The sequence below is a fragment of the Thalassophryne amazonica genome, chromosome 14 (genome assembly GCF_902500255.1).
Source record: "Thalassophryne amazonica chromosome 14, fThaAma1.1, whole genome shotgun sequence".
Lineage (NCBI taxonomy): Eukaryota > Metazoa > Chordata > Actinopteri > Batrachoidiformes > Batrachoididae > Thalassophryne > Thalassophryne amazonica.
In genome coordinates, this window is record NC_047116.1 from 70,793,120 (window position 1) to 70,865,208 (window position 72,089).

At 44.5% G+C, this 72,089-nt stretch overlaps 3 protein-coding genes across 3 annotated transcripts; all 3 read right to left on the bottom strand.

Annotated features, from left to right (window-relative positions):
- Positions 1-452: 452 nt before the first annotated feature.
- Positions 453-17,552, bottom strand: LOC117524294 (DNA polymerase epsilon subunit 2-like). Its single transcript, XM_034186061.1, has 2 exons — positions 17,540-17,552; positions 453-1,960 (listed from the first exon to the last, which is right to left on the bottom strand). The coding sequence occupies exons 1-2, from the start codon at positions 17,550-17,552 to the stop codon at positions 453-455; spliced, it is 1,521 nt and encodes a 506-aa protein (XP_034041952.1).
- A 127-nt stretch (positions 17,553-17,679) lies between these two features.
- LOC117524295 (NACHT, LRR and PYD domains-containing protein 3-like) lies at positions 17,680-50,274 on the bottom strand. The gene is made up of 4 exons (XM_034186062.1): positions 50,024-50,274; positions 49,657-49,911; positions 17,796-17,969; positions 17,680-17,740 (listed from the first exon to the last, which is right to left on the bottom strand). Exons 1-4 carry the CDS (start codon positions 50,272-50,274, stop codon positions 17,680-17,682), a joined length of 741 nt encoding a protein of 246 aa, XP_034041953.1.
- A 1,186-nt stretch (positions 50,275-51,460) lies between these two features.
- Positions 51,461-53,098, bottom strand: LOC117524296 (protein NLRC3-like; the record flags this gene model as incomplete). The annotated part of the gene is given in 3 exon segments (XM_034186063.1): positions 51,461-52,625; positions 52,627-52,756; positions 52,903-53,098. Coding segments are annotated over 3 exon segments (1,419 nt in total), but the record flags the coding sequence as incomplete, so codon positions are not given.
- Between the last annotated feature and the right edge of the window lie 18,991 nt (positions 53,099-72,089).

A 72,089-nucleotide genomic window follows, 5' to 3' on the forward strand; every position in this document is an offset into this window, starting at 1 on the left:
AAATGTCGTAAACCTGACAAATAAACTTAGTGACACAAGTAATCAAATGCAATCAAAAACAGTGGATCAAAACTAAACTAAATCAGAACAGAACTCAACATGTGACTGAAGTGTGGTGAACAGAAAACAAGCTGACAAAAGCAGTGATGAACAAAAATCATAGACGGTGATTCAAAGACTAAACTAAACCAGAACAGAACTCAAGATGTGGCTATGGTGTGATGAACAGAAAACAAGCAGCCGTGACAAAAGTGAAATAACCAGACTGTCAAAAAAGCAGACAAAAAGAAATCTATAAAAATGGTAAATGGTAAATGGACTGCATTTATATAACGCTTTTTCATCTGCATCAGACGTTCAAAGCGCTTTAAAAAGCGGGCAGCACCCCGATGTCAGGGTGCTGCCATACAAGGCGCTTACTACACACTGGGAGCAATATGTCCAGTTGTCCTTTAAAGACCTTGAAGTTTGCTGTCCTCAACAGTTCTGTTGGATGGGTAGTATACCTTAAATGTGAAGCCACTGCGTGGGAATGAGCCCAGGTTGAGGCAAAGGCAGTCGGTGTTGGAGATGTTGAAGGGATCGTATTTGTCAGCAAAGATGATGACATCAGGGACGGGGTAGATGCGCAAGGTGTAGTCATACGCCCAGAAAACAGGACTGACGTACAGAGGGAGTGGAGTCAAGTGACCCTGGCAAAGGATAGTCCGAACAAAATGGTTTGGAATGTCAAGATTACTATTGGGCAGGTGGATGCAGTTCCTGCACATCTTGTTGACCAGGTCTTCTCTAATGATTACAATCTCCTGGCTGCAGTACTGAATCCTGCATGGGTTAGTAGTAAAGACAAAAAATGGCACCCTCTGTCTGAACTCCTCAGTGATGTGATCTGCTAAAGGAGGCCTCGGCAGGATGGAGCCTGGACCAGGATCTTCAGGACCCGGAACAAACACAAACCGACTACTGCTGTGAATGCTGGGATATGTAGATATGGCATCAGCAAGAGCCTTCAAAGACTCTTTGAGTGACGTGATCTGTGTTTTCCCATATGGGGCAGAAGAGAAGTTTCCACAAAAAACAAAACAGGTGGGAGGCATTGCAGCATAACCTGAGAACATGATGTGGAGCTTCTCCATCACCTCAGCGCTGTCCAGCCACACATCGGAGACAATCACAAACATGGCATCCTTGTTCTCCTCCTCCAGCTGCTTCAGCTTGGCTGATGCCTTCACAGAAACGGTGGATGGACCTCCAAAGAAGTTCAGATTGCCGTAGTATGCCCTTGTGGCCGATGATGGCTCAGTAGGTGGAAACCCAAGTCCATTGACGTGGAACACAGACTCCTCGTACCATCCTTCTGCCAGTACGTAGCAGGACTCAGTATAAAGGCCGTTATGAAACTGTGCTTTGGACATATCCAGTTGTACTGTTCCATTTAGGTCCTCCAAATAGAATTTACCCTCTTTCAGTTGTGTAATCATGCCCAGTACGATCACCTCTCCCAGTTTAGCCGTGCTTCCGAGCAGTGCTTCTATTGTTTTCAGCTGAAATTTATTTCGGCCCTCGTCAACAGCAGCTCCTACTGCAGGGGGGGTGAACAGTTTGTGCCGATGGATTCGCTGTTGTAAGATTGTGTAGCGCTCCCTGAAGAGTTCGGCTTTGTATCTGGCTAAACCGCACAGGCTGGGCGACAGGTGGGTAGTCATACTGATGGGGACAAATTTCTTTTGCTCCACACTGTAAATGTATCTGGGAACGTCAAAGGCTCCGATGATGTTGAAAACATGATCTATGGTTTCATCACAAGACTGAGTGCAGTCCTGAACAGCACTTTCCACCACAGACAGCTCGATCATAGTAGAGGACAGTGGCTGTTTTTCCACTGAATCCAGGAGTTTTTCTATGACGTCAACAAAGACTGACAACAAACATGATGGGTGAGGGCCGCGGCTCCACGGTGCTGGTCAGTGAGCACAGGGCCCACTACAGGACATCAGGTCCTCAGGCCCCCTCATGAAGTCTGTTTCTGATTGTTTGGTCAGAAATTCACACCAGTGGCCTGCTGCAGGTCATTTTATAGGACTCTGACAGTGCTCATCCTGTTGCTCCAGCACAAAGGAGCAGATACCGGTCCTGCTGATGGGTTAAGGACCTTCTGCTGCACTGTCCAGTTGTCCTAGAGTAACTGTCTGTCTCCTGGAATCTCATCCTTGCTCCTTAGATTGTGCTGGGAGACACAGCAAACCTTCTGGCAAAGGCACATATTGATGTATGTGTTGGGTTCAGGTACATCACCATGCTGCCAGTGCCGACACTGACCTTAACATTTTGCAAAATTTGTCTCACTGTCAAAAATCTACACATAAGCAAGATACGACACAACACTTGTTGTAAAATACGCCACAGCTCTGTCAAAATGAAACCCTACAATCAAACCTAACAATCCGCTCTAAAAATGTTATTCTAGCAACAAAATTATACCCACATGCACCATTTGGAAACACTTTCAAATCAAAAGCAACACCCTGAAGTCAAAATCATCTTATTTACTTTTTCTCAAACAAGAGCTGAAAGTTACAGTATTATAAACAAAAGTGTCATTTCCATTTTTTTCTTTTTCTTTACAAAGAAATATAAATTTCTTACTAATACCCGAAGAAAGAGAGTACTGTACAGTTCAAATTCAACACAAATCATAACAATAAAAACAAGTGTTGACAGTACTGTGGTTTATATACATGGTACGGTAACATCAGAATGATATTGCCCTTGACAGTACTAATAATAACACATTCCATTTATAGGTGCCTTTCAAAAAACAATCAAGGACACCATTACAATGCAAAAATAAGCAGATATAAAAGCATAACAATAAACAAATTAGAATTAAAAGCTTAAAAGGACATTTACCAATAACAATTTAAAACAAGACAAGAGTTATAGCAGTTTTTGCCAACTGGTTACACCCAAAAAGGGAATACTCAGACTAAAACTTAAAATCCAAAATGACTTGTAACAATAGCTAAAACACATTGTGACAACACCTTAAACACATTTTCTGCTTTGCACTTTCCTTGCAATTCTTCAACACAGTTGTTGCAGAACATTACACACAGTTTCCGACAGTAGACACTGAACTAAAACTTAACTTAAAGATAAAATACCTTGTTATAATTGGGAAAACACTTTTAATAAACATGCAAAACACAGTGGGTAATTGGAAATACTCTCACACAGAAAACTCACCACCAATCAGTCTGACCTTTGGCATGACAAATATGAGGTCTGTCCAGAAAGTATTGTACCTTTTTATTTTTTGCAAAAACCATATGGATTTGAATCACATGTGATTGCATCAGCCAAGCTTGAACCTTCGTGCGCATGCGTGAGTTTTTTCCACTCCTGTCAGTTGCGTCATTCGCCTGTGAGCAGGCTTTGAGTGAGCAGTGGTCCACCCCTCTCGTCAGATTTTTATTGCAAATAAATGTCTGAAAGATTTGGAGCTTTGCTGCATCAAATTTTTCCAGAAACTGTGAGAGACCTCCAGGTGGACACCATTCGGAAAATTTAGATGGCTTTCAGTGACGATTTTATGGGGATTACACAGATTAAGGAGTGCTCCAGCCGGTTTAAAGACCGCCCACACTGTCTGAGAGCGCGGCGCGCTCCGAGCGCCGATCGACAGGCTCAAACCCCACTCAAACAACCAGATCATTTCACTTTTTCGGCACATTCTACTGTTACAGGAGTTTTTTTTCATGGAAAGAGAAGCGGAGGATTGCGCCACCATGCCACTCATGGCGCGGGACAAAACCACCTCCGTGTTGGTCTCACAGGACGGCTTTCAGGTGGCTTTCAGACAGCTTCCGGTTGCTTTTCAGTCGTGTGAGTATCAGAGAAATTCTGCATGAGCTGGACATGCCCCAACATGTCCTGTGAGGCTTCATCCCGGCGTTGCTTTGCGCCATGCGGCTCCGCCGCGACGCGCAGAGTTCCTCCGCTCCTCTTTCCATGACAAAAACTCCTGTAACAGTGGAATGTGCCGTGACATGGACATGAGCACTTTTTCGGCACATTGAGACAGCTCATGCACAAGCAGGAAATTAGAGGTCATCCATGTCTTTATGTCTGTAAGACAATCCTGCAGTTTAGCTAATTGGTGTGTGTCCTCTGGCTTCATGGATAGATAAAGCTGGGTATCATCTGCGTAACAATGAAAATTTAAGCAATACCGTCTAATAATACTGCCTAAGGGAAGCATGTATAAAGTGAATAAAATTGGTCCTAGCACAGAACCTTGTGGAACTCCATAATTAACTTTAGTCTGTGAAGAAGATTCCCCATTTACATGAACAAATTGTAATCTATTAGACAAATATGATTCAATCCACCGCAGCGCAGTGCCTTTAATACCTATGGCATGCTCTAATAAAGTTAATGGAATACTCAGCTCAATAGAGCTCTGACTCTTTGTCAGCCTGGCTACAGTGCTGAAAAGAAACCTGGGGTTGTTCTTATTTTCTTCAATTAGTGATGAGTAGAAAGATGTCCTAGCTTTACGGAGGGCTTTTTTTTATAGAGCAACAGACTCTTTTTCCAGGCTAAGTGAAGATCTTCTAAATTAGTGAGACGCCATTTCCTCTCCAACTTACGGGTTATCTGCTTTAAGCTACGAGTTTGTGAGTTATACCACGGAGTCAGGCACTTCTGATTTAAAGCTCTCTTTTTTAGAGGAGCTACAGCATCCAAAGTTGTCTTCAATGAGGATGTAAAACTATTGACGAGATACTCTATCTCACTTACAGAGTTTAGGTAGCTACTCTGCACTGTGTTGGTATATAGCATTAGAGAACATAAAGAAGGAATCATATCCTTAAACCTAGTTACAGCGCTTTCTGAAAGACTTCTAGTGTAATGAAACTTATTCCCCACTGCTGGGTAGTCCATCAGAGTAAATGTAAATGTTATTAAGCAATGATCAGACAGAAGGGAGTTTTCAGGGAATACTGTTAAGTCTTCTATTTCCATACCATAAGTCAGAACAAGATCTAAGATATGATTAAAGTGGTGGGTGGACTCATTTACTTTTTGAGCAAAGCCAATAGAGTCTAATAATAGATTAAATGCAGTGTTGAGGCTGTCATTCTCAGCATCTGTGTGGATGTTAAAATCGCCCACTATAATTATCTTATCTTAGCTAAGCACTAAGTCAGACAAAAGGTCTGAAAATTCACAGAGAAACTCACAGTAACGACCAGGTGGACGATAGATAATAACAAATAAAACTGGTTTTTGGGACTTCCAATTTGGATGGACAAGACTAAGAGTCAAGCTTTCAAATGAATTAAAGCTCTGTCTGGGTTTTTGATTAATTAATAAGCTGGAATGGAAGATTGCTGCTAATCCTCCGCCCCGGCCCGTGCTACGAGCATTCTGACAGTTAGTGTGACTCGGGGGTGTTGACTCATTTAAACTAACATATTCATCCTGCTGTAACCAGGTTTCTGTAAGGCAGAATAAATCAATATGTTGATCAATTATTATATCATTTACCAACAGGGACTTAGAAGAGAGAGACCTAATGTTTAATAGACCACATTTAACTGTTTTAGTCTGTGGTGCAGTTGAAGGTGCTATATTATTTTTTCTTTTTGAATTTTTATGCTTAAATAGATTTTTGCTGGTTATTGGTAGTCTGGGAGCAGGCACCGTCTCTACGGGGATGGGGTAATGAGGGGATGGCAGGGGGAAAGAAGCTGCAGAGAGGTGTGTAAGACTACAACTCTGCTTCCTGGTCCCAACCCTGGATAGTCACGGTTTGGAGGATTTAAGAAAATTGGCCAGATTTCTAGAAATGAGAGCTGCTCCATCCAAAGTGGGATGGATGCCGTCTCTCCTAACAAGACCAGGTTTTCCCCAGAACCTTTGCCAATTATCTATGAAGCCCACCTCATTTTTTGGACACCACTCAGACAGCCAGAGACAGGAGGAGCCGCCATGCTAAACCGGCTAAGAGCTAGTAGCTGCGCTAAGCTAGCGGATTCCTAAAAACACACAAAGTGAATAATGTGTAAATAATTTAGAGGTGATTCAGCAGAGGGAGTGCTTTAGTTAAGGCACGTGAAGATTACACTGTGAAACAAATCGTTATCTAGTTAACTAGATCAGTCTAACTGCGCAGATTAAACAGCTAACAGATACAGCAAAACACCGCTGTGCTCCGGAACAGGAAGTGATACAATACTGTAGTGAGAGCCAACCACCAGTAGAGGCAAGCAAGAGCTCGCAATTTGAGTTGTCTTTTCGGCTGCTCCCCAAAGAACAAAGTAACACACAGTGAGACTGTTTTTCTGTGAGCTGACGTGGTCCGCAGCTGTTCAGATATCTGCTCACAGCTGAGGAACACCTGTTGGGTCCTGTAAAACATGATCTCGTATAACTTCACCGTGAGGCATGGACATCAGCACGCTGTCCTCACGTGGAAATACATTAAAAAACATGTCACCTCAGCTGACCACATCGTCAGAGCACTGCAAGGCTGGTGAATACCATGCCATGCAGAAATTCATCTAATGGGATGCACCGCAAGGTGCATGCATCTGCTGGTCTTTCCCATCATTGTAATAATTAAAACACATATCACATTTGCAACGCGGTCACCAGTGGATCACTGCGCATTGGACATGCGGAGCCAGCGATGTGTTCATGACATGAGAGCCCGGTTGCTGGCTGCTGTCTTCATGAGCCGAGCGCATCAGGTAATTCATGTAAAAAATAAAAGGAGGAACAATCCTCCATGTAATTTTTTTCTACAGTGTCAACAGATTCATGACCAGTAACATGACTGTCTTACATTTAAACAGTACATTCATTGTTCCTATAATCTTCTGAATCTGTGCTCTGATTATTTTGTTACACATTTTTGTTTATTTATGTACATATGTACAACATCTAATTTGTCCGCTGATGTGTGTGCGCGACTTTCCACGTATTTGCAGTGTGCACGAAGCCGTCGCCGTGTTCACGCCTGTCTGACCATTTGTTCCTCCCGACAGCAGGTGGAATTTTTCACAGCTCCTCAATTTGAGATTTTTGCTGTTTTTTGGCCGGTCCTTGCTTCTTATCACCCAACTTCATGTTATGTGCGAAGGGGCCCTTATGCCACTTTCACACCGGGGCTGCTTCCAGTTGTGTTGTGTGTCGTCATGACGATGCCGTGTGGAAGCAACCCAGTGCCGAGACGATGTATCTCGACGCCACAATAGCGCGAGGGGTGCAAAGGATGAAGCAAATCGGACGCCAAAAATTAAACATGTTTAATTTTTGTGGTTTCAGCGCAAGTCAGAGCAACAGGACGGTACTCAATGTGACTGGAAGCCACACCCTCACAATACAATGTTACCTGACACCAATTTATGATTCCTCCTGTGTTCCGTTGTTCCTGAAGTATAAATCAGGCAGGATTGTTTTTATACCGTGTACACACTGCAGTGAGACTACATGCTCAAAAAAGAGCACAGAAAAAAAATGCTGATTGCTGCTGCTGCTCCTCGCTCTTCTGTCACAAAAGTGTTTAAATAAAATCCATAAAAGTCCTGCTCACAGACTGATTGCCAGAGACAGGACATGTTCAGATCCAGTAAAACGTCCGGGCATCTCAAGTCCACTCACGGACGATTCGTTCACACGCGCACATGTAAACAATTAAAAGAAAGAAAGAAAAAAAACTGGCTGGCTGCAGGCAGTTGGTTCCTTGTTCTCCCCTCAAACTCTCTCATCACTGTGTTAAAAAAAGGACAAAAGAGGACACAAGTCCTGCTCACAGACTGATTGCCAGAGACAGGACATGTCTGCATCCAGTATCTCTAGTAACTCCAGACATCTCCACCTTTACTATTTTCACCGTGACTATCCAGGGCTGGGACCAGGAAGCAGAGTTGTAGTCTTACACACCTCTCTGCAGCTTCTCTCCCCCTGCCATCCCCTCATTACCCCATCCCCGTAGAGACGGTGCCTGCTCCCAGACCACCAATAACCAGCAAAAATATATTTAAGCATAAAAATTCAAAAGAAAAAATAATATAGCACCTTCAACTGCACCACAGACTAAAACAGTTAAATGTGGTCTATTAAACATTAGATCTCTCTCTTCTAAGTCCCTGTTAGTAAATTATATAATAATTGATCAACATATTGATTTATTCTGCCTTACAAAAACCTAGTTACAGCAGGATGAATATGTTAGTTTAAATGAGTCAACACCCCCGAGTCACACTAACTGTCAGAATGCTCGTAGCACGGGCCGAGGCGGAGGATTAGCAGCAATCTTCCACTCCAGCTTATTAATTAATAAAAAACCCAGACAGAGCTTTAATTCATTTGAAAGCTTGACTCTTAGTCTTGTCCATCCAAATTGGAAGTCCCAAAAACCAGTTTTATTTGTTGTTATCTATCATCCACCTGGTCGTTACTGTGAGTTTCTCTGTGAATTTTCAGACCTTTTGTCTGACTTAGTGCTTAGCTCAGATAAGATAATTATAGTGGGCAATTTTAACATCCACACAGATGCTGAGAATGACAGCCTCAACACTGCATTTAATCTATTGTTAGACTCGATTGGCTTTGCTCAAAATGTAAATGAGTCCACCCTGTTGTGAAAGTGTAGGTACACGGACCCACAACAGGGGGCGCAATGAACGGACAATGGAGAAAAGTAAAGAACAAGTTTTACTGTTGTGAAAAGAGCACAACTAATACAACAATTAATAATTTGGAGGTGCAAGCCGAAATCTGCTGGTGTCGTGTGGGCAGGCTCGAAGGTAGGAGACGTCCGTCCTAGTCGAACCGAAACCACCCAGATCTCCTCTGCCACCGAAACCCAGAAGTACTGGAACCGCCAAGTCCCGAATTCCCAGGTGGCCACTGCCTTCGCTCGCCGGATCCGGTACTGCTTGCGGGAAAGAGCACAAACACACAGGTAGAGATGCGACCGCACCCAGTAGATGGAGAGGGGCGAAGCCGCCTCCACCTCTTGTTACACAGAAGCAGGAAAGGTGAGTACTTATCCGAGCAAGTTGCTTTCTGTAATCAGCTGTCCTGAAAAGGTTTAGCAAGGTTTATCAGAGTCTTTAGTATACGTGTGCAGAGAAGGATTACCTTAAACTCAAGGCGATATCTCGGCACTGAGGTGGAGACGCCGTCCTACTGATATACCTCCGTGCTGAGTGGAACAGCTGTGTCCAGTGATGGGTGACAGCTGTCACCCAGGCTGCTCCCATAAGGTGGCAGCGCCCTCTGGTGCCTGGAGCCCGCACTCCAGGCAGGGCGCCCTCTGGTGGTGGTGGGCCAGCAGTACCTCCTCTTCAGCGGCCCACACAACAGGACCCCCCCCTCAACGGGCGCCTCCTGGCGCACGACCGGGCTTGTCCGGATGGCGACGATAGAAGTCGGCCAGGAGGGCCGGGTCCAGGATGAAGCCCTTCTTCACCCAGGAGTGCTCCTCGGGACCGTACCCCTCCCAGTCCACCAGATACTGAAAACCCTGGCCCATCCGACGGACGTCAAGGAGCCGGCGCACAGTCCAAGCCGGTTCCCCGTCGATGATCCGGGCAGGAGGTGGTGCCGGACCCGGGGTGCAGAGGGGTGAGGTGTGATGGGGTTTTATCCGGGAAACATGAAAAACTGGATGGATCCGCAGTGAGGCCGGAAGCTGGAGCCTCACTGCGGCGGGGTTGATGACCTTGAGGATCTTGAAAGGTCCGATGTACCGTTCCTGAAGTTTTGGAGAGTCCACCTGCAGAGGAATGTCCTTGGTGGACAACCAGACCTCCTGCCCAGGACGATACTTGGGGGCCGGGGCCCGCCGCCGGTCTGCATGTTTCTTCGCCCTCGTCCGGGCCTTCAACAAAGCAGAGCGGGCGGCACGCCACACCCGACGGCACTTCCGTAGGTGGGCCTGGACCGAGGGCACACCGACCTCTCCCTCAACCACCGGAAACAAGGGGGACTGATACCCCAAGCACACCTCAAACGGGGAGAGGCCGGTGGCTGATGACACTTGGCTGTTGTGGGCGTACTCGATCCAGGCCAGGTGGGTACTCCAGGCCGGCGGGTGCGCAGCTGTCACACAGCGAAGTGTCTGCTCCAGTTCCTGATTTGCCCGCTCTGCCTGCCCGTTGGTCTGGGGGTGGTACCCAGACGAGAGGCTGACCGTGGCCCCCAGTTCCCGGCAGAAGCTCCTCCAGACGTGCGAGGTGAACTGGGGACCGCGATCGGAGACGATGTCTGATGGTATCCCATGCAGACGGACGACGTGGTGGACTAGGAGGTCCGCGGTCTCCTGGGCCGTTGGTAGCTTCGGGAGGGCCACGAAGTGGGCCGCCTTGGAGAAACGGTCCACTACCGTGAAGACGACGGTGTTTCCCTGGGACGGCGGGAGGCCCGTGGCAAAGTCCAGGCCGATGTGGGACCAGGGGCGATGTGGGACGGGCAGCGGCTGTAGCAACCCTGAGGTCCTTTGGTGGTTGGCCTTGCCCCTGGCGCAGGTGGTACAGGCCTGGACGTAGTCCCGGACGTCGGCCTCTAGGGACGCCCACCAGAAGCGCTGCCGGACGACTGCCACGGTCCTTTGCACCCCAGGGTGACAGGAGAGCTTAGAACCATGACAGAAGTCCAGTACTGCAGCCCTAGCTTCTGGTGGGACGTATAGTCTGTTCTTTGGTCCGATTCCGGGGTCCGGGTCACGGGTCAGGGCCTCCCGGACGGTCTTCTCCACATCCCAGGTGAGGGCAGCCACGATAGCGGACTCCGGGATGATGGGATCCGGGGGATCCGACGGTTCCGTTTTGACTTCATCTTCGTGTACCCGGGACAATGCATCCGATCTTTGATTCTTGGTCCCGGGACGGTAGGTAATCCGGAAGTCAAAACGGCCAAAGAACAGTGACCAGCGGGCTTGCCTGGGGTTCAGCCGCTTGGCGGTCCTGATGTACTCCAGGTTCCGATGGTCAGTGAAAACCGTGAATGGCACGGCTGTTCCCTCCAACAGATGTCTCCACTCTTCGAGGGCCTCTTTCACAGCAAGGAGTTCCCAATTGCCGACGTCATAGTTCCGTTCAGCGGGGGTCAACCTGCGGGAAAAATAGGCACACGGGTGAAGGACCTTATCGGTCTTCCCGCTCTGGGAGAGCACCGCTCCTATCCCCGAGTCCGAGGCATCCACTTCAACCACTAACTGGCGGCTAGGATCGGGCTGCACCAGAACTGGTGTAGACGAAAAGCGCCGTTTCAACTCCTTGAACGCGGCTTCGCACCGATCCGACCAGGTGAAGGGGATTTTTGGTGAGGTCAGGGCTGTCAGGGGGCTAACTACCTGACTGTAGCCCTTAATGAACCTCCTGCAGAAATTAGCAAAGCCGAGGAACTGTTGCAACTTCCTACGGCTTGTGGGTTGGGGCCAATCTCTCACCGCCGCAACCTTGGCCGGATCAGGGGTGACGGAGTTAGAGGAGATGATAAACCCCAAGAAGGACAAAGAAGTGCAGTGGAACTCACACTTCTCGCCCTTCACAAACAGGCGGTTCTCCAACAACCGCTGTAGGACCTGACGGACATGCCGGACATGAGTCTCAGGATCCGGGGAAAAGATGAGTATGTCGTCTAGGTACACGAAGACGAACCGGTGCAGGAAGTCCCGCAAGACATCGTTTACCAATGCTTGGAAAGTCGCGGGAGCATTAGTGAGACCGAACGGCATGACCAGGTACTCGAAATGACCTAACGGGGTGTTAAATGCCGTCTTCCATTCGTCTCCCTTCCGGATCCGAACCAAATGATACGCATTCCTAAGATCAAGCTTGGTGAAGATTTTGGCTCCATGCAAGGGGGTGAATACTGAATCCAACAAGGGCAACGGGTATCGGTTGCGAACCGTGATTTCGTTCAGCCCCCTGTAATCAATGCATGGACGAAGCCCGCCATCTTTTTTACCCACAAAAAAGAAACCAGCACCCATCGGGGAGGTGGAATTCCGGATCAACCCGGCAGCTAATGAGTCCCGGATGTAGGTCTCCATTGATTCGCGTTCCGGCCGTGAGAGGTTGTACAGCCTACTGGACGGGAACTCACTGCCTGGAACCAAATCAATGGCACAATCATACGGGCGGTGGGGAGGAAGCGTGAGAGCCAGATCCTTGCTGAACACGTCAGCGAGGTCATGGTACTCCGCCGGCACCGCCTTCCGATTGGGCGGGACTCGGACCTCCTCCTTAGCGTGGGAGCCGGGAGGAACCGAGGAACCTAGACACTCCCGATGGCAGGTCTCGCTCCACTGTACCACTACCCCGGACGGCCAATCGATCCGGGGATTGTGCTTTAGCATCCAGGGAAAACCCAGAACCACACGGGAGGTGGCCTGAGTCACAAAGAACTCGATCACCTCCCGGTGGTTACCTGACACCACCAGAGTTACTGGAGGTGTCTTATGTGTGATCGGTGGGAGTAGGGAGCCATCTAATGCCCGAACCTGTACAGGCGAGGTAAGAGCCACCAGAGGGAGCCCTATCTCCCTGGCCCATCTGCTGTCTAGCAGATTCCCTTCAGAGCCCGTGTCCACCAGTGCTGGGGCCTTCAGGGTAGAATCCTCATACAGGATCGTGACTGGGAGTCGTGTGGCAATGTGGGTGTGTCCCACGTGAATGTTTTGGCCCACCCCTGGCCCAGTCTCTATGGGGCGGGCGTTGGAGTTTAACCGCTCGGGGCAGTCGTTTGCAAGATGCTCACTCGAGCCGCAAACAAAACAAGCTCCATAGGCCCGCCTCCTTTGTGCTCCAGGTGCCCTAAATGTTGCCCTGCTCGTGTCCATAGCTTCGTCAGCAGGGGGAGCCGTAGGCGCACGGAGCGCAGGAACAGAGGAGCATGGGGAGGGCGGAGCTCGGTCGGAACCGGAAGGGAGAGGGACGACGCGTGCCTGGCCACGCCCTTCGCCTCGTTCCCGACGGCGTTCTTCTAGCCGGTTGTCGAGTCGTATGACCAGATCGATGAGCCCATCTAAGTCCCGCGGTTCGTCCTTCGCCACCAGGTGCTCTTTTAGGACCAGTGACAGTCCGTTTACAAAGGCGGCGCGGAGGGCAGTGCTATTCCAGCCGGATCTCGCCGCCGCGATGCGGAAGGCGACTGCATAGGCAGCTGCGCTCCGACGCCCCTGTCTCATGGACAGTAGCGCGGTTGAAGCGGTCTCTCCTCTGTTGGGATGGTCGAACACCGTTCTGAGCTCCCGTACAAACCCATCGTATGTATGAAGGAGCCGTGAGTTCTGCTCCCAGAGCGCTGTAGCCCAAGCGCGTGCCTCCCCGCGAAGCAGATTTATTACATAAGCTACTTTGCTAGTGTCAGTCGCGTACATCACGGGACGCTGTGCGAAGACGAGCGAACACTGCATCAGAAAATCCGCGCACGTCTCCACACAGCCTCCGTACGGTTCTGGAGGGCTTATGTATGCTTCTGGGGACGGAGGAAGGGACCGTTGAACGACCAGTGGAACGTCACTTTCACGCGCAGGGTCCTCGGGAGGGAGAGCCGCAGCGGCGCCCGGAGGGCGCGCCTCCACTTGTGCGGCGAGAGCCTCCACCCTGCGGTTTAGGAGAACGTGCTGCTCGGTCATTAAATCGATCCGAGAGGTGAAAGCGGTGAGGATCCGCTGCAACTCACCGATTACCCCTCCCGAAGCCGCCGACGCGCCTTGTTCTTCCATTGGCCGTTCAACAGCCGGTTGATGCCCCTCGGGGTCCATGACGCTGGCCGAGATATCCTGTTGTGAAAGTGTAGGTACACGGACCCACAACAGGGGGCGCAATGAACGGACAATGGAGAAAAGTAAAGAACAAGTTTTACTGTTGTGAAAAGAGCACAACTAATACAACAATTAATAATTTGGAGGTGCAAGCCGAAATCTGCTGGTGTCGTGTGGGCAGGCTCGAAGGTAGGAGATGTCCGTCCTAGTCGAACCGGAACCACCCAGATCTCCTCTGCCACCGAAACCCAGAAGTACTGGAACCGCCAAGTCCCAAATTCCCAGGTGGCCACTGCCTTCGCTCGCCGGATCCGGTACTGCTTGCGGGAAAGAGCACAAACACACAGGTAGAGATGCGACCGCACCCAGTAGATGGAGAGGGGCGAAGCCGCCTCCACCTCTTGTTACACAGAAGCAGGAAAGGTGAGTACTTATCTGAGCAAGTTGCTTTCTGTAATCAGCTGTCCTGAAAAGGTTTAGCAAGGTTTATCAGAGTCTTTAGTATACGTGTGCAGAGAAGGATTACCTTAAACTCAAGGCGATATCTCGGCACTGAGGTGGAGACGCCGTCCTACTGATATACCTCCGTGCTGAGTGGAACAGCTGTGTCCAGTGATGGGTGACAGCTGTCACCCAGGCTGCTCCCATAAGGTGGCAGCGCCCTCTGGTGCCTGGAGCCCGCACTCCAGGCAGGGCGCCCTCTGGTGGTGGTGGGCCAGCAGTACCTCCTCTTCAGCGGCCCACACAACACACCCACCACTTTAATCATACCTTAGATCTTGTTCTGACTTATGGTATGGAAATTGAAGACTTAACAGTATTCCCTGAAAACTCCCTTCTGTCTGATCATTTCTTAATAACATTTACCTTTACTCTGATGGACTACCCAGCAGTGGGGAATAAGTTTCATTACAGTAGAAGTCTTTCAGAAAGCGCTGTAACTAGGTTTAAGGATATGATTCCTTCTTTATGTTCTCCAATGCCATATACCAACACAGGGCAGAATAGCTACCTAAACTCTGTGAGTGAGATAGATTAATTATTGTCAATAGTTTTATATCCTCATTGAGGACAACTTTGGATGCTGTAGCTCCTCTGAAAAAGAGAGCCTTAAATCAGAAGTGCCTGACTCCGTGGTATAACTCACAAACTCGCAGCTTAAAGCAGATAACCCGTAAGTTGGAGAGGAAATGGCATCTCATTAATTTAGAAGATCTTCACTTAGCCTGGAAAAAGAGTCTGTTGCTCTATAAAAAAGCCCTCCATAAAGCTAGGACATCTTACTACTCATCACTAATTGAAGAAAATAAGAACAACCCCAGGTTTCTTTTCAGCACTGTAGCCAGGCTGACAAAGAGTCAGAGCTCTATTGAGCCGAGTATTCCTTTAACTTTAACTAGTAATGACTTCATGACTTTCTTTGCTAATAAAATTTTAACTATTAGAGAAAAAATTACTCATAACCATCCCAAAGACATATCGTTATCTTTGGCTGCTTTCAGTGATGCCAGTATTTGGTTAGACTCTTTCTCTCCGATTGTTCTGTCTGAGTTATTTTCATTAGTTACTTCCTCCAAACCATCAACATGTCTATTAGACCCGATTCCTACCAGGCTGCACAAGGAAGCCCTACCATTAATTAATGCTTCGAGCTTAAATATGATCAATCTATCTTTATTAGTTGGCTATGTACCACAGGCTTTTAAGGTGGCAGTAATTAAACCATTACTTAAAAAACCATCACTTGACCCAGCTATCTTAGCTAATTATAGGCCAATCTCCAACCTTCCTTTTCTCTCAAAAATTCTTGAAAGGGTAGTTGTAAAACAGCTAACTGATCATCTGCAGAGGAATGGTCTATTTGAAGAGTTTCAGTCAGGGTTTAGAATTCATCATAGTACAGAAACAGCATTAGTGAAGGTTACAAATGATCTTCTTATGGCCTCAGACAGTGGACTCATCTCTGTGCTTGTTCTGTTAGATCTCAGTGCTGCTTTTGATACTGTTGACCATAAAATTTTATTACAGAGATTAGAGCATGCCATAGGTATTAAAGGCACTGCGCTGCGGTGGTTTGAATCATATTTATCTAATAGATTACAATTTGTTCATGTAAATGGGGAATCGTCTTCACAGACTAAGGTTAATTATGGAGTTCCACAAGGTTCTGTGCTAGGACCAATTTTATTCACTTTATACATGCTTCCCTTAGGCAGTATTATTAGACAGCATTGCTTAAATTTTCATTGTTACGCAGATGATACCCAGCTTTATCTATCCATGAAGCCAGAGGACACACACCAATTAGCTAAACTGCAGGATTGTCTTACAGACATACAGACATGGATGACCTGTAATTTCCTGCTTTTAAACTCAGATAAAACTGAAGTTATTATACTTGGCCCCACAAATCTTAGAAACATGGTGTCTAACCAGATCCTTACTCTGGATGGCATTACCCTGACCTCTAGTAATACTGTGAGAAATCTTGGAGTCATTTTTGATCAGGATATGTCATTCAATGCGCATCTTAAACAAATATGTAGGACTGCTTTTTTGCATTTGCACAATATCTCTAAAATTAGAAAGGTCTTGTCTCTGAGTGATGCTGAAAAACTAATTCATGCATTTATTTCCTCTAGGCTGGACTATTGTAATTCATTATTATCAGGTTGTCCTAAAAGTTCCCTGAAAAGCCTTCAGTTAATTCAAAATGCTGCAGCTACAGTACTGACGGGGACTAGAAGGAGAGAGCATATTTCACCCATATTGGCCTCTCTTCATTGGCTTCCTGTTAATTCTAGAATAGAATTTAAAATTCTTCTTCTTACTTATAAGGTTTTGAATAATCAGGTCCCATCTTATCTTAGGGACCTCATAGTACCATATCACCCCAATAGAGCGCTTCGCTCTCAGACTGCAGGCTTACGTGTAGTTCCTAGGGTTTTTAAGAGTAGAATGGGAGGCAGAGCCTTCAGCTTTCAGGCTCCTCTCCTGTGGAACCAGCTCCCAATTCAGATCAGGGAGACAGACACCCTCTCTACTTTTAAGATTAGGCTTAAAACTTTCCTTTTTGCTAAAGCTTATAGTTAGGGCTGGATCAGGTGACCCTGAACCATCCCTTAGTTATGCTGTTATAGACGTAGACTGCTGGGGGGTTCCCATGATGCACTGTTTCTTTCTCTTTTTGCTCTGTATACACCACTCTGCATTTAATTATTAGTGATCGATCTCTGCTCCCCTCCACAGCATGTCTTTTTCCTGGTTCTCTCCCTCAGCCCCAACCAGTCCCAGCAGAAGACTGCCCCTCCCTGAGCCTGGTTCTGCTGGAGGTTTCTTCCTGTTAAAAGGGAGTTTTTCCTTCCCACTGTCGCCAAGTGCTTGCTCACAGGGGGTCGTTTTGACCGTTGGGGTTTTTCCGTAATTATTGTATGGCCTTGCCTTACAATATAAAGCGCCTTGGGGCAACTGTCTGTTGTGATTTGGCGCTATATAAATAAAATTGATTTGATTTGATTTACTCACGGACAGTTTGTTCACGCAGTCGCGCATCTCGCGGTCAAATTAGAAAAGATAAACTATAACAGAACTCGGAGTGCAGACCTGCAGCTCAGCACAAGAACAAATATAAACTAGAAGAGAAGTCAGAGTCCACAGTCTGTAAGCACCCAAACTGTGCACTCTGACTTCTCTGTGCAGAGAACCTGCAGGCTGTGTTCTCACCTCCTTTCTGCCACCTGCTGCGCGCACCTGACGCAGACATTCCTTCGTCGTTATGACGCAACAGGGAGTGGGCCCGGTGTTAAAGGGACTTTAAATTGGTCTCTTCCTCTAGGAGGTTTTGGGATCACCTCTATTACCATATTAACGAGAAGAAGGAGAGTGTCCTGTCAGTTCTTTTGTTCTGGTTCAGTTGACATACTGTATCTGAGTGCTGATGTGAAACTAAATCTGATGAAACAGTTTCGAATCCAGAGACACATCTGAAGAAAAACTAAATCCTGACCTGAGAATCTCCAGTTGACAATGTGGACTCTTCAGTCCAGCAGACAGCAGCTTCACTCTTGAATCCTGCAGCCGGTTGTGACTCAGGTCCATTTCTGTCAGACTGGATGATTGAGAGCTGAGAACTGAAGACAGAACTTCACAGCTTCTCTCTGACAGATTACAGACAGATAACCTGCAAAGAAAATGATCAACAACAAAAAAAGAGGTTTCTCTTCAAGGTTCCAGCTTGTTCTTTACCTCACACAAGATTCATAAATCAGCTTTTAGTGCAAGTCATGATTTCTCTTGCTTTAAGAGTGTCAGAAAATCAGCAGCACATCAAAGTTTTACCTTTATAACAACATGTGTTCCTGTTTTATCGTGACAGAACTGTGCTGCAGATGTACAAGGTGCAATAGTGCAGTACAGCCAGTGTGCACGCGCCCATGCATCCTGATGAGGTGCACATAAAGACACAAAAAAGCTGCAGATGTGATTCTGTGTTTTGTTTGTTTGTTTGTTGGAGTGGAAATAATACAAATATGGAGTCACTCTGAACCTACACCTACACAGGCAATTTTATTGAAAATTGATTTATAATTGAATCACAGTCCTCTGAATCATAATGAAACCAAACTGTTAGGTGAAAAAAATTTTCCAGCCATATTGTTGTAATTGTTGTAACTGTTAGAATGCCCAAAGCAGTGGGTCACCCCTCTGAGTCTGGTCTGCTTGAGGTTTCTTCCTCAACATCATCAAGAAGAGTTTTTCCTTACCACTTTGGTCTGTGTGATTTGGTGCAGTATTAATGAAACAAATGGAATGTTTTGTTAAATAAGGTCAGATATACTTTATTGGTCCCTGAAGGAAAATTAATCCTCTGCATTTAAGGCATTCTCATTACATGTTTGACACAATATGACCACCGGGGGCAGTGTGCTGCAGCATCAAAGAACCAACCTCCACTTCTAGAAATTAAGCAATCCTGGAAGTGAAAGTGTTTACAGTTTCTGATTGGTCAGTTGTCCAAGGATCTACTTTCCAAAGACTTCCATGTTAAAATGTACAAGTTTAGAGCAGAAATCAACATGTTTGCAGCCTGGTACAAGAAACTGTTTTGTTCTCAAAAGCTAGTATCCCTGTGATGGCAACTGTACGTGGGGCGGGTGTGTGTGTGATTTATTTATTTTTTCATAATGTATCAGTTTAACAAGTTTCAAGCCACAACATTACAAATAATTATGAGCAGCGTCACTTTGACAGGTTATGTATGCTGTGAACACTGATGGGTGCAACACTCAGAGCAGGACTATTTGAGCTTAAAAATGGTTCTTATAAGTACCTATGTGTGACGGAGTTTTTGTCCAGTTTATATACAGTCTATGCCAAAAACACTCTCCTGGGGCCTCATGTACAAAGCGTGTGCACGCTTTAAGTTTTAACACAACATGTCCAGGACCTGTTTAAAATGAGGGAGTCCAGTTATAAATTGCGAGGGACATTATAATTTGAGAAATCAAAGATTGGAACTACTGTAAAGAGTCAATTTGTCAGGAACTGTGAGGACTTGGCACGACAGGCAGGTGGAGCAAATGCAGACTCATCACTCAGAGGTGGGATTTAGAAAAAGGTTTAATCAAAACAGGCTCAGGTCCATACACGGGATGACAAGCAGGCAGGCGGAGGTACAGACGGTCGTGAGGCGGCGGCTTGGTCAGTAACGAGCAGAGTTCCAGCACAAGCAAACAGGTGTACCGGAGGAGGCAAAACGGAGTCAAAAAACAAGCAAGGTTCAGGCACAGAGAAGCAGGTTAACTGGCTCAGACAAAAGACAAAGTCAAAACAGGTGAGGGTCATACACGGCAAGAAAACAGACTATGGCAGAACAACGAGAGGCTTGGAATGAGGCAATATGCACAACGAACTAGCAGTGTACTGTGGAAGACAAGGGGTTTAAAAGCAGAGGTTAATCAGGCGTGATGAGAAGCAGGTGCAGGGAAGAAGGCGTGGCTGGACAAGACAGTGGAGTGACAGGTGGGCGTGTCAAGGCAAGAGAGGAAAGTGAGTGACAGAACAAACGTGAAACAATAAGGAACTAATGATACCTAAAATACAAACATGCAGGAAACAATAAACAAATGAAAAAGCAGAAATAGAACAACAGAAAATTAAAGGATGGATCTAAACTAGAGGAGAACTCAACAAGTGGCTGAAGTGTAACAGAAAAACCTGAGGGACTAACATGCTCAAAACAGAGTGACTGACTAACCAGAAAATAAAAGATGAAGGCGAAATTAGAACAGAACTCAATAAGTGGCTGAAGTGGAACAGATAACTCAAAACCTAATGTGATCACACAGAATGATAAATAAAAAGCAAGAGACTAAACTAGAACAGAACTTAATGTGGCAGAAGCATCACAGATAATAAAACCAAGACTAAAGTGGAAGAAACAGAAAACAAACACTCAGGGCTGGACAGAAGGACAAAGAGGGGGAAACAAACGAAGACTGGGGGACAAGAGCTCTTTTTTAGATTTCTCATCAGCCTTTAATACTATTAAACCAGACATCTTGATCTTCAAACTGTCACAGCACGGAGTTAATCCATATCTGATTCACTGGTACGCATCCTTCCTCACAAAAAGAGTCCAACTGGTTAAACTGAACAACACACTCTCCTGTGCCATCACGACCTCTGTCGGTGCCCCCCAGGGCTGTGTTAGTTCAGCCCTGCTTTTACCTTATATACTGAGGACTGTCGTGCAACATCCAGTAATCAGTACGTCATCAAATATTCAGATGATACTGTATTGCTGACACTGCTGTCAAACACAGACAGTCCTGAGCTGCACCAACAGGGGGTTGAAAAGATTGTGATGTGGAACAAAAACAGCGCTCTGCAAATAAACACCAAAAAAACAGAGGAGGTGGTTTTCTGTACAAAAACTGTAACAGTAGCACCCACCATCATAAACGAGAGTGTAAAACAGGCGGAGTCATTTAAATATCTGGGTGTGATGATTGACTGTTTATTGTCATGGAAACATCACATAGACTTTGTTTGTAGAAAGACCAAACAAAGAATCTATTTTCTTCGTCGTCTGCGGTCTTTTGGGGCCTCTCATCAGGTGCTGTTGCTGTTTTTCACTTCCATCATTCTCAGTGTTCTGCAGTATTGTAACGCTGTGTGGTTCAGCTGTCTGTCCGTCACTGCTAAATCTGGGATTAGACAACATGATGCGGTTAGCAAAGAACATCGCCTCTGACCCCAGGCGTGTCCTAAACTCTGAATATGTGCTCTTACCATCAGGGCGACGCTACTGTGTGCCACGCTATAACAAAGTCAGGCTTAAGAACTCATTTATACATCAGTCCATCTTGAAACTAAATGAGGAGCTTAGTTCCTAGAGTCAGAGTCTGAAGGCAAATGGATGATTGTTTATGGTTGTTTTCTTTGTGATGTAATTGTTTTAATGTATGATGTCTATTGTTCTTGTGTTATACGGAGCTGCTGAACATGTGAAACAAATTTCAGATCCCATGATCTCACAATAAAGTTCATATCTATCTATCTATCTATCTATCTATCTATCTATCTATCTATCTATCTATCTATCTATCTATCTATCTATCTATCTATCTATCTATCTATCTATCTATCTATCTATCTATCTATCTATCTATCTATCTATCTATCTATCTATCTATCTATCTATCTATCTATCTATCGACAATTTGTTTCTGTTAAAGGTGTTAACATTAGAATAAGTGTCCTGATAACAAATTATTTGGTAACTTAGTCGGTTTTAAAAAGCTTTATAATTACTTGTTATAGCATGATGGTTTATTGATTTTGTTTTGTTTTTTGGAATTGTGCATTGTGCATAATTACAAAAACACAAGGTTTGCTTTGTTGTGTTTTGAAATTCTAGTTCAGTGATTAATTTATACTTTCTATTTGTTGTCATGAGCATAAATATATTTATATATACATATGTATACATTTTTTATGCTAAAAGAGGGGCATTTATAAACATTTGCTTCTGCCTATACCCTTTCAGCCACATGGGTATGCTATGAAATTGTTCTCTTTATGAGCTTTTTTTTTATTTTTGAGTTTGTGTGCTGAATAAAAAAAAAAAAATCTGTTCAATAATGTACCAGAAAAAAAAGCTATTAGCAAGTAGCTACACCAGGAAGTGATGCAGGGGCGTCGGACTGGGGGGGGTAAAGGGTACTATGTACCCAGGGCCCAGAGCATGGGGGGCCCACAAAAAAACTGGCATTAAATACATTTTTGTGTTGCATGTTATTAATGTTCATACAATTCATGTTGTAAAAGAATATATACTCAACAAAAATATAAACGCAACACTTTTGGTTTTGCTCCCATTTTGTATGAGATGAACTCAAAGATCTAAAACTTTTTCCACATACACAATATCACCATTCCCTCAAATATTGTTCACAAACCAGTCGAAATCTGTGATAATGAGCACTTCTCCTTTGCTGAGATAATCCATCCCACCTCACAGGTGTGCCATATCAGGATGCTGATTAGACACCATGATTAGTGCACAGGTGTGCCTTAGACTGCCCACAATAAAAGGCCACTCTGAAAGGTGCAGTTTTGTTTTATTGGGGGGGGATACCAGTCAGTATCTGGTGTGACCACCATTTGCCTCATGCAGTGCAACACATCTCCTTTGCATCATCCGTGAAGAGAACACCTCTCCAACGTGCCGAACGCCAGCGAATGTGATCATTTGCCCACTCAAGTCGGTTACGACGACGAACTGGAGTCAGGTCGAGACCCCGATGAGGACGACGAGCATGCAGATGAGCTTCCCTGAGACGGTTTCTGACAGTTTGTGCAAAAATTCTTTGGTTATGCAAAGCGATTGTTCCAGCAGCTGTCGGAGTGGCTGGTCTCAGACGATCTTGGAGGTGAACATGCTGGATGTGGAGGTCCTGGGCTGGTGTGGTTACACGTGGTCTGCGGTTGTGAGGCTGGTTGGATGTACTGCCAAATTCTCTGAAACGACTTTGGAGACGGCTTATGGTAGAGAAATGAACATTCAATACACGAGCAACAGCTCTGGATGTCATTCCTGCTGTCAGCATGCCAATTGCACACTCCCTCAAATCTTGCGACATCTGTGGCATTGTGCTGTGTGATAAAACTGCACCTTTCAGAGTGGCCTTTTATTGTGGGCAGTCTAAGGCACACCTGTGCACTAATCATGGTGCCTAATCAGCATCTTGGTATGGCACACCTGTGAGGTGGGATGGATTATCTCAGCAAAGGAGAAGTGCTCACTATCACAGATTTAGACTGGTTTGTGAACAATATTTGAGAGAAATGGTGATATTGTGTATGTGGAAAAAGTTTTAGATCTTTGAGTTCATCTCATACAAAATGGGAGCAAAACCAAAAGTGTTGCGTTTATATTTTTGTTGAGTATAATTAAAATGACTGTGTAAATGTTGCAAAACATAATTCTGCTCTAACAATAATATTGAAAGATCTCTGAGGGCCCTTCCCACCCCTGCACAGTTGTACAATGGTTTAGTCCAGGCGCACAGGTGACACTCCCCCCCCCCCCCCCCCCCCCCCACACACACACACACACACATCCCAAACGGGATCTGACAGAAAGAGGAGGTGTTTAGTAGTGCTGAAACAACTAATCGATTTAATCGATTATTAAAATAGTTGTCAACTAATTTAGTCATCAGTTGTTAAATAACTTTGTTTTACTGCAAATGTTTCGTTTCATCCATATAAATCAACTGTTTCTGCAGTGCTGGTCTTCTGAAACAGTTGATAGATGTATTTTATAACTTAAAAACGGGACCGATGCTAACATGTTAGCATGTCTATGGCATTTTCAATGTTAAAGTTAGCATTAAGCTGTTGCAGCTGTCAGCACATTTGTTTGCTGTATAATAATTCATGGCTCAGCATTTGTTGTCGTAAAAGAGTCAAATGTATTACAAATGGTAATATTTTTTAATTTATTTTTAATTTATATATTAGTAATCTTTGCAACAACAATAATAGTAATAATAACCAGTAATGCTACAATACAATTTTAGAGAAAGAAACAAAAGAACCTGATTAAACGCAACAGAAAATATAAGTCCAACTAACAATGAACATAAATAAATAATTATAGAAATAAATAACTGTTTCCTGTGACTCTTAAACCTCCACTCCTCCTGTTTTATTTAAGTTTAATAACAATTTGTTTCGGTCAAACCACATCTAAGCTGTGTTTTTACATAAGAAAAAATAAAATGCAGTTAACTGCACATTTGTGTCTTTTTTCATGAAAATATGTTTTTAAAGATCACATATTACACTTTCGTCAGGCCTTTAAAATACTTTTGTGGACTCTTGCTGTAATATGTTGTCAGTGGTTGAGATAGTTGCTGTAGGCAGGTAAAAATGCTCATCCAGGGTTTTCATGTATCCCATAATCCCTTGCGCGCCAGAGAGTCGCTGCAGTCAAAACAACATAGAGAATCCACATGATGACAATTGTAAATGAATATTATACTACAAAAATGTATTTTTTATGCTTTTCATCACGTTAATAAGAGACTGCTGCATGATACCCTGAAAACATGCTAAAACAATTATAACGAATAATCCGTGTCTGCTACTAAACATAGCAGACACAGATTTATTAAATTTAATAATAATAATTTTATTAATAATTTTATTAATAATTAATAACATGTAATAAACTGCGTTTATTAAATTCCACGCAGATGTTTAATCTGCGTGGAATTTAATAAAAGCAAACCGAATTTCAGACATATTATATATATTAGTCTGGAACAAAGAGGACAAACAGTGTTGTAAAGAACAATAATCAAGACATTAAAGAGCAAACTTCACTTTCTCCCAGAACGATATGATCAGGAAGCGAGTGTAGCTCACAGCAGCTCCCACTGAAAATAATGGAGAGACAGCCTGTGATTCTCGCATGTCTACATAAAACAAAGGCAATAACAACGTCTATAAACCCAGAGAATATATTCATGAGAGTTTTAGGCACAATATAAAAATAGTTTTATGTTGAAATGTTAATGCTGTTGTCCGTGCTCAGCGGTTAAAGTGCAGCCCGATCAGAGCGTCTCAGTGCAGTTCTCAATGTTACTGAGATCTCTCAGCACAGTGACCTCTCTGAGGGTTTGTGGGATTTGAAACCTGAAAAGGGTGGATAATTGGGTGAAACCTGATAGAAATCTCTTTGTGGTGTGTCAGTGATGTATGTATGTGCAAAATAAAAAAACACTACTCCAGGTATGTTTTTGACTAGAATATAACATAACTTTGTTACAAGCTCAAACATCGATGTTGCATGATAAAGGACTTTTAATAATAACTCACTTAAATAAATAATGGCAAAACTCACATGTAAGTAAAAAAAACCAAAAAAAACCAAAATGATTCATCGAAAAAATAATCGACCGTTGATTACTAAAATAATCGTTAGTTGCAGCCCTAGTGTTTAGGCTGAAAAAATGTCTTTCCTAAAAAAAAAAAAAATGAAAGTCCAGATTTCAAAAAAGAAGAGAAAAAAAGGACAGGGAAAGAAAACTAAATGAGGGAAAGCAGCTGCTAACCAAATTCTTTGAAAAGAGAGGTGAGCTTGAAATCTAGCTACAACCCCTGGTAAAAATTATGGAATCACCGCCCTCGGAGGATGTTCATTCAGTTGTTTAATTTTGTAGAAAAAAAAGCAGATCACAGACATGACACAAAACTAAAGTCATTTCAAATGGCAACTTTCTGGCTTTAAGAAACACTATAAGAAATCAAGAAAAAAAATTGTGGCAGTCAGTAACGGTTACTTTTTTAGACCAAGCACAGGGAAAAAAATATGGACTCACTCAATTCTGAGGAATAAATTATGGAATCACCCTGTAAATTTTCATCCCCAAAACTAACACCTGCATCAAATCAGATCTGCTTGTTACTCTGCATCTAAAAAGGAGTGATCACACCTTGGAGAGCTGTTGCACCAAGTGGACTGACATGAATCATGGCTCCAACACGAGAGATGTCAATTGAAACAAAGGAGAGGATTATCAAACTCTTAAAAGAGGGTAAATCATCATGCAATGTTGCAAAAGATGTTGGTTGTTCACAGTCAGTTGTGTCTAAACTCTGGACCAAATACAAACAACATGCAAAGGTTGTTAAAGGCAAACATACTGGTAGACCAAGGAAGACATCAAAGCATCAAGACAGAAAACTTAAAGCAATATGTCTCAAAAATCAAAAATGCACAACAAAACAAATGAGGAACGAATGGGAGGAAACTGGAGTCAACGTCTGTGACCGAACTGTAAGAAACCGCCTAAAGGAAATGGGATTTACATACAGAAAAGCTAAACGAAAGCCATCATTAACACCTAAACAGAAAAAAACAAGGTTACAATGGGCTAAGGAAATGCAATCGTGGACTGTGGATGACTGGATGAAAGTCATATTCAGTGATGAATCTCGAATCTGCATTGGGCAAGGTGATGATGCTGGAACTTTTGTTTGGTGCCGTTCCAATGAGATTTATAAAGATGACTGCCTGAAGAGAACATGTAAATTTCCACAGTCATTGATGATATGGGGCTGTATGTCAGGTAAAGGCACTGGGGAGATGGCTGTCATTACATCATCAATAAATGCACAAGTTTACATTGATATTTTGGACACTTTTCTCATCCCATCAATTGGAAGGATGTTTGGGGATGATGAAATCATTTTTCAAGATGATAATGCATCTTGCCATAGAGCAAAAACTGTGAAAACATTCCTTTCAAAAAGACACATAGGGTCAATGTCATGGCCTGCAAATAGTCCGGATCTTAATCCAATTGAAAATCTTTGGAAGTTGAAGAAAATGGTCCATGACAAGGCTCCAACCTGCAAAGCTGATCTGGCAACAGCAATCAGAGAAAGTTGGAGCCAGACTGATGAAGAGTACTGTTTGTCACTCATTAAGTCCATGCCTCAGAGACTGCAAGCTGTTATAAAAGCCAGAGGTGGTGCAACAAAATACTAGTGATGTGTTGGAGCATTCTTTGTTTTTCATGATTCCATAATTTTTTCCTCAGAATTGAGTGATTCCATATTTTTTTTCCCCTCTGCTTGGTCTAAAAAAGTAACCGTTACTGACTGCCACAATTTTGTTTTTCCTGATTTCTTATAGTGTTTCTTAAAGTCAGAAAGTTGCCATTTGAAATGACTTTAGTTTAGTTTTGTGTCATGTCTGTGATCTGCTTTTTTTTCCTACAAAATTAAACAACTGAATGAACATCCACGAGGCCGGTGATTCCATAATTTTTGCCAAGGGTTGTATATTAAGTTGGGGGGTCTGGGGGACCAAATTGCACCATTTTTCTAGAAAATGGTGCAATTTGGTGCATTGCTCCCCCAACTTTAAAAAGGGTTCTGACTCTCAGGTGTGATCTAAGGTATACATGATTTAGACCTGGTTTGACTACGCATTACAAATTTGGTGTTTGCGTTAATAAACAAAAAAACATAACAGTGTGTGTGTGTGTGTGTGTGTGTGTTGGGGGGGGGGGGGGGGTGTCTTCAATATGGCTAGTACCTAGGGCCCAGAATTTGGTGCTATGCGCCTGAAGTGATGTCACCATGTAACCGCTGCAAAATCAATCAATCAATCAATTTTATTTATATAGCGCCAAATCACAACAAACAGTTGCCCCAAGGCGCTTTATATTGTAAGGCAAGGCCATACAATAATTACGTAAAAACCCCAACGGTCAAAACGACCCCCTGTGAGCAAGCACTTGGCGACAGTGGGAAGGAAAAACTCCCTTTTAACAGGAAGAAACCTCCAGCAGAACCAGGCTCAGGGAGGGGCAGTCTTCTGCTGGGACTGGTTGGGGCTGAGGGAGAGAACCAGGAAAAAGACATGCTGTGGAGGGGAGCAGAGATCAATCACTAATGATTAAATGCAGAGTGGTGCATACAGAGCAAAAAGAGAAAGAAACACTCAGTGCATCATGGGAACCCCCCAGCAGTCTAAGTCTATAGCAGCATAACTAAGGGATGGTTCAGGGTCACCTGATCCAGCCCTAACTATAAGCTTTAGCAAAAAGGAAAGTTTTAAGCCTAATCTTAAAAGTAGAGAGGGTGTCTGTCTCCCTGATCTGAATTGGGAGCTGGTTCCACAGGAGAGGAGCCTGAAAGCTGAAGGCTCTGCCTCCCATTCTACTCTTACAAACCCTAGGAACTACAAGTAAGCCTGTAGTCTGAGAGCGAAGCGCTCTATTGGGGTGATATGGTACTATGAGGTCCCTAAGATAAGATGGGACCTGATTATTCAAAACCTTATAAGTAAGAAGAATAATTTTAAATTCTATTCTAGAATTAACAGGAAGCCAATGAAGAGAGGCCAATATGGGTGAGATATGCTCTCTCCTTCTAGTCCCCGTCAGTACTCTAGCTGGAGCATTTTGAATTAACTGAAGGCTTTTCAGGGAACTTTTAGGACAACCTGATAATAATGAATTACAATAGTCCAGCCTAGAGGAAATAAATGCATGAATTAGTTTCTGAGACAAGACCTTTCTAATTTTAGAGATATTGCGTAAATGCAAAAAAGCAGTCCTACATATTACATATTACATTACATATTACTACATATAATATGGGCTATGAATGACATATCCTGATCAAAAATGACTCCAAGATTTCTCACAGTATTACTAGAGGTCAGGGTAATGCCATCCAGAGTAAGGATCTGGTTAGACACCATGTTTCTAAGATTTGTGGGGCCAAGTACAATAACTTCAGTTTTATCTGAGTTTAAAAGCAGGAAATTAGAGGTCATCCATGTCTTTATGTCTGTAAGACAATCCTGCAGTTTAGCTAATTGGTGTGTGTCCTCTGGCTTCATGGATAGATAAAGCTGGGTATCATCTGCGTAACAATGAAAATTTAAGCAATGCCGTCTAATAATACTGCCTAAGGGAAGCATGTATAATGTGAATAAAATTGGTCCTAGCACAGAACCTTGTGGAACTCCATAATTAACCTTAGTCTGTGAAGAAGATAACCCATTTACATGAACAAATTGTAATCTATTAGATAAATATGATTCAAACCACCGCAGCGCAGTGCCTTTAATACCTATGGCATGCTCTAATCTCTGTAATAAAATTTTATGGTCAACAGTATCAAAAGCAGCACTGAGGTCTAACAGAACAAGCACAGAGATGCTTGATGATACCCAGCTTTATCTATCCATGAAGCCAGAGGACACACACCAATTAGCTAAACTGCAGGATTGTCTTACAGACATAAAGACATGGATGACCTCTAATTTCCTGCTTTTAAACTCAGATAAAACTGAAGTTATTGTACTTGGCCCCACAAATCTTAGAAACATGGTGTCTAACCAGATCCTTACTCTGGATGGCATTACCCTGACCTCTAGTAATACTGTGAGAAATCTTGGAGTCATTTTTGATCAGGATATGTCATTCAAAGCGCATATTAAACAAATATGTAGGACTGCTTTTTTGCATTTACGCAATATCTCTAAAATCAGAAAGGTCTTGTCTCAGAGTGATGCTGAAAAACTAATTCATGCATTTATTTCCTCTAGGCTGGACTATTGTAATTCATTATTATCAAGTTGTCCTAAAAGTTCCCTAAAAAGCCTTCAGTTAATTCAAAATGCTGCAGCTAGAGTACTGACGGGGACTAGAAGGAGAGAGCATATCTCACCCATATTGGCCTCTCTTCATTGGCTTCCTGTTAATTCTAGAATAGAATTTAAAATTCTTCTTCTTACTTATAAGGTTTTGAATAATCAGGTCCCATCTTATCTTAGGGACCTCATAGTACCATATCACCCCAATAGAGCGCTTCGCTCTCAGACTGCAGGCTTACTTGTAGTTCCTAGGGTTTGTAAGAGTAGAATGGGAGGCAGAGCCTTCAGCTTTCAGGCTCCTCTCCTGTGGAACCAGCTCCCAATTCAGATCAGGGAGACAGACACCCTCTCTACTTTTAAGATTAGGCTTAAAACTTTCCTTTTTGCTAAAGCTTATAGTTAGGGCTGGATCAGGTGACCCTGAACCATCCCTTAGTTATGCTGCTATAGACGTAGACTGCTGGGGGGTTCCCATGATGCACTGTTTCTTTCTCTTTTTGCTCTGTATGCACCACTCTGCATTTAATCATTAGTGATTGATCTCTGCTCCCCTCCACAGCATGTCTTTTTCCTGGTTCTCTCCCTCAGCCCCAACCAGTCCCAGCAGAAGACTGCCCCTCCCTGAGCCTGGTTCTGCTGGAGGTTTCTTCCTGTTAAAAGGGAGATTTTCCTTCCCACTGTAGCCAAGTGCTTGCTCACAGGGGGTCGTTTTGACCGTTGGGGTTTTACATAATTATTATATGGCCTTGCCTTACAATATAAAGCGCCTTGGGGCAACTGTTTGTTGTGATTTGGCGCTATATAAAAAAAAATTGATTGATTGATTGATTGATATGGCATTAGAGAACATAAAGAAGGAATCATATCCTTAAACCTAGTTACAGCACTTTCTGAAAGACGTCTAGTGTAATGAAACTTATTCCCCACTGCTGGGTAGTCCATCAGAGTAAATGTAAATGTTATTAAGAAATGATCAGACAGAAGGGAGTTTTCAGGGAATACTGTTAAGTCTTCAATTTCCATACCATAAGTCAGAACAAGATCTAAGATATGATTAAAGTGGTGGGTGGACTCATTTACATTTTGAGCAAAGCCAATAGAGTCTAATAATAGATTAAATGCAGTGTTGAGGCTGTCATTCTCAGCATCTGTGTGGATGTTAAAATCGCCCACTATAATTATCTTATCTGAGCTAAGCACTAAGTCAGACAAAAGGTCTGAAAATTCACAGAGAAACTCACAGTAACGACCAGGTGGACGATAGATAACAACAAATAAAACTGGTTTTTGGGACTTCCAATTTGGATGGACAAGACTAAGAGTCAAGCTTTCAAATGAATTAAAGCTCTGTCTGGGTTTTTATTAATTAATAAGCTGGAATGGAAGATTGCTGCTAATCCTCCCCCTCGGCCGTGCTACGAGCATTCTGGCAGTTAGTGTGACTCGGGGGTGTTGACTCATTTAAACTAACATATTCATCCTGCTGTAACCAGGTTTCTGTAAGACAGAATAAATCAATATGTTGATCAATTATTATATCATTTACTAACAGGGACTTAGAAGAGAGAGACCTAATGTTTAATAGACCACATTTAACTGTTTTAGTCTGTGGTGCAGTTGAAGGTGCTATATTATTTTTTCTTTTTGAATTTTTATGCTTAAATAGATTTTTACTGGTTATTGGTGGTCTGGGAGCAGGCACCGTCTCTACGGGGATGGGGTAATGAGGGGATGGCAGGGGGAGAGAAGCTGCAGAGACGTGTGTAAGACTACAACTCTGCTTCCTGGTCCCAACCCTGGATAGTCACGGTTTGGAGGATTTAAGAAAATTGGCCAGATTTCTAGAAATGAGAGCTGCTCCATCCAAAGTGGATGGATGCCGTCTCTCCTAACAAGACCAGGTTTTCCCCAGAAGCTTTGCCAATTATCTATGAAGCCCACCTCTGAACTTATTTCCAAAATGTTTTGGAAATAAGTTCAGAGGTGTGATTAGGTTCCAAAAACAGCATTTTCAGTTTTAGAAGTGTTTAAATCTCACTAGTTTTTACAAAACAAAGTGGTTTTGAAGAGACCAGCGACTGACATCATGGTGCAGCTCTATTCTGATTGGTTGTCACCTGACAACCAAGAGGATCAGATTGAAACAGAGTGTAACATTTTAACTTCTTAAAATACATCAAGGTTAACTACTTTTGAACTTGTCCAAGGTTTGTGTCCCAAAAATGTGCACCTGGCAGCAACTGACAGTGATGAAAGTACGTAGATCAGGAATTTTAATAACACTTCCTCCTCTCTGTCTCTCTCTCTCACACATGTAAGCAGCCCCCCCCCCCCTACACACACACTCACTCACTCACTCCAACAGAAGGCCCAAGTAGGAGGAGGACAAAGTGAAAGCACAGAGCACCTATTATTGCTGTACTTTCATACAAGGCCAGTGAGTTTTAGGTTGGAAAAATATACACGGATACACAGAAAACTGGTGGGGATGTCCAGCAGTGGTGTAGTCTACGTGGAACGCAGGTAGACGCCGTCTACTCACCTAAAATGACCGGGAATTTCCGTCTACCCACTTCAAATTGCCCCGGGGAACGTGACGGTGTAAATAAAATAAAATAATAAAATCAATAATAAAATAATATTGACTGTAATTTTATTTTCTCCCTTTAAAAGACAGCCATCAGGAGTCCATCACTGCAGAGTGCACCGTATGTCCCACCCCCGGTCGCTCTGCTAGATAAGAGTTTTAATTGGCTCATAGAGAGATGGGGCGGGGCTACCAGCTAATCAGCGCGAAAGCCGCACACAAACAAGAAGAATGCTGGAAGTATCGATGGTGATTATTACCCGAAAAAATGAAAAGAAAACATGCCTTGGGTTTAGATTTTTTTTTTTTCCCAAAACGTCCACCTGCTGCTTCAGGGCCGATTGATGAAGTTTGCACTCTGAGTGGAGGAGATAAACCTGGCGCTGTCTGCATTTCTGGTAAGTGGGCTAGCCTACGACAGCTAGTTTTTTATTTGTTCACTAAGCTAATGGGCTTTTCACACTGAATACGTCAGACGCGTCAAAAAACGGTCTAAAAAGCATTATTTTCAATGAGACGCGTTGCTTTTTAGATGCTGACGGGAGCGCGCATTGCCGCTTGTCGGCAGGCTGACGTAGACAAAGTTCAAGCCTATCCAACTTTCTGAGCCGTGACGTAGCTTTGCGTTGTCCAATAGGAACGACGCGTCTGGCCAAAACACGGAAGACTAGTGGCAGAAACCATAGGCATATATAAGAGTAGACCCCGCATTGACGGCTGCTTCCTACTGGTGCTGGCGAGCCGTAGGGCCGCCATCTTGGAAGGGGCACCCGCTCCGCTCAGTGTCATCTATTTGACAGGCGCAATGAAGTGTCAGTGCGTTTAATCAATCATAACTCGCTGTATACAAAACGGATTTTCACGATTTTTTTTTGTTTCAAACGTTATGCATGTAGCCATGAGGCAGGGCACATGGTTCAATGAATGTAATTTTAATATTTATAGTGGGCTTAAAAGTAATATATTCTGATATACCTATAGGGTGCATTGGCTTAATTTTTTGCATTTCAGAATATTGAAGTAAATTGTGATATGAATTCAATTGACTATATATACACTCAATAACATTTTTGTAATCCTTACTTTGTTTTCCACTCAAATAAAAAAAAAAGAAAATGTAGACCTCACACTCCAGAATGAAATACTTAGACCATTTATAGTAAGCGTGCCATTTCTCAGACAACCCATTCAGCATTGTCCTAAAGTGGGAAATGTATTTAGTATTATAGACAAATCATTCAGATTCACATGCAATGAAGATAGATAGACAGACAGACAGACAGACATACAAACACACACACACATACGAGGGCTGTCAATAAAGTAACGGTCCTTTTTATTTTTTTCAAAAACTATATGGATTTCATTCATATGTTTTTACGTCAGACATGCTTGAACCCTCGTGCGCATGCGTGAGTTTTTCTTGTGGGAGGAGTCGTCCAGCCCCTCGTCGGAATTCCTTTGTCTGAGAAGTTGCTGAGAGACTGGCGCGTTGTTTGATCAAAATTTTTTCTAAACCTGTGAGACACATCAAAGTGGACATGGTTCGAAAAATTAAGCTGGTTTTCAGTGAAAATTTTAACAGCTGATGAGAGATTTTGAGGTGATTCTGTCGCTTTAAGGACTTTTCACGGTGCGAGACGTCGCTCAGCGCTCTCAGGCAGCGTCATCAGCCTGTTCAAGCTGAAAACCTCCACATTTCAGGCTCTATTGATCCAGGACGTCGTGAGAGAACAGAAAAGTTTCAGAAGAAGTCGGTTTCAGCGTTTTATCCGGATATTCCACTGTTAAAGGAGATTTTTTTAATGAAAGACGTGCGGACGGATCCGCGCGTTGGGACGCAGCCGACGCGGTGCGGCGGCACAGGAAAAACACCTCCGTGTTGATAACCATTTGTAAAATCCAGGCGGCTTTTGATGGCTTTCAGTGGAGTGAGTATATGAGAAATTGTTTAACAGCAGGACATGTTCCAACTTGTCCTTAAGGCTTTCAACAGAGGTGTTTTTCCTGTGGCGGAGCGTCGCGGCGGCTGCGTCCCGACGCGCGGACCCGTCCGCACGTCTTTCATTAAAAAAATCTCCTTTAACAGTGGAATATCCGGATAAAATGCTGAAACCGACTTCTTCTGAAACTTCTCTGTTCTCTCACGATGTCCTGGATCAATAGAGCCTGAAATGTGGAGGTTTTCAGCTTGAAACAGGCTGATGACGCCGCCTGAGAGCGCTGCACGACGTCTCGCACCGTGAAAAGTCCTTAAAGCGACAGTATCACCTCAAAATCTTTCATCAGCCGTTAAAATTTTCACTGAAAACCAGCTTAATTTTTCGAACCGTGTCCACTTCGATGTGTCTCACAGGTTTAGAAAAAATTTTGATCAAACAACGCGCCAGTCTCTCAGCAACTTCTCAGACAAAGGAATTCCGACGAGGGGCTGGACGACTCCTCCCACAAGGAGTGCTCACAGGCCAATGACGTCACCGACAGGCATGGAAAAACTCACGCATGCGCACGAGGGTTCAAGCATGTCTGACGTAAAAACATATGAATGAAATCCATATAGTTTTTGAAAAAAATAAAAAGGACCGTAACTTTATTGACAGACCTCGTGTATATATATATATATATATATATATATATATATATATATATATATATATATATATATATATATATATATATAAGAGAGAGAGAGAGAGAGAGAGAGAGAGCACATTTTTAACACTAAAGCCTACAGCTACTCTTTGGAGGTAAACCGGGAAGCTGAAGATGGATAGAATAACACCATCCCACAGTCAGACAATCTGACCTGTCCTGTCGAAATCATCATTCTTAAAGTGTTCACTGCACAGCACAGAAGAATCATTTGCAATGAATCCTTCTCTCCTTACTGCTACTTCCCATTTCTTCCGGACATCTTTGTCTTTGGGAAACCTTCAAAACAAAAATGGCCAATTTTGGAGAGCCTACAAAAAAACACTGTAAATGTTTACTTATTTACTTCCTCCTACTTTCTTCAATAAAACTCCTATTTTAATGCATATCTACAGATAATGAACCAAAGCTGCTGAAAACTGTGAGTAAGCTTGTTTTGCAAACTGTTGTACAATCAGATATTCTGTTGTCAGGATTTTTAAGGATGTAAGTGTGTGGGTTTGAGACACGAGAGGTAGCCTATACTGTTTTAAAGTGAAATAATTAGCTACATGTGAATAATGCAGTCTCTGCCACCTGTGTAAAATTAGCTGATCATTGTTATACCAGTAATATTTATTTTATTTCGACAGGAGCATTCTTTTGGCAGTTGTAATACAGCTGTTATGTCTCAGTTAGCCTCCGGCACTAAACTACGAGGTCTGTCCTTAAAGTATAGGTCCTTTTTATTTTTTTCAAAAACTATATGGATTTCATTCATATGTTTTTACGTCAGACATGCTTGAACCCTCGTGCGCATGCGTGAGTTTTTCCACGCCTGTCGGTGACGTCATTCGCCTGTGAGCACTCCTTGTGGGAGGAGTCGTCCAGCCCCTCGTCGGAATTCCTTTGTCTGAGAAGTTGCTGAGAGACTGGCGCGTTGTTTGATCAAAATTTTTTCTAAACCTGTGAGACACATCGAAGTGGACATGGTTCGAAAAATTAAGCTGGTTTTCAGTGAAAATTTTAACAGCTGATGAGAAATTTTGAGGTGATTCTGTCGCTTTAAGGACTTTTCACGGTGCGAGACGTCGCGCAGCGCTCTCAGGCAGCGTCATCAGCCTGTTTCAAGCTTAAAACCTCCACATTTCAGGCTCTGTTGATCCAGGACGTCGTGAGAGAACAGAGAAGTTTCAGAAGAAGTCGGTTTCAGCATTTTATCCGGATATTCCACTGTTAAAGGAGATTTTTTTAATGAAAGATGTGCGGGTGGATTGCAGCGTCGGCTCGCAGCCGCCGCGATGCTCCGTCACAGGAAAAACACCTCTGTTGAAAGCCTTAAGGACAAGTTGGAACATCTTCAGCTGATAAACAATTTCTCATATACTCACTCCACTGAAAGCCATCAAAAGCCGCCTGGATTTTACAAATGGTTATCAACACGGAGGTGTTTTTCCTGTGCCGCCGCTCCGCGCCGGCTGTGTCCCGACGCGCGGACCCGTCCGCACGTCTTTCATTAAAAAAATCTCCTTTAACAGTGGAATATCCGGATAAAATGCTGAAACCAACTTCTTCTGAAACTTCTCTGTTCTCTCACGACGTCCTGGATCAATAGAGCCTGAAATGTGGAGGTTTTCAGCTTGAAACAGGCTGATGACGCCGCCTGAGAGCGCAGCGCGACGTCTCGCACCGTGGGAAGTCCTTAAAGTGACAGTGTCACCTCAAAATCTCTCATCAGCCGTTAAAATTTTCACTGAAAACCAGCTTAATTTTTCGAACCATGTCCATTTCGATGTGTCTCACAGGTTTAGAAAAAATTTTGATCAAACAAAGCGCCAGTCTCTCAGCAACTTCTCAGACAAAGGAATTCCGACGAGGGGCTGGACGACTCCTCCCACAAGGAGTGCTCACAGGCGAATGACGTCACCGACAGGCGTGGAAAAACTCACGCATGCGCACGAGGGTTCATGCATGTCTGACGTAAAAACATATGAATGAAATCCATATAGTTTTTGAAAAAAATAAAAAGGACCTATACTTTATGGACAGCCCTCGTATAGTTAGCCGGCCGGCATCTCGCTAGTGGTACAGTAAGTAATATTCTATTCACAAAATACAATAATAATGTTCAAGCTTACTTGTGAAAAGTAATCCCCTCATCCCTGCTTCCAATAGTCCGCCTATGTGAACAGAAATAGGCCGCACAGTGGGCAGGCATCTTCTGTGACTTTGTGGACTTGCTTTGTTTACAATAGGACTAATTGGTAGGACGCCCCTTCAAAGATGGCGGCCGCATTTTTTGCGCCACAGCAGCCAATGCGGGGTCTATTCATATATATGCCTATGGCAGAAACCACTGATCTGTACAAAATGGATCGGTGTAGAAATAAACCACTGATCTGTACAAAACAAATGTGTCACAGGACTGCTCATTTATGGAGCAGTTTTATGAAGAAAAATCCTTGGAAATGTTTTTTTGTTGTTGTTTGTTACCTCAGAATTTCTGATTACTGTTAAAAAAGTTTAAAACACTTGTAATTAAAATAGCTAAATAAATCAGTAAATGGTTCTTTAGAAACCTTTCATCTGTAAATTACAACCACCTGTTATTTCAGATTAGATAATTTCTTGTTTAATATAAGGAACCTTGGACATTTATTTTTAGACAAAATAACATGGAAATTTGTACATTTTTTTTTAAGTCTGGTAGATTATTTATATCTCATTTCAACCAGAAAAACAGACACTGTAAATAAATACAAATGTTTATTATAAATGCAACAGGAAATAATTTAACAATGACTGCAGTGATTGTAAAGTAGGATTTCTGTGACATAAACCTCTTGATGAATTTTTTTAATGCTCATTTCAACTTGTAATTTTGACAAAATATGTAATTGCCTTTAATGTTGTTATCAGGACAGAGTCATTTCTAAAATATGAATTTGAGCACAATAAGTGGAGAGCTTCTACTTGTGCAAATGTCTTTTGACTTTGATTCGTGGACATTTTTAATGATCCGTTCATTTATTGTTAAAATATAAAATGAAACAGCTTTTTAAAAAATAAGAGTTTTGCCGGTAACCTACAGATGTCTCTTGAGTTTGAGTTGGCTGTTGGATAGTGTAGTTTTAAAATGACTGGAACTGGTAAGTGGCAAAGTCCCAGTAGTTGCATGGTTGTCTTAGTTAGTTAGTTGGTTGTCTTCATACTATACTTTTGTGCCACTGATTTGGCCTACAATGTTTTTGTCATGGGTTGAAAAGGTTTCTGCAAAATAAAGCATCTACCATATTTTCATTGTATGTGAATTTTCTGGGAGCTAGCTTCTGTCCTTCAGCCTAGCTGCTGTTTTAATGGAATTTAACGTATACTAATACTAGCTTGTTTATACTGGGTAGGTTTCCTTATGGACCACAAAGCCTACAGGTTCCAGTCCCCCGTCTGGACCTGATGATGGACTGTCAATTTCAACAGAGATTGTGGTAGGCTCTGCAGCCGGTGCAATCACATGTAGACCGGTGTGTTCTGTTTTGTTTTTGTTTATGCGTCTAAATTGTCCACAAACAACGTGGGGCCATGCGGATTATATGAAGGGTGAATCTTGCAGCTGCTGAATTTGACAGTACAGGCTCATATCCGATACTAAATAGAGGGAGGAAAAGTGAACTCTTGCAATATACTTAGTTGGGAGGCAATAATCTGCTCCTTATTATTGTTAACAGAACTTTTCTTTCTTAATAACAAGGAGTCACAGTCACTTTTTTTTGAGTGACTGTGACTTAAAGTTGTCTTATTTACTGTTAAACAATGCACACTAGCTTGCATATGATACTTTTGGCTGGATTTAAACATTGTTTATTCCTGGTTTATGACCTGATTAAATTTCTTTGTTAAATTAGGTTTTCAGATGCCAAAAAATAAATGTATTTGATCTTTGTATTTTTAATCACTCTTTTAGATTTACTGTTGTATACTGTATTTTGCAATTGGTGCAAATTACTTACTTACATTCTGACACATTTCTCACATTTATAGTGGCAAACATAGAATATAAACGATCAGATGGAAAGTATAGATCTATTTGTTGTTATGGTGTTAAAAATGTTAATAACCGGGGGCGCATACGCACGGGGTTGATGACGGACAAAAAACACAGTCTCCCACTTCAAAAATGTAGACTACACCACTGGTGTCCAGTCCATATTCTACAGCTTACATACACTAATGTTTATCATTTTTCAGCTGCTCCTATTTGTTCAGGTTCACCACAGCTGATCCAGTCCAGCTCCACATTGGGATTTGACATGCTCCCTAAAAACACAAACGTCTTGCTTCAGTGAGTTGGAGTTTGGAGTTTTTAGTGCAAATGTTGTTCAAAACTAGAAGTATTCCACCTTGCATGGCTCTATTCTGGACTATAGTGTACATTATTGGCTCCAAAGTGAGCCTTCTACTCTGATTGTCTTAGTAAAACAAGCACAATTCAAAATTTCTGTTTAACAGTGTGACTACACTTTTTCAAGGTCAGCCACCTGTCAGTCACTCAGTGTTTACTGCTCAGGAATTCTTCATTAATTTGATGACAAATAGAGGATCTTAGTTTAAAAATAACCCAGTGTGTTCTAGTCTCAGCATTAGATCCTTTTACTGACATAGGCACCATGTCTGCTGGGATGCTGAGACTAATACCCCCATCACACATATGCCGATTGAGGCCGAATGGCATCAAAATGACACATCCGGCCACAATTGGGAAATATTGAGGTGCGGTCTGAAGACATATGGATGGCAGTCTCTGGGCACTCTACATAGTCCCATTCACTCGGCTGTTCTGAGTGTGATACACATGGTCAAAGCACTCATGGCACTGTCAAGATGGGATGCACATCTGACGGCACATCCGCTACCGCTCACCACTGCTCAGGCTGCAGTGGTCTCTCTTGGTTGGGCCGAACCACTATTAAGATTTTTAATATTCTGTGTGCATCCGAACTCTGGCCTCATCAATCAATCAATCAATCAATCAATTTTTTTTTTATATAGCGCCAAATCACAACAAACAGTTGCCCCAAGGCGCTTTATATTGTAAGGCAAGGCCATACAATAATTATGTATGGCCTTGTGACTTTAGGTGTAGTGATCACTATGAAGTGATCACTACACCTAAAGTAGTCCCACAACAAATAAATAAATGCACTGCAAAACAATTCATGACTTGCCGATGTATTAATTTGACAATGTTTTAAGTCACACGAATGGCAAAAATTTCAACTAAATCATGATTATTTACTCTCTCACTGATGCATGGGTGTGGCTTTGACCATTGTTGGATGTCTTCTTGTTTACATCCGGGAAACCTCAAAAGTAGTCCGGCAGTCTACCCAGAAGCCCATCTTGCAGCGATGACTGTACAGTCAGTCAGAAGCTGCGGGCAGTGTGCTGACGGCGGTCTATGTGCAGTTTTCCGTCATCTGATCGCAATCTACATATTCTGACGGCATCATAAAGAGCATTTGAAATAATCTGATCGAAGTTGATTGAGCTCTGAGATGGATCGGTAACAGCAAAGCCTGCCGGCATGTCCTGCTTGCGCCACATATATGTCCACCTCCACTAGACCTCGGCCAGGGAGGCAAAGAAAATTTTGATATACAACATGTATGTGGCACACATTCATCATGTGCAGTGAATTGAGTAATCAAACCGAAAAGCACCGTGTGCCACCGCAGATCAATGCGTTGCACAGCCCCATGAGTGACATAAATAATGTGAAATATTGGGCCTATCATATCTGCGACACCACAGCGGACGGCGGGCAGGTGCGCCCCACCGCTGTCACACATCACGTCAGAGGCTCGGAGCTGAAGGGATCCCACCGCTGTAATATACATATTATTACTTGATCAGCATTTAATTCTGTCGGACGTATGACGTGGAACTGTTTCACCATGACAACATATTAAACATGAATCTCACCTCCAGGAACATTTCACAGCACAGGAGGCTAGGAGTCCCGACCACAGCCTGTAGTGAAATGCCTCTCATCTGGCTGCTGTGTGCTGGAAACATTATGCCATAAATAAATCCCACATGATAATCCAACCAGAAATAACGATGTAGAGTTGCGTTGTAGGAAAAAAGAAATTAAAATTTGCTGGAAAGGCTGCGTCTGACGAATAGTGGGAAAGCTCACTGCAAACTTTCAGCAAAGGTGTCATTTGACTTTCATCAAAGGTTTGCTGCATGTGCGTGCATGTGCACGTGTATGCACATGCAGCAAATTTAGCAGGCAGCAAAATTCAGCATCAAAAGTTGTCTAGTGGCTGAGAGCTGAGCATATACGTGTGTGCGTGTGCTATGGACAAGTAGCAGCTTATTCAGCCATTATGTACACACACACAGACAGACACACACACACACTCACACACTGAGCAATCATTGAGCTGTTTGTGTCAGAACTACACTAGGTACGCTATTTTTAATGGTAGCTACTAGCTGGGACTAAGCACCAGTGGCAGCCAACTACTATCAGACCGGGACCGGACTCCATTGACAGAAGCTACTATCAGGCCAGGCTGGAGCTTCAGTGGCAGCAGCTACCATCAGGCTGAGCCTGAGCTTCAGCTATCTCCGGGCTGCGACCAGAATCCGGCAGCAGTCAGCTATCTCCGTGCAGGCATCCATTTCAAAATGAGCAAATATTTGCACACAAAGAAAAAAGTCTTTTCTTATCCTATATCTTGTCTTTGTGGTGTATTCAATTGAATATAGGTTGAAGAGGATTTGCAAATCATTGTATTCTGTATCATTTACATTTCATACAACGTCCCAACTTCATTGGAATTGGGGTTGTAGATCCAGTCCAGCAGTCTCAGCCTTCAAGCAGTCTCAGCCTTCAAGGACTGTGTTCAGAACCTCTCAACCCTGGTTACAGACTCTAACACGCTTATATCTCAACTCACTGCTCAAGTCACTCAGTCAGACACTGGCATCACACAGCTCACTCAGCCAGTCGCACAACTCTGATTCCTCTGCCACACTGGCTTCTGTGTCTCCCTCTGCCATGCAAATAGTTTCCTCATCCGCATCTGCTTATTTGGCTTCCGAGCCATTTATCTGTCATCTTGATCCTTATGCCAGTTGTGTAGAAACTTGTGCTGCTTTTTTGATGCAGTGTTCCCTTGTTTTTTCCCCATAGACATCTGCAGCATTCTTCCAACAGTAATCACGCAGCATTAGCTCCAAGTTTGCGTTTTCCTGTCTGTGCCTAGTCCCTAGCCTGAACATAGTTCCTTAGTTTGCTCCTGGTCTTAGTTCCCTAATCTGTCTTTAGTTCCTTGGTCTCCTGGTCTGTCCTCAGTCTTATAGAATAATTTTTGTTTCAAGTAGTTCCCTAGTTTTAGTCCCCTGGTACCCAGACCAGTTCCGGGTTTTTTGTTCTCTGGTTCCCTGTCCAGTCCAATGTTTTTGTTTACTGGTTCCCAGACTAGTCCCGGGTTTTTGTTTCCTGGTTCCCAGACCAGTCCCAGCTTATTATACTCTTCGTCCCTGCCTCCTTTCAGGCGTTTGACTTTTTTTTTGTTAGGGGGTCCTGCTGAGTTGAGACATTGGCTGGTGGGTGCTGCAGTGCATTTCTTAAGGGGGTCTGTCCTCCATTCCTCTAATTCATCCATTCCTCCAAACAGGACTGTTTTTTGGACACCACCGTAACTTCAAATTGAACATTCATACTGTAGACTGTCTGTAATTCCGGACCCTGGGCTACATTCCTTCATCAGACCTACTCTCGGACCTGTTTTTTATCACTCCGCTGACCTTCCCTGTGTCCCTGGAACATACCTGTCCCTCTGGGCCACTTGGCTCCTTCCTCAGTTCCACCTGAGTTCCACCTGGGAGCCTGCTTAGTTGCACAGCCTCCGTGTCTCCATCATGGGTTGGGGGGGATAGGCTGGCTCCTTTGGTTTCCCACCATGGACCTAATGGCCACACCACATCTTCTCTGCTGTGGACCATATGGCTCTGCCCCTGTCCATGCCTTGGGGCCTGGGGGGTTGTGCCCTTCCTGCTCCTGTTCTTCTGAAACTCTGTTGTCCCCCTTAGATCCTGAGAGTTGCATGGCCTCTGTGTTCTCCGCCGTGGGCTCTGAATGGGTCGCATGGTTCCTGCCCTATCTTCGTTCTCCCCCCCCCCCCCCCCCCCCGCATTCTCCTGGTTTCCCAGTTGGGTGGTTCCATCCTGCCCATTTAGTTGCCAGGAGGCGCCCTTTGAGGGGGGTACTGTCATGGTCTGCTCTTTGCCCTTGCCCTGGCTGTCTTTTTTGTCTGTGATTTTGTATGTTTTCCCTCCAGAGTGTGTTGCAGAGCCGAGGAACACCTGAGATTCATCATCTCCTTGCACTGATGCTCATGAGCTCCTGATCATGACCAGGCTACTCAGACCCCGGCTCACGCATTATTGTTTGGAACATGTCATCTCATTCACAGCTAGTTTTCCTGTCACTTACTTATCTTGTTTTGCACCAATTTGTTTTGCCCTCCCGCACTCTCTTGCCTTTCTTGTCTATTCTTCGTCTCACTAAACCACACCCCTTTCCAGAACCTTCCCCGCACTTGGCTCACATCACCTTGATTAGTTTGCTCCTTATTTAAGCCCTCACAGTTGCCACAGCTCACTGCCCGGTTGCTGACTTTGTTCACTTTCTCACCTTTTGTTCACATCCTGTTTGCTCTGTAGTTTTTGACCTTGCTTTTGTACTCTGACCTCCGCCTCACTATTACCCTGAATGCTGCCTGTTTTTGACTCTGCCTTTGTTTTGCCTGTTTGATCCCTTGATGCCATGTGAAAGAACCCTGCCTGGTTTATGGACCATGTCCCAGGCTGCTTCATGTCTGATACCGCTGCCTGTATGTCTGACTTGCCTGTTTATCAGATAAAGCCTCTTATTCTCCTCAACCAGCCATGTCTGTGAGTTTGCATTGGTCTCCAATTGCTTCCAGTGTCAGCCCACCACAAGCCCTGACACACTGCAGGTCAATGTTGCCTAGCGCACACAGTGCGCACATCTGAACAGGATGTTATATCCATAATAGACCTTACAGCAGGGGTGCTCAAGTTCGGTCCTCGAGAGCTACCTTCCTGATACTCTTAGTTGTCTCCCTGCTCCAACACACCTGATTCGGATGAAAGACTCGTTAGCAGGCTTTTAATGAGCCTTTCATTGGATTCAGGTGTGTTGGAGCAGGGAGACAACTAAGAGTATCAGGAAAGGAGCTCTCGAGGACCGAACTTGAGCACCCCTGCCTTACAGTATAGATATTTCCATTCTCTCCCATGGGTGAGGTAATTTATGTGAAACATTGTGCGCGCCATAACTATTACACCATGGGCAGGCACGCTATGCCGCGCCAGTGAGTCATTGTGCTCATCAGAGGCTCTGTGCAGTGCCCTGCAATGCAGCTGAACAGTATGTCACCACTGTAATACACATATTATTACAGCTTCAGCATCTAGCTCTGTAGCAGGTATGACGTGGAACTCTTTCGCCAGCCAGGGGTCGAAATACATTTTTTTAACCTACTTGCACTGGTGCTAGTAACAAAAAAAATACTTGCACCAAAAAAACTTACTTGCACAGCCAAAAGTCAGTCTTATATCAATCTTAAAACTCCTCCTCTGATGTGTCAGAGTCTTCCTCTCCTGGGAGAGTTTGAGGGGAGAGCAGCAGCGGCACGTGCGCGTGCTAACGAATCGTCCGTGAACATTATTTTATTTATTAACTACACAGATGTATAATAAAACAAATGGTGACTGGTTTATAACACAATTCTGACAGAGTTTGAGGGGAGAGAGAACGAGGAACTACGGAACCCTGGAAGTGTCATCGCAAAATGTTTTGCATGTGGAGAGTGTGCACGTGTTTTATTATATTGTGCGCACATTTTATGATATTGTGTGCACGAAGCATCGTTTGAGTAAAACAAGGGCACGAGCTACTTAATCGTGGCCACAATTTGTAAAATGTGCACTCAATACTGTCTTGACACATAAATGTTGGCTATTAGCCAACAAGTCAGGACATAGTGTAAGGTATATCATCATGGCTTGGGCACACAAGGACATACAGCGAACTTCAACTGCCCAGCATGGCATCATCTGGAGTTTAAGCACATTAAAAAGGATGCTGAGGGCAAAGCGTCTCCCCATCGTGAGGATGACAATTTAGGTCATATTATGGAGTTCATTTTGAATGAAAGGAAAACATGCGTACGTTTTATTAATTCAAGGGCCCAATTAAAGGAAAACGTGCGCATGAATTATCACGGCCAGGAAAAGGTGCGCACATTTTATTAATTTCAGAGCACGTTTTATTAATTCGTGGGCTCAGTTAAAGGAAAACGTCCGCACAAATGATCATGGTCAGAAAAAAAAATCACTTTAAGTGACCTCTCCCGGGTTCTGTAAGGAACTGCAGCGGCAGCCAGTTTTTTCTTTTCTTTGTTTACCATCCCTGGTTCTCAAGACCAGGCACCTATGTGGCTCCACTCTACTCTTTTCTACTCTCCTATTTTACTCTTCCTTTTTAGATATTTAGAAATACCTTTGTTTACTGGCATAGTTCCACCTTAGAATTGGAATATAATAGATAAAATATACCTTAATGAATTTTCATGTGCGCGCACGAACACAACAAATAGAGCACACAACTCGCTCTGTGTGTGAGAGTCATAAAACGCAGGGAAGACAAAGACAACACAGTGGAAATTGCCTTTTTTCCCTTATTTATTCCTTTACTGGTTCATTCTACTGGTGCTTATAGTTGATAAAACTTGGATAAAGTTACTTGCACCAGTGCTAGTGCAGTATAAAATTACGTGCACCGCTCGACTAATACGTGCACAAACTAGCACATGCACATACTATTTCGACCCCTGCCAGCCCATGACAACAACATGCAACTCACCTCCGATACAGCCCCAGGAGCATTTCACAGTGTAGGGTGGACAGCAGCCAGGTAGCGCATCATGTGGTGAAGTCCCTCTCACCCAGCTATGCTGTGTGCTGGCAACATTGATTGACTCAAAAATGACTCATCAACCATTCCATAAATAAATCCCATGTGAAGCATCGTTCTGTGCACCAATAATCAATGTGGCACACAGCCTTTTCACACTGGGCTTATGTAGAGTTGTGTTAAGCTGCATATCAAGTATGCTGGAATGGTAAAAAAGAAAAAAGGAAAAAAGTACACTAGAATGTATATACTGATAAAAAAACCTAAACTGACTTTTTTGCTGGACTGCACAACAGCAGGCCATCACTGATAGTCAAGAGGTAAAAAAGTTCAGCACTTCCACTTTTCCTCCAGGTCTGTTTGACAGAGGCAAGTTTTAGAAATGTATAATTTTCTTGTGCATTGTCAGACTTTTTGTGTGCACACTGTGGTTGGACAGCTCCTGGGATTGCTCCTGGCCAGCAGCATGCGCATACATGCACTCACGTGTGCCCCGTATGTACATGGACAGTGGTTCGTTCAGCTACAACCCCTGGCAATAATTATGGAATCACCGCCCTCGGAGGATGTTCATTCAGTTGTTTAATTTTGTAGAAAAAAAGCAGATCAGACATGACACAAAACTAAAGTCATTTCAAATGGCAACTTTCTGGCTTTAAGAAACACTATAAGAAATCAAGAAAAAAAATTGTGGCAGTCAGTAACGGTTACTTTTTTAGATCAAGCAGAGGGAAAAAAAAATATGGACTCACTCAATTCTGAGGAATAAATTATGGAATCATCCTGTAAATTTTCATCCCCAAAACTAACACCTGCATCATATCAGATGTGCTAGTTAGTCTGCATCTAAAAAGGAGTGATCACACCTTGAAGAGCTGTTGCACCAAGTGGACTGACATGAATCATGGCTCCAACACGAGAGATGTCAATTGAGACAAAGGAGAGGATTATCAAACTCTTAAAAGAGGGTAAATCATTATGCAATGTTGCAAAAGATGTTGGTTGTTCACAGTCAGCTGTGTCTAAACTCTGAACCAAATACAAACAACATGGGAAGGTTGTTAAAGGCAAACATACTGGTAGACCAAGGAAGACATCAAAGCATCAAGACAGAAAACTTAAAGCAATATGTCTCAAAAATCGAAAATGCACAACAAAACAAATGAGGAATGAATTGGAGGAAACTGGAGTCAACGTCTGTGACCGAACTGTAAGAAACCGCCTAAAGGAAATGGGATTTACATACAGAAAAGCTAAACGAAAGCCATCATTAACACCTAAACAGAAAAAAACAAGGTTACAATGGGCTAAGAAAAAGCAATCGTGGACTGTGGATGACTGGATGAAAGTCATATTCAGTGATGAATCTCGAATCTGCATTTGGCAAGGTGATGATGCTGGAACTTTTGTTTGGTGCCATTCCAATGAGATTTATAAAGATGACTGCCTGAAGAGAACATGTAAATTTCCACAGTCATTGATGATATGGGGCTGCATGTCAAGTAAAGGCACTGGGGAGATGGCTGTCATTACATCATCAATAAATGCACAAGTTTACGTTGATATTTTGGACACTTTTCCTATCCCATCAATTGAAAGGATGTTTGGGGATGATGAAATCATTTTTCAAGATGATAATGCATCTTGCCATAGAGCAAAAACTGTGAAAACATTCCTTGCAAAAAGACATATAGAGTCAATGTCATGGCCTGCAAATAGTCCGGATCTTAATCCAATTGAAAATCTTTGGAAGTTGAAGAAAATGGTCCATGACAAGGCTCCAACCTGCAAAGCTGATCTGGCAACAGCAATCAGAGAAAGTTGGAGCCAGATTGATGAAGAGTACTGTTTGCCACTCATTAAGTCCATGCCTCAGAGACTGCAAGCTGTTATAAAAGCCAGAGGTGGTGCAACAAAATACTAGTGATGTGTTGGAGCGTTCTTTTGTTTTTCATGATTCCATACTTTTTTCCTCAGAATGGAGTGATTCCATATTTTTTTCCCTCTGCTTGGTCTAAAAAAGTAACCGTTACTGACTGCCACAATTTTTTTTTCCTGATTTCTTATAGTGTTTCTTAAAGCCAGAAAGTTGCCATTTGAAATGACCTTAGTTTTGTGTCATGTCTGTGATCTGCTTTTTTTCTACAAAATTAAACAACTGAATGAACATCCTCCGAGGCCGGTGATTCCATAATTTTTGCCAGGGGTTGTATGATGAACACACACGTAGCTGAGCAAACATTTCATCCAGCCACACTCTCGCACGCTGGTTCGATCACCTGTTCTCCTTCAGGTGCTTCACTCTGGATGCATCCCTGCCTGTTTGTCTGCCCCATAATTTTAAATTGGAATCCTAATGTGGTATGGCGTGTTACACATCTCTACATAAACCTAGTGTAAAAGGGGCTGCCATGTGTTCATCGCATCGCCGCACTGTGCCCATACGCACATTGCTGCAGTCCGTCATGTGTTTGACACACTCTCCTGCTGGCACACCCTCCTCCTGATGAGGGGTCAGTGAGCACTGGGAATGTGAGTATGAGCGAAGATGTGAGTGAGTCAGTGAGTGATAGCAACAATGCCAGCTTTGACACATACGAGGTCTGTTAGAAAAGTATCCAACCTTTTTATTTTTTGCAAAAACGTGATGGATTTGAATCACGTGTGCTTGCATGAGCAAACCTTGAACCTTCGTGCGCTTGCGTGAACTTTTTCATGCCTGTCGATTGCGTCATTTGCTGGCAAGCAGCCTTTGTGTGAGGATATGTGTTGTGCTCTCATTGGATTTTCATTGCAAGGAAAATGGCGGAACGACTGGAGCAGCGCTACTGCATCAAATTTTACCAGAAACTGGGCGACAGCCAGGTGGAAACCATTCGGAAGATTCAGACAGCTTTCGGTGACGATCCTATGGGCATCACACAGATTAAGGAGCGGTACAACTGGTTTAAAGATGTCCGCACAACGGTGGAGAGCGAGCCACGCTCCAGTCGGCCATCAACATGCTGAAATGACCAGATCATTTCCAAAGTGAACGCTGTGGTGATGCGGGACTGTCCGAGAAATTGCGGAAGAGGTGGATATCAGCACTTTTTTGGCACATTCCACTGTGACAGAAGATTTGGCCATGAAAAGAGTGGCGGCGCAAAAGCACCACCGTGTTGAAGTCTCACAGGACACGCTGTGACATCCCCACCTCTTCCACAATTTCTCGGATAGTCACACGACTGACAAGTCACCGAAAGCCGTCTGAATCTTCTGAATGGTTTCCACCTGGCTGTCACCCAGTTTCTGGCAAAATTTGATGCAGTTGCGCTGCTCCAGTCATTCCCTCATTTTCCTTGCAATGAAAAACCACCAAGAGTACGACACACGTCTTCACACAAAGGCTGCTTACCAGCAAATGACGCAATTGACAGGCATGAAAAAATTCACACATGCGCATGAAGGTTCAAGGTTTGCTCATGCAAGCACACGTGATTCAAATCCATCAGGTTTTTACAAAAAATAAAAAGGTCAGATACTTTTCTAACAGACCTCGTATTGTTTGAATCCGGTCCATACATTGGTTGTACTCTGATGTCCAGTATTGGCAGGTCCTGTGCAAAGGGCAGACACAGCACTGGTTCCCACTCCGGTCCAGTGTTTGCCACCCAGATGTGTGGGCATCAGGTAGCACTCGAGTGTATCTGTCCAGCAGTCTGAGCACTTTATTTATGATGTTGAGAGTATCTGACAGCAGTCTGTGTCATCTGACTGGTGTCTAAATACATTTGGGCTGCAATTGTGCAGGTGTGCACGAGGCAGTGTGGTGGCATTCAGACAAGGCTGACCATGCCTCTATCCCTCCCAACTGCATCTGGATTATGGCCATTTTTACCATGTTGGCCTTAGTCAGTATGTGTGACGGGGTCTAACATTTGAAGCAGAAACTAAATCCTGACCTGAGAGTCTCCAGGTGACAGTGTGGACTCTTCAGTCCAGCAGACAGCAGCTTCACTCCTGAATCCTGCAGCTGGTTGTTACTCAGGTCCAGTTCTGTCAGACTGGAGGACTGAAAGCTGAGAACTGAAGACAGAACTTCACAGCTTCTCTCTGACAGATTACAGCCAGATAACCTGCAAAGATGATTCAAAACAAGAAAGATTTTCACTTTAAAATCAAAGAAATTAAGTCTCTGTTCAAATATCAAAGTGTCTCTGTACTTACAAAACTTTTTTAGATTCTTTGATCACTGGCAGCAGCAGCAAAAGAGCTTCATCTGAAACAGAATATTTCTTCAGGTCAAACACATCCAGATGTTGATCTGACGACAGTAAGATGAAGGACTGATAGAGCTGATAAATGAGAAAGAGACAGATTCTACAGAGTTCTACAGAGAGACGTCCTGAACTCAGAGACTGTTGGATCTGATCCAGTAGAGAACGATCCTTCAGTTCATTCAGACAGTGGATCAGATTGATGTTTCTCTCTGCAGACAGATTCTCATTGAGTTTCTTCTTGATATAGTCGACTGTTTCCTGATTAGTCATTGAGATTCTGTCTGTGTCATCAGGCCTCATAGGAGAGTCTGATTGGTCTGCATGGAAAGACCCAGAAGGAAGCGTAGGAACAAGTCCAGATGTCCATTTGGACTCTGTAAGGCCTCATCCACAGCACATTGATGGAGACGTGTTAGTTCAGGTTAGTTCAGGAGTCAAAAATGACTCCAAGATTTCTTGGAGTCATTTTTGATCAGGATATGTCATTCAAAGTGCATATTAAACAAATATGTAGGACTGCTTTTTTGCATTTACGCAATATCTCTAAAATTAGAAAGGTCTTGTCTCAGAGTGATGCTGAAAAACTAATTCATGCATTTATTTCCTCTAGGCTGGACTATTGTAATTCATTATTATCAGGTTGTCCTAAAAGTTCCCTAAAAAGCCTTCAGTTAATTCAAAATGCTGCAGCTAGAGTACTAACGAGGACTAGAAGGAGAGAGCATATCTCACCCATATTGGCCTCTCTTCATTGGCTTCCTGTTAATTCTAGAATAGAATTTAAAATTCTTCTTCTTACTTATAAGGTTTTGAATAATCAGGTCCCATCTTATCTTAGGGACCTCGTAGTACCATATCACCCCAATAGAGCACTTCACTCTCAGACTGCAGGCTTACTTGTAGTTCCTAGGGTTTGTAAGAGTAGAATGGGAGGCAGAGCCTTCAGCTTTCAGGCTCCTCTCCTGTGGAACCAGCTCCCAATTCAGATCAGGGAGACAGACACCCTCTCTACTTTTAAGATTAGGCTTAAAACTTTCCTTTTTGCTAAAGCTTATAGTTAGGGCTGGATCGGGTGACCCTGAACCATCCCTTAGTTATGCTGCTATAGATGTAGACTGCTGGGGGGTTCCCATGATGCACTGTTTCTTTCTCTTTGCTCTGTATGCACCACTCTGCATTTAATCATTAGTGATCGATCTCTGCTCCCCTCCACAGCATGTCTTTTTCCTGGTTCTCTCCCTCAGCCCCAACCAGTCCCAGCAGAAGACTGCCCCTCCCTGAGCCTGGTTCTGCTGGAGGTTTCTTCCTGTTAAAAGGGAGTTTTTCCTTCCCACTGTCGCCAAGTGCTTGCTCACAGGGGGTCGTTTTGACTGTTGGGGTTTTACATAATTATTGTATGGCCTTGCCTTACAATATAAAGCGCCTTGGGGCACCTGTTTGTTGTGATTTGGCGCTATATAAAAAAACTGATTGATTGATTGATTGATTCTTTGGACAGCAGATTGACTCCAGACTGGATGAAGGTCAGATGAACATAAAGAGCAGCCAGAAACTCCTGAACACTCAGATGGATGAAGCAGAAGACCTTGTCCTGATAGAGTCCTCTCTCCTCTTTAAAGATCTGTGTGAAGACTCCCGAGTACACTGAGGCTGCTCTGATATCGATGCCACACTCTGTCAGGTCCTCTTCATAGAAGATCAGGTTCCCTTTCTGCAGCTGCTCAAAAGCCAGTTTTCCCAGAGAGACAATCATCTTCCTGTTCTTTCTGTTCCACAGTGGATCTGTCTCAGTTCCTCCATCATACTTGACCACCTTTACTTTGGACTGAACCACCAGGAAGTAGATGTACATCTCAGTCAGGGTCTCTGGCAGCTCTGGTGCATCTCTGGTGTCCAACACGTCCTCCAGAACTGTAGCGGTGATCCAGCAGAACACTGGGATGTGACACATGATGTGGAGGCTTCGTGATGTCTTCATGTGGAAGATGATTCTTCTGGACTGCTCCTCATCTCTGAATTTCTTCCTGAAGTACTCCTCCTTCTGAGGGTCAGTGAAGCCTCCGACCTCTGTCACCATGGCCACACACTCAGGAGGGATCTGATTGGCTGCTGCAGGTCGTGTGGTGATCCAGAGGTGAGCAGAGGGAAACAGGTTCCTCCTGATGAGGTTTGTCAGCAACACATCCACTGATCTCGACTCTGTGACATCAGTCACAATGTTATTGCTGTGGAAGTCCAGAGGGAGGCGACACTCATCCAGACCATCCAAGATGATCAAGACCTGGATGCGCCGGAAGCTGCAGATTCCTGCTTCTTTGGTTTCGGGAAAGAAGTGATGAACAAGTTCCACCAAGCTGAACTTCTTCACTTTCAGCACATTTAGCTCTCTGAAAGTGAATGGAAATATGAAATGGAAGTACTGGTTGATTCGTCCTTCAGCCCAGTCCAGAGTCCACTTCTGTGTTAAGACTGTTTTCCCTATGCCGGCCACGCCCTTTGTCAGCACTGTTCTGATTGGTGGCTGTGTGTCAGCTGAGGCTTTAAAGATGTCTTCACATGTGATGGTTCTTTGTGGTGTGTGTGTTTTCCTGTATGCTGCTTCAATCTGTCTGACCTCATGTTCCTGGTTGACCTCTGAAGCCCCACCCTCTGATGTAGAGCTCTGTGTAGATCTCCTTCAGAAGAGTCGTCTTTCCTGCTTTAGAGAGCCCCTCAAACACACGCTCACACTTCTGCTTCACATTAGATTTGAATTTACGACGACAAACTTCAGCACGAGTTCCTGAAAGAACAAACAGCACAGATCAGTTCTTGAATGATGACATCACTTTCTGTTTTACTGATAGAATTCACACATGAACATATTTCAAATGGACAAACATCACGTGTCATTTAGCATCTGTTAAATGTGGACAGACGTCCTCTTACTGCTCTGCAGACAGTCAGCCAGCTCATCATAATTCATTGCCCTCATAAAGGTCACTGTGAGGTCCAGGAAAACCAGTCTGCTGCTCCTCACCCTCACTCTGACTTTCCAAGTATTCTGCATCATTTGTCAGTAGAACCTTCTGGATCATCTTCAGCTCATCTTTAACAAATGTCAACATGTTCTCCTCGAAATTCTGAAACAGAACATCAACACTGACGCAGAAACTCATCACTCTGTCACTCATCACAATGTCTCTACATTTTATTTTTCACTGTGTGAGATTCTCTGGATTTTGTTCATAAAATCCACTTCAGTTAAAAACAGACTAAAAAGTTAAATCCTTTGTATTATTTTTCTGAAAGATCAAGATGAAAATTTATTTGCATTTACATTTTGCAAATTATTTTTTTTTTTTAGTTTTACTTTTGACTAGTGTGTTGCCTGGGCTGTAGGTTGTGTAGTGTTTAGGTAGGAAAAAGACACCTGCACTGAGGTGTCACTTAGTGGAAAATACGCTACAGCGGAGCAGCACCACGAGGAAGAGGCGCGGTCAGTGAAATACTGGTCAGTCACTATTAATAATTTCTTATGTGTCCAACCTCGCAGGTTGATCATTAAAATTAAATTCGTTAGTTTTAAAAGCCATCATGATTATTTATAGGAAAATGTTCTATTTTTATTTCTCAAACAAATGTTTGGGCCTGAAAACAGGTTTTGATCTTTGGTTTCATTCTATAATACTGCACTTATTTTTCTACTAAGGTTTGAACTTTGAGAGTGTTTACACAGGAGAGAAAAATGAGAAAATGTTAATGTCTGTTTGAGAACAGTGTATAAAGTGTATAGTGAGGGGCTTTACAGCCTTAAAACAGCTATAATAATTGTAAAAAATAACGCTGACTACTTTGCGGATTTCGTCTATTGCTGGTTATTTTTAGAATGTAACTCCAGCGATAAGCGAGGGACCACTGTATTCTGTTTTATTTACATTTTACACAACATCCCAACTTCATTGGAATTGGGGTTGTAGCTTCACATTTGGCAAATGCCCAATCAGTAGACAGTCTTGTGGATAGTTTAAACTCAGTGCTCAAAACTACACTTGACATGATTGTGCCACCTTTGTTAAAACCACGGCCCCCCAAAACACAGTCACCTTGGTTCAGTGATAACGTGCGTGACCTCAAGCATAAGGCTAGAGGTCTACAACGGAAATGGCATAATTCAAAATTAGAAGTATTCCACCTTGTGTGGCGTGATGCTATCTTTGACTATAAGCATGCATTGGTGACTACAAGTGGACCTATTACTCTGATTTGATCATACATAAACAAGCATAACTCAAAGTTTTTGTTCGACATGGTGACAGCACTTATACATGGAAAACCACCTGTAGTTCACTCTCCTTTTACAGCACAAGATTTCCTGGATTTCTTCGAGAAGAAAATAGAAGACATTAGGTTGAGCATATCCCAGCATGCCTTAACCCAGCCACTACACCTTGCTATTGAGGTGGGTGCCATTACTGAGGTATTATCTGTCATGACGGGCGGCTGCCCGACACCAGGAGCGGGTGGACCCACAATACAAACTCCTAAATCAGGCTTTGATGTATAAGTTGTCGTGTTTATTTCAGGCAGAGGTTCAGTACACGGGTTGTCAGAAAATGGAACAGAGGCACAAGCAGGGTGAGGCAAAAACGCAGTCATCTCCAGGCAGGGGTCTGAGGCACGAACAAACACTGGCATATAGACTGAGGCAAAAAGGTGCGGTCAAGAAACTCAGAGCAAAGAACTGGTACATGGCAAGACTAATCAGGACAGAGAACAGGAAGGCTGGAGAGTGTGCTGGAAGCAACAACAATCTGGCGAGGGACTGTGAGACTGTGAGGGTTTAAATGAAGGTGGACTAACGAGGAACAGGTGGTGTTAACAAGGTGCATGTGAGGAACAATCAAGAAGGGGGCGTGGCTAGTGAACAAAGATACTACATTGTGTAAGACAGTGAGGGAGGACAACACAAGGTGGAGTGAAGAAAAGACAAAGATATGTGGACAGGTGCACAGAGCGTGAGTGAAAAACACAAAGCAGACAGAGTTAAATAGAGAGACAGGGACACGGAGCAGGGGCAGAGAGAACATAATCAGATATAAGTGAGGGACGAAAACATGAAGACAGGTGCAGGACATGGGGTGAAACAAAGAGCTATGAACAGAGCTGTGAAAAGGAACTAAAATCAGACATGAACATAAGAACTAGAACAAACTACATGAGAAATGAAAAGAAAATAATCACTAAGATCAATTGAACTGGAACTGACTAAGAAAACAAAATGACTAAACAGACCTGAAAATAAGACAGACTAGGTGAAGAACAAAACTTGGTAGTAAAACACAAAAGATCATATGAACAATGGAACAACAAAGACCAAAAGATAAACAAAAGCAACACAGACTGACTGAATAAAACAAGAACTAAACCATGACCAAAGTATTAAAAGTAACAAAGAAAACAAAGTGATAAATCAGAACAGAGAATAACCATATGATGGAAATAAAATAACTAGCGAATCATAACAAAAGAACAAAGTGACAAGAAAAACATGGCAAAATAAAGCATGATGAAAATAAATAATAAAGCTGAAAAGAACAACAGAAAGGATGGGGTAAAGGGCTCCATGCCCTGTTCAGGCCAAAACCATGACATTACCAAGATTTACAGAATTTGATAGTATCTCACTAGGCATGCTGACAAAACTCGTAACATCTACAAAAAGCACGACCTGCTTATTTGATTCTATACCAACAAAACTCTTTAAGGACCTGTGGCCCAACTCTTGGGCCGACTGTGCTGGAAATTATTAATCTCTCATTAACTTCTGGATCTGTTCCTAAATATTTCAAATCTACAGTGATTAAACCGATACTTAAGAAACCTAATCTTGACCCTAGTGTATTGAAAAACTATAGGCCAATATCAAATCTATCATTTTGCTCTAAAATTCTGGAAAAAGTGGTTTCACAGCAGCTTGTGAACTGCCTTACTGAGAATAAACTTTTTGAGCCACTGCAGTCTGCTTTTAGAAAATATCATTCCACAGAGACAGCTCTCACTAAAGTGGTGAATGATCTTCTGCTTGCAATGGATTCAGACACCACTACAGTTCTGGTGCTGTTAGATCTCAGTGCTGCGTTTGATACTGTGGATCATCATATTCCACTCGATAGGCTGGAGAATCATTTTGGGATTAATGGGAATGCCCTTAGTTGGTTGACATCATACCTGAGCAGTCATTCTCACTGTGTTTTGTACAATAACACTACCACTAACCTTAGTGACATGAAATCTGGGATTCCATAGGGGTCCGTCTTAGTCCCCCTGCTTTTCTCCCTTTATATAGCACCACTTGGGTGCATATTGCGGCGTTTTGGGGTTACCTTTCACTGCTATGCTGATGATGCTCAGTTATACATGCCGATAACTGCTGGTAATCTCATCCACATAAAATCCTTAGAAGATTGCCTTGCATCAGTGAGAAGCTGGATGTCTAGCAACTTCCTACTTTTAAACTCTGATAAGACTGAAATGATGGTTCTTGGTCCAGTGAGACATCGGCATCAATTTGACCAGTTAACGCTTGGCCTAGGCTCTTGTGTCATACATCACACTGACAAAGTGAGGAACCTTGGGGTAATTTTTGATCCTACATTGTCCTTTGGCATCCACATTAGAGATATTTCGAGGACTGCCTTCTTTCATCTGGGAAATATAGCGATGATTTGTCCCATCCTGTCAATGGCTGATGATGAGACCCTGATTCATGCATTTGTCTCTTCTAGACTGGACTACTGCAATAGTCTATTTTCTGCTTTACCACAGTACAGCATTAGGACTGTCCAATTGGTTCAAAATGCTGCTGCCAGAGTTTTGACATGAAGCAGAAAGTTTGACCACATTACACCCATTTTGGCATGTCTTCTGTTGTATGGCTGGGGGGCCTGGCTGCCTTTTTGTTTCTGTCTTTTGTTTTTCCTTCCAGGTGGCTTGCATTTGGAACTGAGTGGCTGTGTTGCTGAGTTTATCAGGACCTCACCCTGATCACCTGAGGCTGATCACCTGCGGCTCATCAGGACTCACAGCTGTGGTGCATCTGCATGGATTGGAACATGGTGGCATTTAAGACTGGAGTGCACAGTGTGTATTTGCCAGAGACTCGACCTTGTGACCAGACGGGTGAGATCGTCGTCTCGGGAGCCATCTCATCATCAGTGGATGCAGAGAACGTCCAGGTTTGATGCACGGTCTGTGAAAGAGGAGGGGGTGAGGTCTCACGCTCGTCAGCACACTTCCTGAGGTACGTTAGATTTTGTGACTAACATTTATACAGTCAGTAAATGTGGTGTCCCTCACACCTTTTTATATTGAGCTGTATGTTAGTCATGTATCGGCTTCCACTGCAGTGGAGTTTTGTGAACTGGATGTTCCATGCCTGCAGGTTGGGAAGTTGATTAGTAATCAAGCCAGGAAGTGTTTGCTGTTTGTACACCTTTAAGTGTTCTCTCTGTGTGTAGAGTGTGGACTCACATAATGGTTCCTTCTTTCACAGACTCGGTTTGTTGCGGCCACCTGGGGGGTGTCGGCGGGGTCCTTGGGTCCAAACAGCTTCTGGCTCCGGACCGTTAGCGCTGCTGGGAGCGCACCACGCCAGACCGCACTTTGTTATTTTGTATCACTGTTATGTATTAAATTCAGTTAGCCTTTGTACCGTGCTCTGCTTATTTCATACTGGGTCCTTCAAACGCTGGTCGGTTCTCCGAGCTGCGTCCGACACATAACATCTTCACTGGCTTCCTGTCCCAGTGAGATCAGATTTTAAGGTTCTTCTACTAGCCTATAAAATTCTTCACGGACTGGCACCTCCCTACCTTGCTGACCTAATTAAACCCTACGTACTGGCCCGGGCTTTGCGTTCTCAAGGTGCAGTACTACTTAGTGTCCCTAGCGTGAAGTCTGTGGGTCACAGAGCTTTCTCTTATCGTGCCCCTGTTCTGTGGACTGATCTCTTTGTGTCAATAAAACAGTCAGATTCTGTAGAGACTTTCAAGTCCAGACTTAACACACTTATTTTCCCTTTCGTATGGCTAGCATACTGGCATAGTATGTTACTATGCTTTTTACTCTCTTAATTAATTTTATTAGCAAACGGAGCGGGTCGTGGCCTCAGTTTTATGGAAATTCTGGGTCTTTTAGTGAAGCTTGGGGCTAGCAGGCTCTGCCCAAGCAGAGGGTCACCCCTTTGAGTCTGGTCTCCTTGAGGTTTCTTCCTCAGAGGGAGTTTTTTTCTTACCACTGTTGCTCTGAGGGTTGATAAGGTTCGACCTTATTTGTGTGAAGCGCCTTGAGGCAACCTTGTTGTGATTTGGCGCTATATAAATAAATTAAAAATGAAATGGAAAAAAATGACTCAAATTTCTAGGTAGTGTTTCTCTTCCACAGGCTTGGCAGGCCATGCCAAAAATAGTGAGTGGTCCTCCATCAATACAACAAAATAAAGAGCTTTTCCTCTAGGCTTTTGTCTTGAAAATACAGATTAATCAACTGTGTTTTGCATGTCTGTACTCGGGATGGGTATTGTTAAAATGTTAACAAAACTATTACTCATAGCAGTACGGCTACTTACGGTTAGTTACGGCTTATGGTGTACAATTTTTTTTTATATTTTGGCATGCTGAACTCAAATTGACAATAGGAAGTGCTGATTGACTACTTTTCAAAGATATTTAATTTTTTTGAATTTACATCTGCATTATCAGTGGTGGGCACAGTTCTGCTAAACTGCTAACTGCTAATTATCAAAGCTAATGTTTTCATTATCCAATTAGCTTTTCAGATAACTTTGAAAACCATCAACAGACCAATTAGCTTCCAATAAATTTAGGTCCAATAACTTTTAGACTGTTAACATATTTTTACAAGCATAGCAAATAAAGCGTAACAGTTAAAAACATTTGTGAAGTCTGATGTCAAAGAATTTTGCATCTACATCTTAAATGTTTCTTAGACAGACAGACAGCTCTCTCCTCTGCAGGCAGAGGAGGACTTGTTACAGGAGACAAAAATCATTTCTCTTAACAACATAATGACTCTGGCATATCACATAAGTCATCAACAGGCACACAGTTTTAACGTATGGTTAAAATTTCAACCAACCTAATTCCAGAGAAATTATTTAAACTAGTGTCACATCTGGCATTTATGGTCCAATAACTTTTAGACTGTTAACATATTTTTACAGGCATAGCAAATAAAGCTTAACATGTTGTGTGGGCCGCTGAAGAGGAGGTACTGCTGGCCCACCACCAGAGGGTGCCCTGCCTGAAGTGCGGGCTTCAGGCACATGAGAGCGCCGGAGCACCCGGGAGTGGTAGCTGTCACTCATCAACAACGCCAGCTGTCACTCATCATCATCATCCACACCACCATAAGAGCCGGGCAGCATCTTCACCTCACTGCCGAGAAATCGTCTACCGAACAAGTAAATGTCTCAGCCTTTTTGGTGCCATACAGTGGTAACGTCTTTACTGCTGTGTTTGACTGACATTAATTCTGAGTTTGCAGACTCTGTTTAGTGTGACTTCAGGATCTGTACGAGCTCTGTGAGAATTGTGATTGAGAGGTGGAGGTGCTTTCCACCTTTATGTTGAACTGTTTGCTGGGTGTTCACACACCCACCATCACCTGTCTGTTCTTCCTGCCAGCAGTACCCGATCTGACAGCCGGAGGCAGTGGCCACCTGGGGACCCAGCGCTTGGTGGCTCCAGGATTGCTTCAGGTCCGGTGGAGTGGAAGGCGTGTGGGATCCGGCTCTTTTCTGGACGGGCGTCTTCTATCCTCAAGCCTGCTCACACATCACTGTGACTAATTTGATTGTTGATCTCAATTGTGTTGTCTGTTGCTCTGTTGTGCACATTCACAACATTAAATTGTTATATTTGGCTTATTCCATTGTCCGTTCATTTGCGCCCCCTGTTGTGGGTCCGTGTTCCTACACTTTTCACAACAGGATTTCTCGGCCGCGTCATGGATCCCGAGGGGCGTCAACCATCGAGTGAACCGCCAATGGAAACACAGGGTGCACAGGCGTCGGCAGGAGGCGTGTTAGGAGAGCTGCAGCAAATCTTAACCGCCTTCACTGCTCCGTTGGATTTAGTAACCGAGCAGAACGTCATACTCAATTGGAGGATGGAGGCTCTCACCGCCCAGGTGGAAGCGCACACTCCAGGCACTGCTGCAGCACCTCCTCCAGCCGACCGAGCACAAAATACAGACATTCCAGTGGTGATTCAACGAACACCCCCCCCACCCCCTCCCCCCTTATCCCCTGAAGCATACATAAGCCCACCGGAACTGTACGGAGGTTGTGTCAAGATGTGCGCGGACTTCTTAATGCAGTGTTCGCTCGTCTTTGCACAACGTCCTGTCATGTACGCATCAGATGCTAGCCGGGTGGCTTATGTCATCAATTTGCTTCGAGGAGAGGCACGCGCCTGGGCTACGGCGCTCTGGGAGCAAAACTCACGGCTCCTAACGACATATACTGGGTTTGTGAGGGAGTTTAAACAAGTGTTTGATCATCCCAATAGAGGCGAGACCGCTTTGACTGTGCTGCTGTCTATGAGACAGGGACGTCAGAGTGCAGCCGAGTACGCAGTCGACTTCCACATCGCGGCTGAGATGTCCGGCTGGAATAACGTTGCACTCCGCGCCGCCTTTGTAAATGGACTGTCTCCAGTCCTGAAGGAGCACCTGCTGGCCAAGGATGAGCCATGGGATTTTGACGGGCTTGTCGGCCTGGTTATACGGTTGGACAACCGGTTAGAAGAACAAAGTCGGGAGCGGGGCGAAGGGCGTGGCCGGGCACGAGCCATCCCTCTTCCTTCCGGGTCCGAAAGGGTGCCGCCGTCCCCACGCTCCACAGTCGGAGAGCTCCGTGGAGCCACAGCTCCCCCTGCTGACGAAGCTATGGACACGAGCAGGGCCAAAGTAAAATCACATGACAGACAACGGAGGCTGGTTCGCGGGGAGTGTTTTTTCTGTGGCTCTGATGAGCACATACAAAGAAACTGCCCCAAACGGTTAAACTTCAGCGCGCGCCCTTAGAGACTGGGTTAAGGGTGGGCCATAACATCCACGCGGGAAAAGCCCGTAGATCAGCATGCATCCCAGTGACGATCCTTTGTGGGGATCTTACCCTTCACGCCCCAGCACTGGTGGACACGGGGTCTGAAGGGACTCTGCTGGACAGCAGATGGGCCAGGGAGGTAGGGCTCCCTCTAGTGGCACTACCTTCCCCATTGAAGGTACGGGCACTAGATGGCACCCTTCTCCCATTAGTCACACACCAGACACAACCAGTGACATTGGTGGTGTCTGGAAATCACAGGGAGGAGATTGTGTTTTATATAACACCTTCTACCTCCTGAGTGATTTTGGGGTTTCCATGGATATTAAAGCACAATCCCCGGATCGATTGGCCATCTGGGGTAGTGACGCAGTGGAGCGACACCTGTCACCGGGAATGTTTAGGATCCTAGGTTCCACCCGGTGTGACAGCTAATAAGGAGGTTAAAGTCCCCCCCAATCTGTCAGCGGTGCCTGAGGAGTACCATGATCTTGCTGACGTCTTCAGCAAAGATCTGGCGCTCGCTCTTCCCCCGCACCGTCCGTACAATTGTGCCATTGATTTGATCCCAGGCGCTGAGTACCCGTCCAGCAGGCTGTACAACCTCTCTCGTCCTGAGCGCGAATCAATGGAGACCTACATCCGGGACTCCTTAGCTGCCGGGTTGATCCGGAACTCCACCTCCCCGATGGGTGCAGGTTTCTTTTTTGTGGGCAAAAAGGACAGCGGACTCCGTCCATGCATAGACTACAGAGGGCTGAACGAAGTCACGGTTCGTAATCGATACCCGCTGCCTCTGTTAGATTCTGTGTTCACGCCCCTGCATGGAGCCCAAATTTTCAACAAATTGGATCTTAGAAATGCATACCACCTGGTTCGGATCTGGAAGGGAGACGAGTGGAAGACGGCATTTAACACCCCGTTAGGTCACTTTGAGTACCTGGTCATGCCATTCGGCCTCACCAATGCGCCCGCGACGTTCCAGGCATTGGTTAATGATGTCTTGCGGGACTTCCTGCACCGGTTTGTCTTCGTATACCTGGACGACATCCTCATCTTCTGCCTGGATCCTGAGACCCATGTCCAGCATGTACGTCAGGTCCTGCAGCGGTTGTTGGAGAACCGGCTGTTTGTGAAGGGCGAGAAGTGCGAGTTCCACCGCACTTCTTTGTCCTTCCTGGGATTCATTATCTTCTCCAACTCCGTCGCACCCGATCCGGCCAAGGTTGCGGCGGTGAGGTATTGGCCCCAACCGACAAGCTGTAGGAAGCTGCAACAGTTCCTCGGCTTCGCAAATTTCTACCGGATGTTTATTAAGGGCTATAGCCAGGTAGTTAGCCCCCTGACGGCCCTGACCTCCACTAAAGTCCCCTTCACCTGGTCGGATCGGTGCAAAGCCGTGTTTAGGGAGTTGAAACGTCGGTTCTCGTCTGCACCCGTTCTGGTGCAGCCCGATCCCAATCGCCAGTTTGTTGTTGAAGTGGATGCCTCTGACTCAGGGATAGGAGCCGTGCTGTCCCAGAGCAGAGAGTCTGACAAGGTTCTCCATCCATGTGCCTATTTTTCCCGTAGGTTGACCCTGGCGGAGCGGAACTATGATGTCGGCAATCTGGAACTTCTTGCAGTGAAAGAGGCTCTTGAGGAGTGGAGACACCTGTTGGAGGGAGCCGCGGTACCATTTACGGTTTTCACGGACCATCGGAACCTGGAGTACATCCGGACCGCGAAGCGTCTGAACCCCAGGCAAGCCTGCTGGTCACTGTTCTTCGGGCAATTTGACTTCCGGATTACCTACTGCCCCGGGACCAAGAACCAGCGATCTGACGCCCTGTCCCGGGTCCATGAAGTGGAGGTCAAGGTCGAGCTGTCAGATCCACCGGAACCTATCATCCCCGAGTCTACTAACGTGGCAGCCCTCACCTGGGACGTGGAGAAGACCGTCCAGGAGGCCCTGGCACGGAACCCGGACCCGGGGACCGGCCCAAGGAACAGACTCTACGTCCCACCGGAAGCCAGAGCTGCTGTCCTGGACTTCTGTCACGGGTCCAAGCTCTCCTGTCACCCAGGGGTGCGAAGAACCGTGGCAGTGGTCAGGCAGCACTTCTGGTGGGCGTCTATGGAAGCCGACGTCCGGGAGTATGTCCAGGCCTGCACCACCTGCGCCAGGGGAAAGGCAGACCACCAACGGGCACAGGGTCTCCTCCAACCGTTACCTGTGCCCCACCGCCCCTGGTCCCACATCGGCCTGGACTTCGTCACGGGCCTCCCGCCGTCCCAGGGCATGACCACCATCCTCATGATAGTGGACCGGTTCTCCAAGGCGGCCCACTTCATGGCCCTCCCAAAGCTCCCGATGGCCCAGGAGACTGCAGACCTCCTGGTCCACCACGTCGTACGTCTGCATGGGATTCCATCCGATGTCGTCTCTGACCGTGGTCCCCAGTTCTCCTCGCAAGTCTGAAGGAGTTTCTGTAGGGAACTGGGGGCCACCGTGAGCCTCTCGTCCGGGTACCATCCCCAGACCAATGGACAGGTAGAGCGGGCCAACCAAGAATTGGAACAGGCCCTTCGCTGTGTGACCTCGGTGCACCCGATGGCCTGGAGCAACCATCTGGCCTGGATCGAGTACGCACACAACAGTCAAGTTTCGTCTGCCACCGGCCTCTCCCCGTTTGAGGTGTGTTTGGGGTACCAGCCCCCATTGTTTCCACTTGTGGAGGGAGAGGTCGGGATGCCCTCGGTCCAGGCCCATCTGAGGCGGTGCCGTCGGGTGTGGCGTTCTGCCCGCTCTGCCCTGCTCAAAGCCCGGACGAGGGCCAAGGCCCATGCAGACCGCCGGCGATCCCCGGCCCCTGCATACCAGCCCGGGCAGGAGGTTTGGCTGTCGACTAAGGACATTCCGTTACAAGTGGACTCACAAAAACTGAAGGATCGGTACATCGGTCCCTTCCCCATCATCAAGGTCCTCAGTCCTGCCGCGGTGAATCTGAGGCTGCCAGCTTCACTGCGGATACATCCTGTCTTTCATGTCTCCCGGATCAAGCCTCACCACACCTCATCCCTCTGTGCCCCCGGACTGGCACCGCCTCCTGCCCGGATCATCGACGGGGAGCCTGCGTGGACCGTTCGCCGGCTCCTGGACGTCTGTCGTAAGGGCCGGGGGTACCAGTATCTAGTGGACTGGGAGGGTTATGGACCCGAAGAGCGCTCCTGGGTGAAGAGGAGCTTCATCCTGGACCCGGCCCTCCTGGCCAACTTCTACAACCGTCACCCGGACAAGCCTGGTCAGGCGCCAGGAGGTGCCCGTTTAGGGGGGGGTCCTGTTGTGTGGGCCGCTGAAGAGGAGGTACTGCTGGCCCACCACCAGAGGGCGCCCTGCCTGAAGTGCGGGCTTCAGGCACGTGAGGGCGCCGGAGCAACCGGGAGTGGTAGCTGTCACTCATCAACAATGCCAGCTGTCACTCATCATCATCATCCACACCACCATAAGAGCCGGGCAGCATCTTCACCTCACTGCCGAGAAATCGTCTACCGAACAAGTAAACGTCTCAGCCTTTTTGGTGCCATACAGTGGTAACGTCTTTACTGCTGTGTTTGACTGACATTAATTCTGAGTTTGCAGACTCTGTTTAGTGTGACTTCAGGATCTGTACGAGCTCCGTGAGAATTGTGATTGAGAGTTGGAGGTGCTTTCCACCTTTTATGTTGAACTGTTTGCAGGGTGTTCACGCACACACCATCACCTGTCTGTTCTTCCTGCCAGCAGTACCCGATCTGACAGCCGGAGGCAGTGGCCACCTGGGGACCCAGCGCTTGGTGGCTCCAGGATTGCTTCAGGTCCGGTGGAGTGGAAGGCGTGTGGGATCTGGCTCTTTTCTGGACGGGCGTCTTCTATCCTCGAGCGTCTTCTATCCTCGAGCCTGCTCACACATCACCGTAACTAATTTGACTGTTGATCTCAATTGTGTTGTCTGTTGCTCTGTTGTGCACATTCACAACATTAAATTGTTATATTTGGCTTATTCCATTGTCCGTTCATTTGCGCCCCCTGTTGTGGGTCCGTGTTCCTACACTTTTCACAACATAACAGTTACAAACATTTGTGAAGTCTGATGTCAAAGAATTTCACATCTACCTCTTAAATGTTTCTTAGCAGACAGACAGAATGATTTAACCAGTCCTCCTCTGCCTCCTCTGTAGGCAGAGGAGGACTGGTTACAGGAGACGGAGAAAGAGCAAAAGAAAAAAATCATTTCTCTTAACAACATAATGACTCCGGCATATCACATAAGTCAACAGGCATACAGTTTTAACTTATGGTTAAAATTTTAACCAACCTAATTCCAGACAAGTTATTTAAATTAATGTCACATCTGACATTCATCAAGTGAAAATGTCAGCTATATGTTTTAGTTTTAAAGTAATGCACTAATTCTGAAGGTTTTAGTGTTTGGACCACACATGCGGCAGCGCATTATGGGTAACGTTTTACGACAGGGGAAATGCATTGCTACACTTTGATGAGGCTGCACTTTAACCGCTGCACACGGACAACAGTATTAAACTCTTTGTATATTGTGCCTAAAATTCTCATGAATGCATTCTCTGGGTTTATAGACATTGTTGTTGTGTTTGTTTTATGTAAACATGCCAGAATCGCAGGTTTATTAAAATGTTTCAGGGTCTCTACTGCCATCTACTGGCCAGTAGATGTCTTTATTTTTCCTTCTACGCCTCAGTTATTAAGTATCTTTTGCTGAGAGAAAGTTAATCTGACACAGAAGCACTGGCTTGTTGTCAGTAGCTTCTAGTGTACTGAAACCAATAATGAAAGTTATCGGTTTAGCTTTTATCTGTAACTTCGGCTAAATTTTTTAGGGGTTTATTGGTTTAGTTTTACAAAAGATAACAGTTAATCTGCTAACTGAAAAGTTATCAAAGCTAACTTTTGGTTAGCTGTGCCCACCACTGATTATTATGTTCTGTTTATATAATTTTCACCTCTTCTCTTTTTGTAACACTTTAAAAATCAGCAAAAAGGTTTAAATATTAACATGTAGTAACATATCTTAAAGAGTACACCCAATCAGTAATATTCAAATATCATTTTCATTCTCAGTGGCCAAAATTAATCAAATTAAATTGTATTTTGGCTTTAGACCAGTGTGAGTGATCTGGTACTTTAACTACATTTTTACTGGCACTTTTTGGAGAAAAACAAAAGTCAAATTAAGAAAGGAATAAATTAATTTGTTAAATGGTATGTAGAAAACTAACAGTCAAGTACAACTACACTTTTTTTGAATGTTTAATTCTTTCTACTGTCATCAGTTCTGTGTGTGTGCAAATGCAAGAGCAAGAAAAAACTAATTATTCAGTTTTTTCTTTTTATGTTTGAGAATATAAATAGAAGAGAAAATGAATGATCACCCATTCTCTCTCTCTCTCTCTCTCTCAAATGCAGAATTTACACACTTGGCCTTCCGTCTTTGCAGTTGTGTGTGTATATACACACACACACACACTTCCAGTGAAAGGCAGACAGTGATCCAAGCAGGTTGTTCATAACTGGGCAGCGCAGTGTTTGAGGACGGCTCTAAAGGGGTAAAATATGATGCATGTGACTCTATTTCTGGGGCCAGAAACACGGCACTTTTTTGGAGATTTGCGGCAAATTACATGCAAACAAAGTGAAAATGCAAAGAAAGTGATGATGCGGCAGAAAGTAGAAATGTGTTGCGGTTTGTTTATGACCCGGAGCTCAAACGTGTCGAGGTGATTGTGCATGTGAGAGAACACGGCTACTCTGGTGAGCTGTGAAGGCTAACACTAATTGACCTTTCCCCACACTCTCACAAGCGCCACTAGCTTAGCTTATCCATCCATCCATTTTCTTCCGCTTTATCCGGAGTCGGGCCGCGGGGGCAGCAGCTCAAGCAAAGCCGCCCAGACCTCCCGATCCACACATACCTCCCCCAGCTCCTCCGGGGGAACCCCAAGGCATTCCCAAGCCAGCCGAGAGATGTAGTCCCTCCAGCATGTCCTGGGTCTTCCCCGGGGCCTCCTCCCAATGGGACGTGCCCGGAACACCTCTCCAGCGAGGCGTCCAGGGGGCATCCGGAAAAGATGCCCGAGCCACCTCAACTGACTCCTTTCGACGTGGAGGAGCAGCGGCTCGACTCCGAGCTCCTCCCGAGTGACCGAGCTCCTCACCCTATCTCTAAGGGAGCGCCCAGCCACCCTGCTGAGGAAACATCTCAGCCGCTTGTACTCGCGATCTCGTTCTTTTGGTCATGAGCCAAATCTCATGACCATAGGTGAGGATCGGAACGTAGATCGATCGGTAAATCGAGAGCTTTGCCCCCCTACTCAGCTCTCTCTTCACCACGATGGTCCGATACAGCGACCGCATCACTGCAGATGCTGCACCAATCCGTCTATCGATCTCACGCTCCGTCCGTCCCTCACTCATGAACAAGACCCCGAGATACTTAAACTCCTCCACTTGAGGCAAGGACACTCCACCGACCTGAAGAGGGCAAAGCACCTTTTTCCGGTCGAGAACCATGCCCCGGACGCTCCACACTCAGTTGCAAACTGCCCCAGTGCATGCTGAAGGTCCTGATTTGACGATGCCAACAGAACCACATTGTCCGCAAACAGCAGAGAAGAGATTCTGTGGTTCCCAAACCAGACCCCCTCTACACCCTGGCTGGGCTTAGAAATTCTGTCCATAAAAATAATGAACAGAACCGGTGACAAAGGGCAGCCCTGGTGGAGGCAAACTCCCATGAACCCTTGAGCACCCGATGGAGCGTGTAGAGCTGGTCCAGTGTGCTTAGCTTATGACAAGCTCAGTCAAAGTCGACGCTCTTGTTATGGCTGACGTGCTTGATGAATTCCTCTGCAAAAAGTAGTTCCCAGATAATTGTGATATACGAGGTCTGTTAGAAAAGTATCAGACCTTTTTATTTTTTGCAAAAACCTGATTGATTTGAATCACGTGTGCTTGCATGAGCAAACCTTGAACCTTCGTGCGTATGTGTGAACTTTTTCACGCCTGTCGATTGTGTCATTTTCTGGTAAGCAGCCTGGCTTGGGTGGGCGGGCCGGGGCGGGCCCAAGCATATCAGTGGACGGGCACTGCCCCCTGGGGCCTGCCCATAGCGACAGGTGTGGTCCAACCTTGGGCCGTTTTGAGGGGGTGTTAATATATGCATACATATATGACCACCACTGTTAGGCTACACAGCAAGACACTTGAGCTATTGTATCTTAAAGAGAAGACATTAAGTGTTATAAATGTTTTACAATCATGAAAATTCACAAGAAAATAACTTAAAGTAGACCTGCATTGAAATAAATGCAGTCAGATCTTTGGACCAAAAAATGACTTATATTTACACATAAGATCCTTCTGAATGTAGTAAAGTAAATCTGCAAGCCCAGATCTGTCATTCAACGGAGAAATCTTCATTTAAAAATGACAAATTTACAGCTAAAGTTTAGCCCTCCGCAAAACTGTCATCACATCTGGGACACTGCCGAGACGTCAGGGAAAAGACCCTATCCCAGCATGAATTGCGTGCGCCAACTGTAATTTGTGGATTTACGTCAGTTTGCATCTGCACCTTTTTCTTGTCTTATACGGAAGGATCTACTTTTTTAAAACTTCATATTGTCTTGCGGCACGTTTAGTGAGTACACATTTCTTTTATTTGTGCTTGAAAATTATTTTGGGCGAATTTTTCATACGCCCGTTTGATTGATTGGTGTCGCATTGAAAATCTACTGTCTTTCGCCTCCGGTGTTACCGTCGCGGGGTACGGAGGCAGGACCCGCAAAGAATCCAAGTCATTAAAAACATATAAACCTCTCTCAGCGGCCACGGAGCTCTGTGGCTCCGATTACCGAGACGTGCGGCGCTGCAGAAAGTCTGTCCTTGCAGCAACAGGTGTCACGGGCCGCTCAGCGAGCGTAGTCTCTGGGCTTTTGCCAAGTTGGCTGCACCTCCATTCAGTAGACAGGGACGTGGTGCCGGCTGCACAGCAGACACGGGGGCAATGTGAGTGGCCCGCTTCAGCGTTTACCAAGCACGCAGACTCAGTAAGCGCAGCAGAGGCAGAGAGCGAGGCGTCGGGGAAGAACGTTGCCCGCTGTCGATGTCGCCGCTGATCTGAGCATGCAGAGCTGTATCTCACATTCATTGCAGCTTACTTTTGGATGCTGAAACCAGGACGTGTATAACAGTAACATTACTAACAGATAAAATCAATTTCAATGTGGGATCGGACTGAAGGCGGGAGTGCTCAGTCTTCTGCCGGACGTCACTGCAATGACCCGGATGTACAAACAGTTTTCACTGAGGGCCAAATTTTAGCTGCAAATTTGTCATTTTTAAATGAAGATTTCTCCGCTGAATTACAAATTTGGGCTTGCAGATTTACTTTACTGCATTCATAAGGGTCTTACAAATACATATCAGCTATTTCTTTCTGAGATCTGACCACATTTATTTCAATGCAGGTCTACTTTAAGACTGCTTCTTTTGCAACGCTGTTATCTTTTCCAAAGCCTAAGGTAGGGACATACCATTACACGTTTAACACCCCTATGCATTCATTACAGTTAGTTCAGTCCAACCAAGCCCTGTGTGGCCCAGATGGGACTTACGCTACTAGCAAGTATAGGAGGAGTGACCTGTGAGTGAAAAGATGGACAGAAAAAAGCCAGGTGGAGCTGACAAAGCTAGATTAAGAAAAGGAAAAGCTTTGGAGGAAGATGCTGCCAAGTGTGCAAAGCTCACAGATATTTTTCCAAGAAGACAGAGCGAAGAGGAAAATGGTAAATAGGGCCGGGAATAACAGGCTACATGCCTGTTGATGCCAGGATGTCAGCCGTATCAACATTTGTAGTCCAGTACCACCTCTTCCAGCTACTTATAGACTTCACTGACTTGGCTGGGCAGACACTGTACGATATTTTCAATCGTTGTACTCGGCTCCAGCTCAAACTGTGCAACAAAACCGCAGGGTTTAAAAGTTCAGAGTGCACGATTCATGGTCTCACACTGTACGGCCCGATGCTCTGATGCGATCTGACTGCTCACATTGTACGTTCAAAAACCACACGTGGGGCTCCTGTTTCCAATTTATTTCAATTTCAATTTATTAATTTATATAGCGCCAACTCACGACAAAGTCGCCCCAAGGCGCTTCACATAATTCACAACAACACAAATTAATCTAAAATCAAAATTAAAAGCAAGAAAAGCACAGTAAAAAGGTAAAACACAGTAGAATAAAAAGAAATTACAAAGCAAACACAAACAAATTAAAAAATTAATGATAAGACAGTCTAAAAAAGTGGGTCTTCAGTCTTGATTTAAAAATCTCCACCTTGTTAGACTGCCAAATAACAGCAGGTAGATCGTTCCAAAGAGCCGGACCACGGTAGGAGAAGGCTCTATACTCCACAGACTTTTTGTTCATCCTCGGAACACACAGAAGCCCTGCACCCTGCGAATGCAAGGGCCTCGCAGGTACGTAGGGCTTAACCAAGTCCGCCAGGTAGGAAGGTGCCAGTCCATGAACAGTTTTATAAACCAACAATAAAACTTTAAAATCCGATCTGGCAGAAACCGGTAGCCAATGAAGGGATGCCAGAATGGCAGTAATGTGGTCAAACCTTCTACTTTGTGTCAAAAGTCTGGCAGCAGCATTCTGTACCAACTGAAGTCCTCGAATGCTAGACTGCGGCAGGCCAGAAAATAAAGCATTACAATAATCCAATCTAGAAGAGACAAATGCATGAATCAGAGTGTCAGCATCAGCCATAGACAGGATGGGGCGAATCTTCGCTATATTTCTCAGATGAAAGAAAGCAATCCTCATAATTTCCCTAATGTGGAGGTCAAAGGACAACGTAGGATCAAAAATTACCCCAAGGTTCCTCTCAGTATGATGTATAACACATGAACCTAGGCTAAGCGCCAGCTGATCAAATTGATGCCGATGTCTTGCTGGACCAAGAACCATCATTTCAGTCTTATCAGAGTTCAAAAGTAGAAAGTTGCTAGACATCCAACTTCTTACTGCTGCGAGACAGTCCTGTAAATGAATGAAAAGCAACCTCGAAACGCCGCAAAATGTTCCCAAGGGGTGCCATATACAGGCAAAAAAGCAGGGGACCCAGAACGGATCCCTGCGGAACCCCGAACTTCATGCCCTTAAAGTCAGAGGTAGTGTCATTGCACAAAACACAGTGGGAACGGCCAGACAGATAAGACGTCAGCCACGCAAGAGCAGTTCCAGTAATCCCGAAACAGTTTTCTAGCCTATCAAGTAGAATAGTAGAAGTAGAAGTTTTCCAAAAGCAAAACGTAACAAGCTTTTTTTTTCTTTTTTCAAAAAAATTTATTTCATGCCTATCAGCGTGCACAGTGAGTGAAATCAGGTGGGGGAGACTGAACATATATGCACGCGCGCACACAGCCAACAGCAACATGATTCACGAGAGGACGGTAAAAAAAGAAAACATCAACATTCATAACAGGTGCTGCTACTTACACTGTTGTATAAATAAGCTATATTTCATATGGAGTCTTACAGCTGTGCTCATCTGTTGTAAATCCTGTTGTTGTTTGTTTGATTCCACTCACTGTGCACGCTGATAGGCATGAACTTTAATATGATATTAGGTTATTGCGAGGGAACGCAATTAAAAAAAAACACAAGACTTTACATGAGATGACTGTTTGCTCTCTCCGGTGTTTGCTCATGTACAGTGCTCCAGGTAATCAGCGCGTAGATGCTTGCTTGTAGCGCTGCTTCAACAGCGCGGAACCCTCACGAGTCACGAAGGCCGACCAAACAGGTTTGATTTTCATCCGACCATATGATTCCCGATCGGGAGGTGGTCGTGAGATGTTAAACGCAGCTCGTTACTCCATGTAGACTGCACGACGTAGGATGCACGATTAAGCTGAAACTCGGCGTGATCCAAA

Coding starts and splice junctions, on each gene's coding strand:
- LOC117524295 (XM_034186062.1), bottom strand. CDS start 50,274: ATGAGGCCTGATGACACAGACAGAATCTCAATGACTAATCAGGAAACA. Junction 49,912..50,023: donor CAGTCCTTCATCTTACTGTC/GTCAGATCAACA, acceptor TTGTAAGTACAG/AGACACTTTGATATTTGAAC. Junction 17,970..49,656: donor TGTCACCTGGAGACTCTCAG/GTCAGGATTTAG, acceptor TTTTCTTTGCAG/GTTATCTGTCTGTAATCTGT.